Below are 71,610 nucleotides of genomic sequence, written 5' to 3' on the forward strand. Positions count from 1 at the left end.
CAAGTCTAAGAGGTGGAATTGGAGAGCTCCCAATTGTGTAATTGCTAGATTAATTTAAATCTTTATATTAAAAATTCAATTAGTTTTAGGCCTTCCAAGCAATGGTTACCAATATTAAATTAACATGTTAAATAAAATTTACTATACAAATACAATAAAAATAATTAACAAAGTTATTACTATTAATTTACCATAAGAATAAAAACTTAAGTTAGAATTAAAAGCTAAATTAAAAGTTTAAGTTAAAAATTAAAATTAAAGGTTAAGTAAAAAGTTAAAATTAAAAGTTAAAGTTAAAAGTGAGAATATTAAAGGTTAAAATTTAAACTTAAAATTTATTAGCCAAAAAGTGAAATGTGGAGCTTACAATTCACTATGAAAATGATAGTAAAAATAAAGTGAGAGAGGTAAAAGCGAAGATACCTTGTGTCAAGGACAAGAACTCGATGAAAAATCAATTCAGAAAAGTGAGCCTTTACTCAAAGAAAGGTAACAAAATATAAATAAATAAGTATGTATATTGAAAGAGAAACTAGAATGGCTATTGCCAAAAGACAAGAAAACTAGAGACCCTTGAAACTAGACTGGAAGTAAGAAAGGAGTTGACAAGAGTGAAGAAGGCTTCACTCTTGTCTCTATATATACTATCCAACTAGGAGCTACGTGGCGACGTTCTATAAGACCTCCAATATGTGTTGACTTTGTAGGACACATGCCTTGACTTACAAGGCAAGTTTTTCTACGTGTGGGCTACATAGTTAGCTTGATCTTCAAGCTAACAACATGTGTGGTACATGGCCAATTTGTTGACCACGTTTTTAATCTAAAAAGTCAATTAAAGACACCTATGAAGTCAAAGTAGCATCTATGAAGCTTCTACGAAGCTTTCATATTAAATACTATAGAATTAATTTACTTTTACCTACTTTTACTTACTTCTACCTATTTGTATATGTAATTACTAGCTTACATGAGTATGTCCGTGACACCTTGACAACAGGTAAGGATTGAAGGCAGTGACCCCCTTCTACTCCAAAATTTGCCAAAATTTGTAATCGGCTTTAATTTGAATGATTCTTAGCTTGTTGCAAGGCTAACTTAAAGATGCTTTTGATCCAACAATGTTAGTTGCAATCTAATGATCCAGTCGTGAGAATTCCTCCTTTGAAGTTGAGTGATCCAAACTCCCGTGGTGACCAACCCTCTTCACTTAGAAATTCACTAAAAATTCAGATTGTCTTGAAATTCAACAAAATTTGTGCCTTACAGAGCTTAGCTTATAATTCTTGATTCTTCCAAAATTTCAAATAAATCCAAGCACTAGGCACTGAGAAATACCTTTCCAAACTCAATTGATTCAAACTGCAAAGGCAGCCGACTCCCTCAAACTCAGAAATTCACCTAAAATTCTTTCTTAATCCAAATCAAGCAAGTCTTATCTTGTTGGAAATTAAGAACAAAAGCTACAATTATTCAGAATCTCTTATTGAAACAACATAAATTGGATGACTGATTGAAGAAAATCCGAGGCCCTTGAAACTCTTGGGATATTTGAAAGGCCGAGGAGATATCTACCTCAATGAAACATATTTTCAAACTTCATGACCATCCTTCACAATGCAAAATCCATACATACACAATCACAAGATTCACAATGAGAATTAAAATCTAAATAAAATTAAGATTAGGATTTCGGCCAAATTTTGGCATGGCTTTGCCCTTCATCCAAATGAGGAGAGAAAGAGGGCTTGGAAAAGCAAGCCTCTCTTATAAAATTGAGTGGAGGCTCATAGAAGGGTGGCTACATCTCCACCTTCGATTTTTAAGATCCTTAATCTAGATCTACGACCTTCATTCATCCAAGAACCAATCTCGTTACCAAGGCTGATGGCTCTTGTAATTGGTCAAGAAAGCATTTTTTTTGTAAATCTAACTTCACTATTGTGTTCAAAATACCTTTTTAAGCTATGATCGACTACTTACATACCTCAATCCATGTTCAATTATAATTTTTATGGAAGTTTTTACTTACAAGGATCTTGGCAAATTTTGTGAAATTCTTCAAAATGAGAATTTCATTGCTTTTCTTGTATTTTGAAGGAGAGGTTGCTGATCTTGTTTTCTTCACTCCACGAGGTAAATCCGGTGCCACCATTGCATTAAAAAGCCTCCCATTAAGTAGAAGAACCACCATACCGCTTAAATTTATTGAATTTGGAAGAAAATCCAAAATTACCATTGCTAACTTTCCTAAATCTTTTAGAGAATTAGAATTCCAACTCCTAAATCATGTGAATGATTATAGATGCACTCATAGGCTTTTAGTCAACTCTTATAGTGATGACTAACAACCTCTAAATTATTAAACTAACTAAGTTGCTATTCTAATTTTATAACTCTTATCACTTTAATCCAATTAACCTAATTCAAGGAATTAAGCTATGATTTATACTATCAAGGATTGTAATCCTAAAAATTCTATAAAACTGAATTCCACTTATATAAATCCTAATCTAACATGATTAATTATCATAAAATAGGAAAATAACAAAAATTTAAATTTTAGAGCATAATTGAAAGTTACACTTATATTATAGAGAAGCTAAATACACTACTCAACATTATCCAAAGAAACAATATAACCACAAAATGAAGAAATTCATATGCCATTTTAAATCTCCAATCTGGGCTCCTATCTTATTTGTAAAGAAAAAATAAGGATCTTTGCAAATATGTGTAGACTATAGAAGACTCAATAAGATCACCATCAAGAATAGGTATCCTCTACCTTTGATTTCAAGACTTCTTGATGAATTCAATCAAGCAAAGATCTATATAAAAATAGATCTATGAGGAGCATATAATCTAGTATGCATTAAAAAATGAAATGAATAAAAAACTAGGTATAGATATTTTGAATATAATGTCATGCCTTTTGGACTCACAAATGCACCAATTGCTTTTCAACATCTAATAAATGATATCTTTTGTGAAATTTTTAATGATTTTATCATATTTTATTTAAGAAACAACTTAATCTACTCTAAAAATCTACATCTTAAAAGAATATGAAATTCATATTTGTCATGTATTACAAAAAAATTAAAATGTGAGATTATATGCCAAAATAAAAAAGTATATATTCTACATTATTCAAGTTAACTTCCTAAGATACATCATTTCCAGCAAAGGCCTAATGATGGATCCTAATAAGGTTTAGACTATTAAACTATTCCATGATAGTTTAATATATCATTAGACTATCATTATACATTTCTTATTATTTTTGGAGTCTTCCAATGATAGTCAAAAAATAATAAGAAATATGTAATATTTTTTGGAATTTTTTATTTCTATTAAATTTTCATCAAATATTTTTTTTCAAGTTATAACTTTACTTATACATTTGACTTGTAAAGTCAAACTTGAATAAAGTAAAGAAGTTAAAGCATCATTTGATGTTGAAAAAAGAAATTTATTTTTACACCAATTTTATATTGTATTGACTCTTATAAAGCATTTTTTATGGAAATAGATGCATCAAACTTTACTTTCGATAGAGTATTGTTACAAATGGGAGTAGATAACAAACTCTATTTAGTAGCTTTTTATTCTAAATTTTTTTGATCATTTGAGATTAATTATGAAATCCACGATAAAGAATTCTTTGCAATAGTGGATTTATTTCAAGAATAGCATCATTATTTAGAAGGCACTTCAAATTCAATCACCATATATATAGATTATAAGAATCTCGAGTACTTTATATTGGCGTGTATTTTGAATCATTGTCAAGCTCATTGTAGCATGTTTTTATTGAAATTTGATTTCAAAATCACTTATCATTTCAAAAAATAACAAAGTTTGTTGAATATCCTTTTCAGATGTTCTTATCTTATACCAAAAGAAAGAAATGAATCTTTTGATTAATAAAGAATAATTCTCTTGAAATTGGAGTATTTTCACTTTTGAGCAATAAAATCAATATTCACTATTGATTCAACTTTTGTTAAGCAAATTCAATAAAGTATGTCCTTCAATCCTCTTATCAATGTTATTAAGAATAATTCTTCTAAATCTCATGATACTTCTAAGTTCAAGTTCAAGTTTAAGAACAATCTACTCTATTTTGAGGGTTGGTTATACATTCCAAAAGATTGGGCATGATTACATAATCTTTAAGCTCATCATGACTTCCCAACAACTGAACATTTTTTATACAATAAGTCTTTAGAGCTAACATCAAGAGATTTTTGATAGCATCAAATGTGAAAAGCAGTCAAAGACTTTGTATAATTATAAGATATTTGTTCAAGATCCAAAACTTATCACCATTGATTTTATGGACTTCTTCAGCTATTACATATTCCAAAACAACCATGGTCTTTAGTTTTTATGGATTTTATCATAAATCTTTTAATCTTAAATTTACATGATTTTATATTTGTGATACTAGATTATTTTACCAAGATGACAAATTTTTTATTATATACAAAAACTATTAGAAGTAAAAAAATAGCTAAGCTTTTTATTTTACAACATCTATAGCTATTATGAATTACGTAAAGATATTATATTGAATACGGAGACTCAACTTATATCAAGATATTAGAAAATCATTTTGAAGATTCTAAAGTAGGATATAAATTCTCTTAATTCTTTCATCTTCAAGCTAATAGACAAACAAAATGAGTGAATCAAATTTTGGAGCAATACAATGATTCAAAAAACTATTTCAATGTTGATATATTTTAGAAAAAAGAGTGTATTATTGATAAATTATAGTAAATAATGACATGTGGTTTATATAGCAAATAAATTACTCATTTACAGCTACCAAATGAGCCTAAGTTGAAAAGAATCCATTAGATAATTGTGAAGCTATGACCAATCTAATTTGGAATAGTATTGAAACAATTTTTTGAGTGTAGTGTCTAATTTTTGCATTCTATCAATTACTTAATATTACAGAATTTTATCATTATATAATTTATTATGATAATATTATTGTTAATCTACTAACATCATTGATACTTATTAGTAGCTATAAAAGCACCATTCTTAATCACAATTCTTGGCATGGATATATTCCAAATTACCACATTTTAGGACCTTCTAGAATCTTTTGTAAATTTTTAGAATCTTTTAGATACTTGTAGAATTTTCTATAATCTTTTAGAAAGTTCTATAGGCTTCTAAAAGCCTCTTTAGACTTCTAGAAGCTTCTTTAGTCTTCTAAAAACTTCCATGAAAAGTACCATAGACTTCTATAACCTTCATTATAATATAAATAAGAGTCTTTGGAACCACTTTTATTATTAAGTTCATTCTTTGTCTTTAATCTTGACATATTTTTTTATTAGATTTTTGTATCTTTGACAATTCCTTGAACCGCTACGAAATCCATTTTTTCCTCTCTCTAACACAACATCACATCTGTTCTTTTTTATTCTCAAAAATCTTATGGCCAAATTGCTTCTAAATTTGGCTATAGTAAAGCTACTATATCTAGACTAGCAAAAAAGATTACTTTTATTAGAAAGAATCTTAAATTAGATAGACCAAAGAAGCTCACTATAGTAGATAAAAAGACAATCATTTGCCAAATCAACACTGGAAAGGCTAAAAATATTGTTGAGATTATTAAAAACCTTAACAATATTATCAATAAACTTGTGTCAATCCAAACTATTTGAAATGTTCTCAAAAAATAAAATATGAAAGCCAAGGTGAAAAAAAAAAAAAAAAAAAAAAAAAACCCACTATTATCTATCTACCATCAAAAATAACACTTGGATTTTGCTTTGAAGTACAAGGAATAGACTATAGAGGATTGAAAGAAGGTTATTTGGTGAAATAAGACAAAAATCAATAGATTTTGATCATATGGTAGAAAATGGATATGGAAATAAAAGAGTTAGTCCTTACTTCACAAGAAGATCCAAAAAACAATTAAATATGGAAGTGGAAATATAATGGTATGGAATTATATGAAATGGAATGAAGTTAGAAAGATGGCAAAGATTAATAGGAAGATAGATGCTAAGCAATTTATAAAAATTCTTATAAAAAACCTATTCCATAGCATTGAAGAATCTATTATTATTACAAAAGAGGTGATTTTTTAGCAAGATAACGACTCCAAGTATAACTCAAAAGTAGCATAGAAGTGATTTGATCATCATGAAATTAAAGTAATGGATTGGCCTGCTCAATCTTCTGATCTTAATTTCATTGGATATCTTTGGGGGTACCTCAAATGCCTGCTCTATACCTAGAAGATAAAACCAAAGAGAGTTTGGAAATTATAGAAAAGAATAGCTATAGAATGGAATAATATTCAAGCAATTTTGTACCAAAAGTTAATAGAAAGTATGCCTAGGAGGTTGGAAGCAATTATTAAGGCCAAAAGAGGTCCTACAAAGTATTGATATGTAATTAGATACTACACTCAAAAATATATTTTAATATTATTTTAAATTGGATTGGCCATAGTTCCACAATTACCTCATGGATTCTTTCTAACTTGGATTCATTTGATAGTTATAAAAGAGTGCTTTATTTGCTATACAAACCATGTAATATTACTCACTAAAATTCATGTATAATATACCATTCTTTCTAAAAATATGTCAACATTGAAATAGTTTTTTGAGTCACTGTAAGAAAGAAGATTGAAATAGAAGTGATTGACATGAAGTATTATGCAACAGAAGACATACTTGGTTATTTACTAATAAAAGTATTTTTAAAGAATAGGCATGAAAAGTTGACAAAGGCATTAGATTTAAAAGTCTTTAACTAGTAGCAAATTGAAAGTGTTAAAATAAGAATAAGATACTATTACTTTAAATAAGTTATTAATGGTCAAAAAATAATAAAAGACTGAAGGTAAGTTAATAATGTGATAGCTAAGATTTTAAGTGGCAACTAGATTAAGAAGAATTTAGGATTAATATGGATGAAGTAAAGATGTATGAAGATGATTATAGATGAAGTTTAATTACAATAGATGTAAAATCCTCCTATGAATAAAAGATGTTGGAAGTGAGAGGCATTTCATTCTATACTCCACTTGTGTAGAACATTTTTGATTTCTACTTACTTGTATCTTGTTTGTTGTATTTCTTTATTAAACCATTGTAAAAATAGGTACAAATATTTAAATATAATAATATCTAATTTAGAAGGTATCTCAAAATTATTATACACTCTTCAAGACTATACCACAATGCCATTCCATAGACTCACAATTGTTTTTAGATCCTAAAAAATATTTTATGTTGCTTTGGTAGAGGCGTGGATATTTTGTCATGATTTTTCAACATCTTTCAAAAGATTGTTGTTTGCATTGTTTGTGAGGTAAATGTAGGTATTTTAGGACAAGATTGGCTCCCAGACAACTTATTTTGACATGGAGGGGCCACATGACCCAATTATGTTACAACATCTTGATCACAAGAAGGCTGGGTATGACCTTCTTCTACAATTGAACTATATTGCAGCTTAGAGCTTTAATAACTCAAATAGTAAAGAAAAACTTGCATAACTTTGAACCTCCAACCAGCCCACATCCAGCTTTGAAATTTGTGATTTTGCTTGATAGAGGATTACCTCTAAAATAACAATATTGAAATTTTTGCTATTAAAAAATGAAAATGAAAATAAACATCACAGTTGTGGGCTGATGAAAGAATGTTTTGATGGGTTGTACACATGGAACTTCTTTTGATATTCCAACTCTTTTGTTTGGAAGATTTCACCGTTGCCACTACTATAAGATCCCAACTAGAACAAAAAGAGGCTTGTGAAATTGGGAGCTAGTTTCTTATCAAATGCAAAAGGCAATGAAAATAAGTAGTTTTTTTTTTTTTTTTCTCATTAATTAGGAATTTTGGTTAGCAAATCTTGGAGAATTAGAATGTAGGACAAATTTTGAGAGATTGCAAACTTATTATGCATACCAAAAATTAATTTGCATATCAAAATACATTCTTTGCAAGAACTTCACAATTTTTTTTATTTTTAATCAAACCAATATAAGATTAAAATTTAGAATTTAGACAATATACTCTTTAATTTGTGAATACTTTTATTTATTTTTTTTATAAAAAAGATATACTAAATTGGCATATATTCTTATTGTAGTATAATATTGGATAAACATATAGTGACCCAAATGCATTTTTGTTATAAAAGTAAGATGAATGAAGCCAAAATATTTTTAAAACAATAGAATGTTTTATAAAATGAATAAAACTGGTGGCGAACCAAATAAAATTAGTAAAGAAGTAGATGTTCAAATTGTGGTCAAAATCAATGATTGTAATGATTAGATAATTAAAAACAATAATTACAATAAAAATAAAAAATCTGTTTCAGTAAATGAACCCTAAAGCATTTAGCAACCTTGCCATGACTATATATCAAAATATTATATAATGTATCACTTTTCATATACCATGTTATCAACTGTAAATTTGGAGGCTTATTCCACATGACTATGCTCTTGTTTAACAAAATGTATTATTAGGATTGATTGTAATAATAGGATTAATCACATTTAGAATTGAAAAAATAATATTAATAGAATGAAGATACAAAAAAAATAATAAGGATAATAATAAAAGATGGATGCACATAGAAAGATTTAATAAATAATGTTCTTATAACATATCATGAATCAAATATTAATGGTCACATTCATTGCAATTTGAGTTCAATACCAACCAAATTAGATTACATGTTGAGGATCAAATTTAGAAAGTTGCTAAGATATTTTGTATAATTTATATTTGATGGAATAACTCATACAATGTCATTTAAGACACACCACCATAAAAATAGACATGTTGCAAGAGGTGAGTAAAATTTGTTTAAACAACCATCAAATTAAATCCATAAAAAAGAATCTCAATATATACATACATAATGGTGGGCAAGTATGCATTTTCCACCATTGTTTGTACAAACATTGACTTTACAAAAGGCTAAAGTGTCAACCATGTAGGATTTTCACCTTGGTCAAAATGTTGAAGTAGTTGTGTACTTAGGTGTACAAATATTAATAAACGCATTTATCACTGTTATGACATGTACCAACATGTACTTTTTACAATATAAAGTCAAGCATGGCTACATGACATCCATATCAGCCTTGCCCTGTGGACATTATAAAATAAGAACTTGCACCTCCATTCCAATTCTTAAACAACCCACAAAATATCACACACACAAAAATCCCAAATATAATTGGCAATGACATATTTACAACTACAACATAAAAATAAAATAAAATAAAATATAGAAGGAATAAAAGTGCATCAATAATGGAATAGTGATGGATTTCCTAATGACAGGATCTTAGCCTCAATGATTCCAAAGAAAGAAAGGGATGGACGAGATAAAAAAAACGACAAAAGGAAAAGGAAAGGGGAAGGGAACGGGGAGCAGACAATGTGAGAGCGGGAGGCTGAGTCATCTGTCCAGCTGGGACAAAAGCTTAGACCACGTCATCCCCATACCACGGACGAACGGGCTGAGCTGGCGCGGCCACGTCGCGTGGTCCCCTACATTCCCGCCACCCTAGACCGCACTCCAATGTGCTGCAAGCGTCTACGAGTCTTCGCAATGCCCCGCCATGCTTATGGCGTTACTTCGTGCAGTCGCAACGAAGGATTTTCGAAGCCGAAGCTAACGTAAAGTGGACAGGAAGGCCAAAGGAGTAATACGAAATAACATTACCTCTGAAAAACTAATTGGGTTCGGAGTCACCATCTCTTTTTGTGGGCTGTGGTTGTTGTATATACTTGCCACCCCCCACTCTTCTTTTTGAATCTTACCTCGGTTATGCTATCGGTGCAGTCTCTTGGTTGTTAGTCAACATGGGTTTCACGTTTCGAAGCTTGTTGCGGTGTTTACGTCGCGACGGTCAAATTTGCGTGGTTTGTGGGTTCTATTGTTGGAACTAGAGAGGATCTTGCAGAACTCGGTGTTGGGAATGTTGGGTGGGTTTTGGGGGAGTTGGAGAAGTTGGAGTGAGAGGTTTTCACCGCGGGTTCACGTTAGTTAGAGTTGAGAGTGTGTTATAATTAGAAAATTTGGGATGGGTTCATTGCTTCGGAGGAGGATTGCGGGGCAGTTTGTGGAGGAGAAGTCGCTCTTGTCCGCCAATAGTGAGGCGCCAGTGATGGGTTGATTGTCTCCGTGCTTTGCTCGCAAGCTTCCAACTCACACGAATCCCAGTGTGGCACTCTGCAGCTTTTAGTTCATGCGTATCTGCTCGGAAACGCGACCTTGTCGATTGCGCACCTGCAACTTACACTTGGTGTCTGCTACCATATCCATTGGCACTTTTCCCTATTTCTTTTAGAAGCTTCATGTCCACCTTTGTTTTATTTTATTTTTTTATTTTATTTTTTTTTGTTTTTTTTAATATCTTCTCTACTGTTGTGCACGTCGATGACATTGCCCCCCTCCACCCCGCTCTTTGTTCCTTGTTCCTGCTTCTGTAACACCTATCATCACGCTAATTTACGCCGGATCTCTACCTATCTTTCGGAACAGTCTTGTTGCCGCTTGCCTTGCCTCCAATTCTCTCCAGATTCTTAGTTTCATGGAAACGGTCGTGGTCGTAGTCGCTTGACTTGCAGTGCGAGCCGAGTTTGATGGTCAAGTGGCGATACAGATTCTGTTTCTGGATTGGTCTGTGGAGCTGTTGATTTCTTTTTTTTTAGTTTAGCTGGGTGGATTCTGACGGTGTCTTATTGTTTCGGAAATTGGAAGGGAGTTGAATAAACGTTTGTAGAGAGCAATTCAGGTTTCTTTAATTTGGCAATTGCGCACCGACATTACCTCTTAAAAAGGTTCAGAGATTCTGTATCTTCTGCAACACTCTTGGATTTATTAACCCTTTGAATGGGGTGATGGGGTGATCGATTGAAGCAGAATCGGGGCAGAAATCATTGAGGGAAGGTGAAGTATGGTCGTGACAGGTTTTGTTTTGGGTTTTCCCGGTAATGAGGTTTGGATTTTAGGCAGCAGAGGATTCACATTGGAAAGCTTTTATGGAATCAGCGAATTGAAAGTCGTATTCGCTTCTCTTTGGTCGGCTACTTGAATTTATTTCTTTTGGGGAGGTTACTTGCACCCGGCAAACATACATTCGAGGTGTCGCAGTTGATTAGGAACCTCTAGATTTTGGACATGGGTCGTCTTCACAGCTCCATTCAAACCTATGGTTGGAGTATGGCCAAATCATGAATACGTTGCGTCTCACAGTGTGACGGCATCGTAGATGACTTTCTGGTTGTGTAGCTGCTTACTTCATTAGTTTTGTGACCTATACTACCTCATAATTCAAGTTCATAGTTCTGCCATACCCCACGCATTGATTATTTTATTCTCGCCGTTCTCCTTTCTGATTGGAGGTCTGAGGGACTAGCCACATGCAAATTCGGGCAGGAGTATTGAAACTGTTGCAATAAAAAGCCTGGGGGTGGCAAAAATGATGCAGAGATTGGTTGACAATGTCCTTGGAGTGGCAAAAGAGTAAGTATACAGCTTCAATGCCTTGGCAACAGGGCCTTCGGATAAATTAATTAACAATCGGACTAATTCAACTCAGCTTTTGTAAAATTCATCGACTTGTGAAGTCGATTCGGAACTTATCACGTATCAACGAGCTCGCAGCGATTTCTTTTAGTGTATCTTAGATATCACACGTTGCAGATTTCCTCATAAGTTGACTCAACTTTCTCGGTGCAGGTCTATCAAAACCTTTAGCCAAGAGTCCTTCAACCAAACGGTGAGGGTGATCAATGGTTTTTCGGCAATACTCCTTGCAGTGCTTCCTGGCCAGTCCAGTTTAGAGGGAATTCAAGAATGGGAGCTTCGTCCAGCATTCCGGGCCCCTCGCCTACCGGGTTGGATGGAGGAGTGAGTTTTCTCTTTTGTGATTACAATTTGGATTGATCTTTCTGAAGATGACATGAGAGATGTTATTGTGAAAAAATCCCGGATGTTAGATGAGGTGTTACAATAACAGATAAGGGTAGGCGTAAGGAAGCTTTTTCCTGCTACTTCTTAAATTTGGCAATTCTTTATAGGTGATGTGGAGAGGTCTCAAAGCAGAAAATTAATTCATTTCTGGTTGTTTTGCAGTGGAGTTTCTTCCTTCAATTCATTTATACATGATTACGAATCAGACATTGACTTAGACTATGAATCGGAATATGAGTCAGGTTGGGACGATGATAGTTTGCCACCTGCGTCTCCTGGTTCAACAACCTCTCATATGTCCAGAATCAGCAGCTTCAGTAGACACCGTCCACATAGTTCGGTTTGGAAAAGACTTTTTCGAACTTTCTTTTGGCCTGTCCGCATCTGGTAATATCTTCTCCACTCTCTTGAGTTTACAAATTTGAAGATACCTGGCATGGCACTCATGCCTGTTAATGAATAAGCCCGGCCATGAATATCACGTTTTACTTCTTTGGATTCTTGTACCGAGCGCTTTGAACAAAAAGCTACACTTGCACAGCAATTTTTCATTTATTATTTTCTAAATTTTCTCTTTGTATGTGTACTGTTTGATAGGAATTCAGAAGCAAGCCCTCATCTTACACCCAGAGGTTCCAGAGAGTCGCATGGTTACGGACTTTCGTATGGACGCACCATTAGTTCTGGAAGCTTGAGTCGCATGTATCGTGGGATGAAAGATTATATGATGCCGAAGCAGACTGGCGATCGACGGAAGGGTGTGATCGAGGTCTGACAAATCTTTGCACAATTACTGGGTTACAGTGAAGGAGCGTTTGTTTCTACAGCAGTTCGGATTCTTAGCTCCTTTAACCGTTTCTTTGTTGCAGAAAACATTTGAGGTCGTCCTTCGTATTATGAAATTTGAGATTATCTAAAGTTATGCTATGAAGTTGAACCACTGCCTCATGAATCAATATGTTTGTTTACAGGACATGCAATTTTGGGTGGAAATTTTTATTGAACGGATTTTTGAGATCGTGAGAAGCTTTATATACTACTCATTATCACCCTTTAAAACTGCTAAGTTATTTCTCAAATTTCTCCTCTTCAGCGATTCCAACCCTGAACCTGATGATCTTGTGGAGACATCTACACTTGGTGATTCAAATCCAGCCCTTCAGAAGCAAACTTTGAATACAGATGGACGGACCTGCGAGGATGTTATCACTAGTCTGGGGTGTGTAGATCCTTCTACTTGTGCGCTTTAGTACGTTTAATTAACGTAAATTCTGCGTGAAAGCTTTCGATGCCTAACCCCAGTTGCGCGTTATAACCAATGAGATAGCTGAATGCCACAGGTATCCTTATGAAGCATTGCGGGTCACGACAGACGATGGTTATATCCTCCTCCTTGAAAGAATTCCAAGGTATACCACGATGATCTACATCGTTCATTACAACATAAGCTCAGTAATTTATAGTCGTTCTTTCATCACAGTAATCTATGTCTTAAAATGCGATTTATCCCGGAGTCATGCGTGTAGGACCACGAAAGAGGATGGTTTCATATGTCATACTACCCGATGCAACTTGAGATTTTGGTAGTAATCTGACTGCACCGGGTTTTGATCGTTTGAATGCAGACCTAATTCTCAGAAAGTGCTATACCTGCAACACGGCATATTGGATTCGTCCTTAGGGTGAGTAATCGCGCAATGTAGATGAAATTTGGAAAATTCGTTGAGATTAAAGCTGGCTATAAACATGACAGTTAGTTTCCATGGTTTTGTACCGACGGCCTCATCGTGGCAACGTTGCATCAGGTGGGTGTCGAACGGAGTCGTCGGTTCTCAGGCTTTTGCAGCATATGATCAAGGTACGCCTTTTAAATCATCTTTACACATATTATTCATGCGATTTAGTCCTGGAAGCTGAGGTATTGTCTTGCTAAAGTAAATGTACTGCGCCGTTGCAAGTTCTATTTCAAATTGCTAGATTACAGCTGAAGTATGCTAGACATGAAGAGAACATTGTCTCATTCATATTTAATCATATGCCGTTACAAAGCGATGTCTAGCCACAGGGCGATCTGCAGGTTGCTTCATTAGCATTCGATTAAAAATTCTTTGATTTTCTTTGTTTGTGCAGGCTATGATGTCTTTTTAGGTAATTTTCGGGGCTTAGCATCCAGAGAGCATGTGGATCCTAACATATCCGCTCGAAGGTAACTCTCGCCTGAACCTCTACTTTAGTAATGAATTTTTATGAATCTAATGTCCTTTCTCATGCCTTTTAGCTGTGGCTTAAATTGCTAGCTAGATTCTTACTCAACGATGCAGTCCCGCTTCTTCAATGTTTTGATGAGTTTCTGCAACAGGTACTGGCAGTACTCGGTAAACGAGCATGGCACTCTAGATATCACAGCGATGTTGGCTAAAATTCATGAAATAAAGATGGTCGATTTGAGGGATATCATAAACGATGTGAGCCTCTCAAACCCCGCGAATTGCAAGGGCGAGCAACTGCCGTATTCATTGTGCGGCGTAGCACACAGCTTGGGAGGTGCTGCGGTTATGATGTATGTTATTACGCGGAGGCTGGAGAATAAACCCCACTACCTTTCTAGACTTATTCTTCTCTCTCCAGCGGGTTTTCACGAAGACGCACCTCTATTTTGTTGGATTATGAAGTACGCGATGCCTGTGATTGCTCCAATAGTGGGGCCTATTGTACCAGGTTTATACATTCCCACGAGGTTCTTTCGTGGGCTGTTCAACAAGCTCGTCCGCGACTTCCAGAACTATCCCGCAGTAGGCGGCCTTGTGCAGACCCTCCTTAGCTCCGTGGTTGGTGGTGACAGCTCCAACTGGGTTGGTGCTATTGGGATGACGCATTACAACATGAACGATATGCCTGGGTTATCGTTTATAGTGGGGCAGCACTTGGCTCAGATGATGCGGAAGAAGAAGTTTACCATGTTTGATTTTGGTAGTGCGGAAGCCAATCTTGAAGCCTACGGAACACGCGAGCCTCTCGATATAGGTGCTCATTACGGCGTTATTGACATCCCAGTGGATGTCGTGGCTGGAACGAAAGATAAGTTGATCCCGCCATCCATGGTCAATCGTCATTACCAAACGCTGAAGAAAGCGGGTTGTAAGGCCTCCTATGATGAGTTCGATTATGCGCACTTAGACTTCACATTTTCCCACAAGGAGGAGCTGCAGGCTTACGTGATGTCACGGCTGTTACTGGTTACGCCCCCTCTGCTGAAGTCTGGAGAGTTGAAGAAACATCTCAGCAGCAAGATGCGAAGCTCAGTTTCGAGGAAGTCCTTGAGAAAGCCCAGAATCGTGGTTGAGGCGGATAAAGTTTCTAAGGAAGAGGAGATAGGGAGTACTTCTAATGCTTCAGACACTGACGCAATTGTAGATGCTCCACCATATGCATTGACTTCAACAGCGCAAACAGATCTTGAGAGAGTGCCCAACCACGACAAGGAGACCCTGAGCAGCGTAACTGCAGGTTCTATTGCGACAGAATCTCATGAAGAGAGCGTTTGCGAACCACAGTCCTTTGTGCCTCAATCTTTTGATGATTCCAGTCTTTTTGCCTTCCCCTCAACAGAAGTGGTGTCCATCATGTTACGGCGAATCCCAAGTGGCGCTTCACGCAACATCGACGTTACCCGAACCAATAAATTTAACGTTCACCAAGACTTCGATACATCCGATGGTTGTACAGCGACATCATCGAATCTGCACATCTCAAAAAAAGCCTAGCAGTACCGCATTTAGCAGTCTGGCATATCAGCTGTTTAGAAGAAACTCAAATTCCAGGAGGTAGGAAGCTCCTCAGACACAACTGTATAGTAGACGATCGTTTGTTGGCCGACTTGGCAATGACCACGGGTGCATACTTCACAACACCAATTTTAAGGAATTTTAAAATTACCTGTACGCTAATGCACAATGTCGACGCTGATATGATGTTTCTGTTGAAGTCATCGATCGGCGTCGAACTTGCAAATTAATCAAGCTTCTTGAGATTGAACTCGATTCTTTGTCTACCAATCTAAGAATTTTAAGACGACTAATGATTTATAAACGGCGAGCTTTGCCGGATGCTAATTCAGGGTTTTGACAGCCGGGGAGGTCTATTCTTCCCAAGTTACAAGTAGAACTGAACTTCGATTCGGTGGATGTTTTGTTGATTCGCTTCGTTTATACGTAGAACTTCATCTGTCGCAGACAAACTCCAGAGTCCTTCGATCCCTTCGAACTGTTATTGTTGAAGTGATTCCAAGTAATGAAGTGATAGACAGCCTATGTTCGAAGGAATTTGCCATTTGCTGCAGTCATTGTTAGTGATTGAGGATGGCGCGCCGTATACGTCGTGTGATGTAGGCGCTGCGCTCAAAGCTCTGCTTGTTGTCGGGTTCACTGCCTTTGAGCTCGGTATTGAGATTATTATTACCCTATGATTCCAAGTATTCGAAATTTGAAATTTTTGCAGTGCAATAGTGTATCCGGAATCGACTTTGTCATGTGTCGATGATGGGTCGCGGTTGAGAGAAGTGCTGTAAGGTCTTCGGCTGAAATTGATTGCTGAAGTGTGACCAATTGAAATCTTGGTCCATTAGAAGCATGAGATGTATGTCTAATGAAGCAGAGATGTACAACAGAGTAAATTTGTGATTTCATTGATGCTCCTTCACCTTGCGCCGTTGTTGTAGTAATTACCATCATGAAGAACCCTCGACTTCCAGCTTGGTAGACTGTGGAGCTCGCGCAACTAAACCTGTTATGTGAATCATTACATTGGGAAAGTCTGCTAATGTTTATTTCCTGAGGAGAATTGGCATGCAGAGATGATTCTACAACGCCACACACACAAAGATGTATGTTTGTAATAGGCTGTATACCAGGGATGAATTTTGCACTTTTGCTAGTATTTCTTGTCCAGAAGAGTGAACGGAGATAGCAGGTTTGCTCTTACATCTAAAGCCTCCCAAACATTTATTAACTTGTCAGGCGGAGGATTCCAAATTGTACACTAAATATGCGTGCTGATTTCAATACCAGGAAAATGAATAATGAGTTTATCACTTCAGCTGCTGGTAAGGAACAGCTCGAGGAAGTGTTAGAGCTTGATACAGAAAACCACGTCTGCTAGTTCACCTGGATCCTAAATCCTGGTGAGCGCTAAAATTATAGTGATTACGAGGTTTTCTGAAACTAACCAGAATTGTTAACAGAGCTTAAACTGGGTACCATCGTAGCATCCACCACAATGTTGCTCAAACAACTTTCGACCATGCATTGAGGAGACAATATCCGGAATCATTGTCACGAATTCTCAATCGACGATGAGAAACCTGGTCTTTGTTATCGCTATTCTTCGTCGGATTATTGATGCAATTATACTGGAACATGTCATGGTAATTGAGTTTATTGCAGATCTTCTGCTTCCACTCGAGCTTTCCGCGTGCTACTCAATGTTGACTCTCGAGACCAAATGTTTGCTTTGAATCGATCGACCACGTCATCGGAAGCAGTTTCAAGAGCTCATGGGGCATACTCTGCTTATGTTCTCATTGACTACTACTATTATTCCAACAAGCACTTCATTCTCGTATCTTGTGATGTTATCCTTTTCAAAAATAATGTCAAGAAATTTGGAGTTTCTTTCTTTGCATTTGTATTGATATCATTTCAAAATTCAAAAGAATTTACAAAAATAAAATATTTTAAATACTTCAAATTGCATAATTGGTTTTAGTCATGGAATTATACATTGTAGAGCCAAATGTTATAATCTTTATAGATAATATGTCATAAATTGTATTGATAAACTTCATACTCAATGTTTAAATTAATATTTTTTGGAAGTTTTTTTCTTAAAGAATAGAGATTTTTAGCCATTAAATTATTTTTATTTTTATTATTTCCATTTAGAAGTTATTAATTACAAAGACTTTGCATAGTTGATTTTTTTTATCCAATTTCATATATTATTCAAGTCAAAATTTTAAGTTATAGTAAGTAGAACATTCATTATTGCAATAGAAACAAATGAAGCAAATTTTTATCTTTTAAGATTTGTCCCATGTCTAAAGCCATAGAATTAGATAAGAATTCATTGCAAAAAATGAACCTTCTAATGTCTACTTAGGATTAATTTTGTACCATCTCCAAACTTTGAGACTTGAAGTGGATAGGCATCTACTAATATAAATATGTATAAAGAATTTTAGATCAAAAATGTCAACAAACAAAATTATTAAAGGATATTATCTTAGAAACATGAACCATGGGGTGAATAAGCAGTTTGGTCTAAGCACATTGTATACATTACAAGTACATCATCGCAATTGCAATTGCCTCAAAATTATGAATAGAAAATAATATTATTTTTAATAATTTTATTGAGGATTTAATTACATTAGATGATTATGCATAATCAAAATATGGTCACAAATTGATGTTATTTCAAAATAATACTATCTAGAAGTGATACAACCTAAAAGTGATACTACCAAAAAGTGGTTGTGCTTAGCTTTATCTCAAGTAGACAAGATGTATGAAAAAGAAATATGAATGTATTAAAAAAATACAAGGTAAATATTTGTGCATTTCAATATTTTCTCATGAAGTACAATTATATTGCTGAGAAAACATTAATAAGTCTCTTGATGCCAATAGTTTCTTAAAGTATTTAAAAAAAATTGCACCTAAGTCTTTAGTAATTACATTAACCAATTGTTATTCTATTTGAATATACTTAAGTTTTAGTTATTCTTTTAATATGCACTTTTGAATAAAATGGTTTTTTTTTTTTTTTTTTTTTTTTTTTCATTTCTTTCTTTTCTATGTATTTGGTTCTTGCATAGAAATATAACTTCTTAGCCAACTTGATTCTTTCTTGGTTATTACAATTAAGATGCATATCATGCAAAGTGGTCAATGACCATGTCTTATAGTATTGCTTCTATTGTAATACTGTGGTGAATAACAAGTTTAGGATGTGTATCCAAATACCAAGGTTGAGCTAGAATTATATAATGTTATTTATTTGTATATATTCGCATGCCAACTTCTACAAATATTGCCATATTTTGAGCAGTACCTTGTAATCAACATAACTTCTTCTTTTACTTCATCATTATATCCCTACTTCCACAATTCTTTAGCCTACATTTATAAGACTATGTTGGTATACGTAGAAAGAAGAGTCTTTACAAGATCAAAGCCAAAGATTTAGACAAGAGTAGACCAAATCCAAAGCAATTGATTTAGAACAATGTGCATCAACTTCATCTCATCAACCTCTAAGTTGTTGTTAGTTGTTGTTATACAACAACAATTAAATAAAAGAATAAATGAAGATCTTTATTTGGGACATGCCTAATTGGAGATCAATTAATGAATTTCTTTACAAGTCTTAGATAAAAGAGAATAAGAAGTAATAAAGTTAATATCTATTTTATCACTTTTAAAAAATGAGCTTCCACTTACTTTGTAGGACCATAAACAAAATAAGGCAAGGTAGATTAGACAAAAAACTACTAAAGAGATTTTCAAGTAAAAATCAAAGATAATTTCTAAAAACAAATTTTTAAAGAAATATTTTGATGAATATTTAAAGATGATTCTTTGTAACTAGGATTCAAACCAAAGCTTGAGGCATAGAACCACATGCCTATGACAAAAGCAATGTTCTTTTGTTGATCAAAGGGTGGAGTTAAAGATCAAATTTAAAAAAGATTCTACTTATATTACTTGGAAGAAATTGAATTTGTATAGAATTTGTGTAAGCTTTACAAAGTCAAGATTTGATTTAGATAACTTTGCATTATGAAATAAGGTAGAGTTTATGTTTTAGGAAATTTTACAATTCTTTTGTAGATCCATAAGTAAAATTCTTTGGATTTTTTCACATACTTTTTATGAATTTTTATGTGAATTTAAGCTTTGTTGGTTGATGAGAATTAAAATTATTAGATTCTAAGTATAATAGAATATTAGTAGTTGGTAGTTTGAAGGTGAGCAAAGATAACAAAGATTTGCAACAATTTTGTAGTTGGATCAAAGTAGAATTTTGGAGCATAGTAACTAACATGAATTCTAATATCTATCCAAAGTTTGGAAAAATATTAAGAGTACAAGAAGTAGAACTCTACAATAGGATTCAATATTAAGGTTGGAGAAAAAAACTATTCAACACTCCATCAATTTATTTGTATTTTCTCTCAATTTATAAGTACAATTCTTTTCAATTTTTCAAACTTGTTGTCAATTATGACATTCAAGGTACACAAGTTTAAAGCAAATTCAATAGTTGATTAAAAAGTTACTAAGGTTTTAATATGTTGATAGGTCTATTTAAGTTTAATTAAGATTAATATGAATTTAATTAAGATTAATATGAATTTAATTAAGATTTAGTTATGAATTTGTTAGGATTAGGACTTTTATATTGTTCAATTAGAATCCTTAGGATTTATCCAAGGATTGTTCAAAGGTTAATTAGGATTTGATAGGATATATATAGAATTTCTCTAGGATTAATAGGGTGTATTTAGGATATCTTGGAACTTCTTGAAGACTTTGTTTAGGTTGTCTATGATTGCATGGGATTACAATTAGAGTTGATTGAAGTTGCTATGAAAGCATGGTAGATCCATACACAACACTGGATATATTTGACGAACTTACAAAACTCTTGAAAATAACCAAAAACTAAAAGAAATGTAATTACAACCTTTATGATGTCCTTGCTTCAATGAACAGCATTTCTAATACATGTCATACATTTCATACTTTTTCTTTACATTTCCATATTGTTTTACAAACTATCCATTCAGCAAAGTAACAACTCCTTTAATTTCTTTCATCCTTCCAACTAAGACAAAACTCAAGCTTCTACCATTCATTTAAAAAGAATAAAAGTAACCAAAAATCAAATAACGCTTTGATGTTCTTTACAAAATATATACATAATTCTTTTTTGTAAGAAAGAACTCACTTTGCCAGCAGATAAACAGATGCAACTTGAAGCCGAACTTTGCGTCCACCGCTGCCGCTGGCGCTGCGGCGGTAGTAACGATGGTCACCGAATACTACCGACAGATGCGAAGTGCAGAAAGGAGATCGATGCAACGCGCTTGTTGACGCCGCATCGAAGCGCGACACATCAGTCGGTGGCAACTGTGAGGCGGCCTTTTCCTACATCCTTACACTTCGACAATGCACGATGCGTGAGTGAGGCCCAGAAACTGGATATCTACAGGCAATGCTTCCCAGATGCCTCTGCGTCGCGGACCCTCGCACGACTCTGCCGCAGGCAAGTGGTACCAATACATCCTGTGGCTGTCCTCATCGGCGTTGCAAGTTCCTGTTACCACAAGTCTGGAGCCATTTGAGGTGATACACAACGGCGGCGAGATACCTTCATCGCCCTTGGGTAGCTTGTCCAGGAATTGCCACTCGTTGCTCTTGGGGCAGTGGACGAGAAGCCTTCGCTCCTGGAAAGCGTAGAGGCACCCCGAGGCGCCCACAATCACAGCCGGGCTGGAGTCGATCATGTTGTCTATCTGTAGCTAGGTCCGATTGATGGAGTCGTAGATCTCGACGCTCTTGACATACTTGCACTGCGTCGCTGTCTGGTACCCACTGATGGCAGAGAATTTCCCTGCCAACACGGCTCCAACACGGCTCCTACGCACTCGTCTCGGACTATGTGCATCCTCGGGAGCGTCTCCCAGGTATTGCTCGCTAGGTCGTATCGCTCAGCAGATGCAAGCGCCAGTCTTGTGTTATCGTGGCCTCCGGCCACGAAGACAGAATCTCCCACTGCCGCGCACGCAAAGAAGGATCTCGTGCTGGACATGTCTGCCCCTCGCTACCATGTCCAGGAGCTGAAGCTGAAAATGTAGACGGATCGAAGTGTCTCCCACAAGACTGAATTACTCAACGAAACGACGAAGTTGTTCTAAACACGGACGAAAACATCCCGAGATAAGACTACGGTTCCAACATGCGGACAAGAATACATGCACGGCATGCATGAAGAACCAACTGCGAGACCACGAAACTATAAATTGCACGCGCTTTTGGGATAAGTAGACGACCAGGTCTGGCGTGTGGTTACGTCGCAACTAGAAGAGAATCTCGGCGTGGGTCATCAGCTCTTCACCTCCCAAAGCTGCGAGGAGCTTCATGTCCGCAAGAGCAAGATCGCAAAGCATGGAATTTGATGCAATTTCGAAGCCATGCATGCGAACTGGGATTGAGCAACGACAAACCCTAATTCCCGTGAGGGCTGGCTATGGCGCTTCTGGCCATGGCCGGAACTTTCACTGTGGAGTCTACGTTTTTTGTATATTTCTTTTGCTTTCTCTTTTTGTTCAACAATGGAAAACATGAAGTGGTATTCTTTTGTTAATGGAGAAAGGACCACAGAATTAACGCAAGAATGAGAAACATTAGAACAATGCATTGAAGAAAAATGAATATTTAGAACTATTACATGTATGTGGGTTTGTGTGTGTGTGTTTGTGTTGAAGTTAGTGTATTATTTTGATTAAAGAAAAAAATTAATATTTAAAAAACAAACAAATACAAAAAAAATATTAAATATTAAATATTGTTAAAAATAAATAGTAAGATTAAAGATGAGCTTCGTGTTGCTTCTGTGTCCATTAAGAACCAAAAACTCTGTATTCAAACTTTTTAAACACTCAAAATATGTAAAAGTAATCTTTTTTTGGCCATGTGACAATTTGAAAACAACTTTAGATTTAAGAAAGATTATGCAAGTGCACGTTTGTGTGTATAAAGCCATCAAAATTGGATAATAAATTATTTTTTATTTCTTAATAATAATAATATAATAAGGTCATGCAATTACATTCCCTGTACAAAATGATTTGGTGTGTTCATGAATTAGTTATTTTGGTAGACAATATCTGTTTTTCTGAGCAATAATACTATTTATTAATGAGGTGTGATTTTGATATTAGTTTTGATTATGCCATTAAAATAGCATCATTCTTCATATGTATCCTACATCAAAGGCATCGAGTACTAATGAAATATATATATATATATATATATATATATATAATGCAACTTAGAATAGAGATCAAACTTTTGATAACTCTTTTGAACTATTATCAGTATTTTTAATGTATTTTTAATTTTCTGTTTTATGAACAATGTTATGTTGAAATTTGTAATACTGATATACATGATTAGTACAATTTTTCAACAATATATTTTGTAGGGTAAATCTATCATGAATATTGGAAAGACAAAAAGTAGGGTTCTATATTTAAAAATTATTTGAATTAATACAATATAAGGAATTGGGCTGTACTTTATAAAAAAATTAAATCAAATCAAATCAAAATTCTGTATGTTTATTTCTGAATTATTATATATATATATATATATATATATTGCCAAAGTAAAAACTAATATTGTTTCAAGGTTCATTATATCCTTATCAGTCAAGTTTGAAAGTTGTATATACAACATATATTTTAGACAGGATTTAGTAATATTACTAGGTTTATTGATACAATAATATGAATGGAACAAAAAATTGATCTTTTCTCTCAATCATCTTTTGTTGCCATTTAAATTAGTCTTTTCTTGTTAAATTATACGTATTTAACAAAATTGTTGGATACTAAAAAACTTTATTCTCCTACAGTTATTTTCTATAGATATATATATAGATATACACTCACGATGGTCTTTCTCTTATTTATGCATTATAAAATTGATTCCCCATGACAATTGGCCCTAAATTATGCGGCCACAAGGCTAAAAACAAAACGACATCCGGCACGATGAGGATTTTTGCACGATATCACACAACCTCACTGGACAAGGTGTTAAGCAACATCTCCTTGCACGATTGACCTGCAAAAAACAATGTCTCTAACGGACATATCATTGTATCATTAGAAGTTTGGCGCATGTCTCAAAGGAGCTCCGAAGGGATGAAACCTACCAGTAAGTTATTGATCTCGGCTGCTACTAGTGGCGAAAAAAATCAACTTGGGAGGACACAAATCAGACATATTCATTTGGGTATGAGAACAAGCCGAGAAGCCTTCATTCCATGGCAGGTGCATGAGCATCAGCTCTGAACTATTTCGCTGCATCTTCAGAAAGCAGCTCAAGTGGTGTTGACACAACGTTAGGCTAGAACTTCATGCATGCAGATTGTACTATTTAATGTGTGTTTTAGAAATTGGATTGTACGGTTGGTTACGGAATCGGAAGACTAGAGATTCTTGAGGCATTCGAAGTGCTGTCACGACAGTTAGTGCTTATTGCCCTTTCACCGCTCTGCACTTGCACGGTTTTTAGTCCAGTCAATTCGAAGGCTAGGATGCTAAAAATGAAGAACTTGATGTGGGTGAGAGAATTAAGAACAGTAATGAAGACAGATTATCAAACGGAACAAGATATAGAATTTCAGTTAGGATTCTGGTTAGAAAAGATTCGATGAAATTGGGGCATATACAAATACATTTTCGAAACAAGCATTTACTCATCAGACGGCCCCCCATACTCGAAAAGCTATGAATACTTCACATCACGTATTTTACAAGTCATTTACATGTTGTAAACTACAAGAACAGTGGTAATACTTTCAGATTGTGCTTATGGGAATTTCAAAGGTTTTTACAGAGCGAGTGTCGGAGAACGAATATGGTATTAGTATAAATACAAAAAGCTTTACTACATATACGTAAAACAAAAGCGTGGACATGGTAAACGTTTTCTCCTTTGCTTGCAATTTCAATGATAACACGTTGAACTTGGAATATAAATCATAAGATCAAATGTTGAAAAATAATTTCAGATTCTGATTCATGTGTTCCAAACAAAAATCTGTGAAAGCTATTAGATTGGTTTAGGGAGAAGATACGCCGCAGCAGTTTGAATCGAATTGGAGAAATCCTTGAACACACATACCGACCAGTCTAGAGAATATCGATGAAGCGACCTCATGCTTCCAGTATATCTCAAAAAAAAATCAAAATTCAAAAATAAAAAAGAAACAAAATTTTCGAGCGTGATGCTAAAGAACTAGAACCCACACACTTTTAAACAAAATCGCCAAAAACCTGAAGAATAGTCTCTTACTCCATGGGTGCTGCAATTGGGCCAACCGACAGAACCAGTGGCGTGGTTCTATCTGGGTCTCGCTGTTCTAGAGGCTCCTGTACGCCAGCAAATCCAGCCAAAACAACAATTTCACATCAGCAACGATCTCTTCGTGGTGAACCCATTCAATTCAAAGACATTGTAGAAGGATGGGCCATCTCGAAGTACCGGAGTGGACTGCGGTGGGAGCACACATGCAGATTTTGAATTCCCCATTGCTTGAGGGGAGATGCTTACTATAGACTCAGCCAACGCTGAGTGGGGCAGCGGAGGAAGACACACGGCCTCCCCAGCTAGTCCTGCGACAGGGGTCAGAGAGGGCGTGGCCTTTGGAGGTGGAGACACTGCGGCTGGAAGTGGAGTTGCCAAAGCGGGAAGAGCTTCAGAAGCAGTTCGCGCATCTTCAGGTTTTTCCACTGTTGCTGCCTCAGTGATCTCCTCAGCTGACAAAGCCTGGACTCACGCATGGGATTCAAAGGTTAACGGAAAAGGAAGACCGCTGTAGGATGGCTCAACATATCCCTTGGAATTAGACACAATATTCAAGCACAAAAGATTGGTGCAGATTCTTCAGCTACTAGGATAGTTCCTCCTTCTATCACTTGATTCGCATTCTTGGTAGCAGTACTTAATGGAATTAGTATAGTGAGGATTCATTGAGCATCACTTACTGGGGCTTGTGGTGCAGTATCTGCTGCTTGTTCTACACTTAACATATTGTCACCTGCAGATTTTGCAGCAGAGGCTGTCTCAGATGCCTCCGCGATCACCGGCTTGATGGTGTTTTTGTGTACTGGAGCTCCATCAACAGGAGTTGGCAGCGCTTCTTCACATTTCAATTGCTTCTACGCAGCAATTTCCGCAACCTCAATAAAAACATAATAATAAAGACAAGTCGAATTAAGGTTACTGAGGTTTTAGTTTCTACTCTACTCTTCTCAGTATTTAACTGGTTATGTAAACAATGCATCTCTTAAGTACTTAAACAAAAGTCACATCTTTAAATCTTTAGCTCAAGCATACAACATTGTCTGATTATTGATGAACAAACAGCTGTATTTATTTCCCCAGATTCAACCTCCGTATGCAATGGCACATCACTCCATCACAGAACTAGACTTGTGGAAGGATTGCATCATAATCAGTTGCAAATAAACTATATTACCCTATTATTCAAAATGCAAGCAATAGTCAGAATAGCCATTATAACTTGAAAGGTATGGCACATTCCCAGCTCACGATCTGTTAGTTGGTCATATTCGTCGGGACAAGTGAGAGTTTCAGAACACAATTGTGGAATATAGTATAAGATAATGACAATGCCTCTTACCTCCTGAGCTGCAGCAGCCTTTGTAGCCGATTGCGAGGTCACTGCGGCAGAACTTGGCCCATTTCCTGCCGCATCCTCTTCTCCATTCTGCGCTTCCAGGTGAGCACCGGCCTGCAGGTCCTCAGCATTACTTCCATTGCCCACCTCACCACTTCCGTGTTGATGCTCTGCAGATGGTTTCCCATTTTCTGAGAGGGCTGCAGGAGATGCCTCTATCTTGTTTTCCTCTTCTCTCTGGGTCGCCTGTAAGATTAGGCGAATACTTAAAAGAGAAGCACTGAAACTGAAGACCTCGACAACAAAATGCCTTAAGCTCGTCATTGCTACATTTCGAGGGGTGGGAATGGACCAGGATTTGGACCGTCAACTTACAACACTTGCTCTAATTAGATATAACCCACGTAGAGAAAGTGGAAGCGTAACCTAAATAATCCGAAGAGCGAAAGCAACTGTTTGCTGCTACTTACAGGCAACTTGTTCCAAGGTATGAGCAAGTATGTAATCGTCAAAGTGATCATGGCTACAACTAGGACATTAGAACCACAAAACTCATGGAAGCTTCTCCCTCTCTTTAAAACAGAAACCTCCAATAACATTAGGCAATGATGAGAATATTCACATTAGGAGTCACGTCCGTGAGTTTTGCGTGTTGATTCCGTTCCGGATCTTCGGCAGGACGTTTCGCTACTGGGGCGGGCTCTAGTTCTGCCTCTGCACCACGTTTAACAGCCAATGGCTGAGGTACTGCTTCTTGTACATGTCCTGCCATATCTCTTCGCGCACTGGGATTTGCAGTTGTCAAACCTCTTCACGCGTATGTGAGTCTGCACAGCACAGTCGTAAAAGAAACATTTGTAAACCGGCCTTGGGTCCCAAGGTGACACGTTGATCAACAACTGCCGAGAGCATCGGACGTTGTGCTGCTGACCCAGGCAAGAAGGGCATAAACCCCTACATAACTGACAAGAAGCTAAGATTAAGACCGCACAATGCAAGCCAATTCCTACAAACGTAAACTTCACGCTTACGTCACACAAGCAACCACAATTTAACGGCAAATTCCAGCATAGAGGGCTTAATGACATATTTGTGGAAAACCCCAGGACAAACTCAGTCTCTCGCACCCACTCTTGTACATTCGACCACGTACTACGTTACAGCCCAACACAACATCAGTGGTGTCGATATGAACAGAAGAAAGTGAAGCTTTATGCCCAAGAATTAAGGAAACGCCTAAGTTGATGTGCTCACATGCATACATCAGCTTAGACATCAACGTATCTATTTCGCGTTGTAGTTGCCAAATCTGCGTATTCTGACGCACATAAAACGCATTTGACCAACTCGAACAGTGGCGTAGATAACTGCCCAGAAGCCTTGGCAGAGAGGACCTGAACTATTTGAACACCATGTTTCGCATATGCGTTCACTGTACTGAGCGCACCGATGAGGAATTAAACTTGTACAACTTGCATATCTACTGGTCAGGGACTGGTAAACTCTTCACAGAATATCCCCACTCACTTGGTGGATCAGTGGTTTATGTGATCGATCAGTATCGTAAAGGGAACACCGAACGTTCCATCAACATTGTAGTTGCTTCCAAGGCTATCAGTGCCAATCGCAAATACGATGCCGTACACTGGCACGATTTTCTGCTTGCAAGTGAACGTCGGTCCCGGAACCATCAATTGCACGTACAAACACCACACTGTCTCAAGGCACGAACGCCAAGTATTTCTCAAGGACCCGCCTTAAACAAGTTTTCCCAGTCAGTTTTCCTACTCAGGTATGTAAACCATAACACCTTACCTTCAAGCCAAAGGACCTACTTCGATCTTAACACGACGAGCCGAGAAAACATCAAGCGTGACACCTCGCCCTGACTAATGCACACCAAACGTTGAACGGAAACCAACACAAGAGAGAGAGAAAAAGAAAGAAAAAAAAAAAAAAAAAAAAAAAAACGTATGATGAGCACAATTACGCTCCGAGATGGGTAAATCGCACCCCCGACACAACAAAGCCCAACTTCACTAGCATCCCCAACGGTCTCACAAACACCATCCACCTCCCTGGTTCGACCGATTCTCTGCTAAAACTACGCCCACCTACACGACAGAAGAGAAGTGTAACGCAAAACCCATTCAATACCAAACCTGAAGCGCCACCAGGTTTCTCGGATTCTCACACCGGCAATGAGCAACGGCATAACTAGAAACCTAGTGTGACTGCAGGCAAGGCTGAGATTCCTATGCACTACTACTGCAACGGGGGGAACTCTCATGACTCGAATCCGCCTCGTTCGTCGCATCGACTGACAACCACCACCGTTACGCAACACCAACAAGACTTGGCATGGAAAAAGGCTTCACACCCTCACGGTCTCGTACACGGAGTTATTGCGCTCATTAATGCCAAGCGCCTGCGATCGCAAGCAGCCGCAACAACACACTTCAGCTGATCAAACTCCTTCCCCTTAATGCCGAGTCTCACCTCCGCTGCTTCCTCCTCCACTCTCTCGTTTTCTGCTTTTCTTCCACGAGCCCCCAGCGATGGGAACTTGTGAGGGAACGTTGGATGCGAACTCCCGGGAGCTTAAGAGGGCGTGGGGAACATAGGACGGTAGGCTTGGAATTAAGAAAGGGAGGGGTGGGTCCTCGACTGTTCTGTGCGTGGGTGAGGAGTCCACGACAGTTCTGAGTGGAATTTCGTCTTTGATGCACCTTAATAACGCTTGTGGATGAATGTAGAATGACTCCAGTTCCGTATTATTTGTTTCATTCTTTGTATTGTTTTCTTTCGTTTTGCCCATTTGTGTTGCCGTGCTTGCTACCATTTGTCAATGGAATAAAAAATCTCGTGGAAATTCTTTCTTTGGTAAAGTATTCTTTTCACCTTTTTGAAAAACAAGTATTAATTTATTTTTTAAAAAGTTTGTGTTATGTAGAATATTGTCACTTGGATTGTGATTGAATGCTGATTTTGACCGGCATGGTACATTGCACCATCCCCATTCATTGCCATGATGGTCCTTATTGGAAAACACTTACTCAATTTTTCACATACATTTATACATGTCCTTGAGGGAAGGTCAACATTTTCCCACATTTTCATTCCCAATCTCCAATCTTGTCACACAATTTCATTTCATTTTCCAAAAAAGCATAAGTTTAGTTTCGTTTCTTCGTATAAACTCCATCATTGTTCTACTTATCGATACTCAAACACACTAGATTTTTCTTAAACGATGGGAGTGAAAAAGAGAAACTCTTTGTAAGAAATAATAACACGTGTATCCAGTACCGTTGAATTTTATGTTGAAACTGTAGGTTTTACTCATTCGTTCAGTAATTCCATATCAAATTTTAGCAGTAAAAAGTTTCCAGAAGCAGAAACCACAGCCTAGGATCCGATTTATGAAACGAAATAGGTAAAACGATGTAAATATTTTTCATTAATGACGATGTCTAGGAGCTGTCAAATTTGAAGCGAAGGGTACTTGGCAACATGTAATTGCTACATAATTATTTTTATATTTTATATCACATAAAACTTCTTTCAATTCTCAAGCTTTCTTTCTGGGCTTTCACGCTGTACCTGTACAAATTCTGTCAGGAGGTGTAAAGAAACTGGGGTCCACGCCATTCAACAAATCGAATGGGATTTCATCGCCATCAATTTCCAGCGTTGGAAACATCACCAAAGAAACGCATTAAAAACCTTGTTTCGAATTACGGTCTTGGAACTCATCAACGCTTTACTAGTACAGCAGTCGAAGCCAACTAATAGAAACCACATTGAAACACTATAGCCTTCCCATCGGAGAACCTCCAATCGCCTCAGTTATAACTCGGCATTAATCCATGCCTTGCCAGTCACGGCCAAGTTGGGCGAGGCATCAGAATCAGTGAATCAGGAGGTTCCACACTCGCAACAAAGAGATCGCAACCTTTGCTCGCTTCAAACCGTCCATCGATCAGTCCAGACGATGTCATTGTATCAATGAAGCTCTCTCACTGGTCGAGTATTTTCGTGTAGTCTTGTTTGCAAACGCTTGGTCTAGTTTTAGTGTCCAAGTCAGTTTGTTAGAATCCAGTACGAGCTCGTCTTGTTGCAAGTTGGAACGTGAATCACCACGACTTTGAGGAACATCACAGTCCTAATGTCGATAACGAGACTCGGGTCCTTCATGAAGGGCTCGCTTAGCTTCGATCATACAGAGCGTAGTTCCTGTGAATGTAGTGTGACAGTCGATCCGTTCTAATGATAAAAGCAAGTCTACTCTGAGACTCGGAGCGCAAAAGAAAAGCTAATACAATCAGCAGTTGGGCACATTGGAGGCGAGCGAGGTGGCGAACTGTGAGTGAGGATGGGGCCTGCGATGTTGGTGATTGATTCACGATGCTTCTTTACCTTGACATCCTGTTTTCTTTTTCTTTTTCCCTGAACTTTCTTTTTCTTTATGCTCCACCTCGAATCTTTTCTTTCTCTCTTCTTTTCGTTTCGATTCTTTATCTGGAAAATAATATATTTACCGATTCCCGACTATACCCACGTTGTGGCTCTCGCTTGATGTAATGGAGAATGAAGTCAATTGTAAAAGAAGGCGAGGAAGAGAACAATAAAAGGAAATACATACGTGCATACATATATAATTACGTATATATGCCCTAAACCCTGAACCCTAAACAGATATAGGATCGGAGTTGTGCTCTTTAAGTTGGATGATTTAGGGTTTTGGTGGTGGAAGTTCATTAATAAAATAAAATTCGTGGATAGACACGAACCTTGATATTTCTTTTCCAAACAAGGTGATTATGATTCAAGGATAAAGTGAGAGACTTAAATTACTGAGAATGTCCCTATTTTTCTTCGTTATCTATCTTCTTCTTCTTAATTAATTAATTATTTTATTTATTTTTATTTTAATACTTAGAGAGATTTAAACTCAGACTCTTTTGTTAATTTTTTTTGAAAATCTATTGCTTCAAGTGGATTTGTTTGATGCATATGTTGTGGGCTTTTATAAGTTTAGATCATAATTTTTTTCATGTTGAAATGGACAATGTGAAGTTTGGTATGTGGATAGAGTAGTTTTATGAAATCTTAAGGTTTATCAAGTAGGATGCAGATATTTCCTAATGATATTTTAGCACTAAGCTAAAAAAGAAATTTCTATGTTTAGAGTATATAATCAACATAAAATACTCATTTTATTCTGACTGATTAAATTTTTTGTTAATGATAAAATTATTTACATCATGTAATGAGACTGTGCTAAAAAAAAGCCGATAATAGATGATGGGCAAGAAGTTCATAAATTATCTTCACAATCATTTCATGTTTTAAAGAAATGATGGGATAATTAAAGTTGCAAGAATTCTCATTGGGTACATCTTTTGGTGCAAAATTATAAAATTGTAGCCTTTTTTTACTGCATGTCACCTTACTTCTTATTATGTAATTTATCCCATTTTAATTTTTTCCCTCACATTAGTTATTTATAGAGATAAATAAATATAATGTAATTTGGTATTGCACAAACCAACTTTTTGTATCATATTACATGCAAAAAAATATTTTAAAATAGAATTGTGAGTGTTTTTAAAATTTTAAAAGGAATGATAATAACCAAGCAAAGTATTTCCCATCAGGTTATAAAATTTTTATTTGAGATAAAAGTAGAAATAATGTGTGCATGGTAAGAGTTAAGGTCACTTAAACTTGAGCTCTAATTTAATTTAATTTATTCTTAACTCTATTAAAACCACACACACAGTTCTAAGAATGGTTCTAGGTTTGGACAAAAAGCTGATTCCAATAAAGTTGATGATATACTTTTGAAGTCGTCGAAAGTGTGTCGAATTCGACATCTGGATTGAGACCCCAGAAAGTTTCGAGACGTGGGTGGGCCTTATCCACGGTGGCACTGAAGCCATCCACGGTAATGAGGCGAGAAGAAATCAGGGGGGCCGGTAACCGGACAAGCCTGTGGAGGCTCACACGCCAGGGGCAGTGGAAGCGTGACGACGCTCAAGGCGCCCCCACCCTCACCCCTTTAGACAGTGTTTAGTTAGGTACCAGATTTCGAATTTGCTGTTTTGTTGAGCTTCAGAGAATTGGCCATGACTGCTCTCGCGTCCTCCTCCATGGCGGTGTCGTCGACAGCGCTCTTGCAGAAACCTGGCTCAGCGGCAGGCCATGTGCTGCAGAATTCGTTTCTGAGTGGGAGTGTGTCGTTGCCGAGGGCCGCAGCGAGCTGTGGCAGAGTGGCATTTGCTAGGAAGGGGCTTGTAATCGTAGCAAATGGGAGGAAGAAAGCAGTCGTGGAGAAGGACGAGAGCGAGGTTGACCAGCGATTCAGGCTGAATAATTTGTCGCCGCAGCCGGGGTCCAGGCACAGACAGAAGAGGAAGGGGCGTGGTATTGCGGCAGGGCAGGGAGCTAGCTGCGGGTTTGGTATGCGAGGGCAGAAGTCGAGGTCGGGGTCGGGCGTGCGCCCGGGATTCGAAGGAGGTCAAATGCCATTGTACCGGAGGTTGCCGAAGCTGAGGGGGATTGCGGGAGGCATGGGAGCTGGTTTGCCTAAGTACGTGGCGGTCAATTTGACCGACATCGCTGAGAGCTTTCAAGAAGGTGAGGAGGTTTCGCTCGAAGCATTGAAGGAGAGGCGCGTGCTGAATCCCTCGGGTCGGGACCGGAAGTTGCCGTTGAAGATTCTTGGTGATGGTGAGCTTGATTTTAAGGTGAAGATCAAGGCTGGTGCCATTTCTGCTGCCGCTAAGGAGAAATTGGAGACCCTCGGATGTGAATTTGAAATTCTTCCTAAGAAGAAAAAGTGGCTCTCTGCTCAGTATTTGAAGAACCAAGCACGTGCGGACGCGTACTTTGTCAAGAAGAGAGAGGGGAGCGCATAGATTCAAGACATGGTTGAGGTTTTTCGTAATACTTTTTGTCTCTTACTTATCAATAGCTTTATTCTTGTTAACTAATGTAGGAAAGAGAATTTTTACCCGTTTCATTAATGAGCAGTTTTCGTTACGTACAATGTGGTCTAGGTCGTTTCCATTTGATTACATTATTTAGTTGCTTTGAAATTTGGTGGACAATTGTATGCAATTCTTCGTGAGCTTTTGGATAGAAACAGCGTTGCCGTCTCTGCGACAGTGACATAATTGGATTTTGATTCTCCACCACAATTCGGTTTTATTTGTCGAAAAGTTCCCTGTTTAGATGGATAGTGTGCAATCGTGACTGCATACATGACTAGGGTGCAGCAGGTTGAAATCCTTCGTTATGAGGTTGAAATGGATACCTGTTCTTAGGTTATAGTAGCCACACATACATGTGTTACATCCAAGTTGAGAAAAAATGATCTTCTGAATTATTGTGCCTTTAGGGTTTGCCTTCTTTTGTGACTTGCGGCTTTTTGAGCAGTTCATGGTCGCAAGAATGAGTCGTTGACATCAATGTGGATTTTGTTTTCTCAGAGAGAATATTCACATGAATTTTTTTCATTAGATCAGATTAGTTGCATCAGTTTACTAAAGAATTTTTTTTCTTCTACAATTTTCTCCAATCAAATTTACATGATACATTTATAAACAATGTATGACGATGCTGTACACTAAAAAAGCAAAGGACCTTTCACGAGTTCTTACAGAATCCGCGTATTAAGGTCGCTGTACGGTATTGGTCGTGCAATATTATGTACTTATGAACAATTTCTTTTAGGTTTACAGTCCATATGAACGAAGTGGATACTCGCAGTACAGTTCTTCCTAAGCTCTGCGGGTTCCGGCATCAGAAACGCTCTCTAGATCAAGTTTCAAAAAAGATTAAATCGATATCTCCGGCGCTATGTCGAGTAGCCTTTTATCATCATGCCCCTCACTTATACGGATAGAATTAATACGTCCAAAGTAGCCAGCCTAAGGTTTTCTCCTCAGAGAAGGCTACTCAAGAAATATGTGTAACAATATAGTCTTTCTCATTGGGTAATATTTTCTGCAGCTACTGATTTCTAGCAGTTCTTATCTCTGGTAAGGTTGATCAATGACGAGATGAGAACGGCAGCTACGATGCATCAATAGTGTCGCGAATCTAGATCGGCTTAGAGTTTCTCCATGAGAGTTCACATCTTTCATCAACTTAACCCTAGTGGACTTTACAGAAACACCTGCTCGTCTTTCGCAGCATTATACCTCTTGCTGGCTTATAAGTTTACCAGAATATGAGATGGATTGGCGTCCTGGTAGCACAAGTTGCGTCCGAGTTTCGGTCTCCGTGCGTTTGTCCAACTTCGCTGACTGCTTGAGAAACTGATTACACTTGCGATTGCGTCATTTGCACAGTGAGTAGCTCATCAATTTGCAGGAGGCAACCATCCAGGGAAACCTTGTCCTGGACGAGGAACACCAAAGTTGCCTGGATGTCCAGGCCCCCAACCGTAGTCTGTAATTGACTCCCCCAAATTTGGCCGGGTACCGATTAAAGCAGCCCGCTGAGGAAGGTGCCTTGGTGGTGGTGGTGGTGGAGGAGGAAGATGCCCTTCATGAAACCTGGGTATGCTGATGGGAGGTTTAATGGTCCTAGGGTGGCCAAATTCAGGTAAAAAATGTGGCCTAGGGGAACCGATTTGTGGCCCATATCTATCTTGTAGCATTCCACCCATTGGCCGTATATGTCCGAAGCTATCAGGGGGCCTCCGGGGACATCCATTCGTGCCATATCCGTCTTGCGGGATGAGATTCACAGGCCATCCTCCTGGCGGTGGTCCTGGAGGAGGCATTGCTAGGCTCGAGCAAAATTCTCTGTGAGATTCAAGCCGGAGAGAACAACCTCCAGATTCACGGAAAGTGGGAATTTTTTGAAGATGATTGGGTGGAGGGTAGAGCGGGGGAAGTGGCAGAGTTGAAGGCTGTTGGCAATGTTGAGCTTGCAGTACACGTTCTCTTTGCTTTGGCAGGTCTTTCGAAGATGACAGAGACGACGGTTGATGTCCACCTCGTGGCCCTCGACCACGTTCTCTTTTCCTTAAACAGTGATAAGGGCCTGTGTCACTTCTCCTGTCCCTCTGGCTCTGCCCTTCATGTGCCTCCACTTTATATATGTCTCTCAATTTCTGTCCTTGTTGAGTTGAATCCCAGCTTATATGTTCTTGTTGCTGTCTCGAATCTACATTCCCTGTAATAGAATATGAAAGGCCAATATGTTCGTCCCTGCTTTGAATGGACCGTATAGGAGGAACTTGCGGATTCTGATGAGAAATTTTAGATAGCCGTTGTGAATCTTCTTTTTTGAGGATGATCACTTGCAAACTGGTGGAGGAGTTCCGTCTTCGAATTACGAGATCTGATTGAGATTGACTAGCGTCTTCAGGTGGGATCTGTACACTGAGCAGAATGTCTCATTGAGGTAGGAACCGATTGTGCATTTGCGTGTTCCAGCTTGTGCGGAAGGATTGAAATCAAATTTACAAGGTGCTTGAGGGCTAGCTGACTTAGCATTCGATGTAGCATTTACACCTTCGTAATGATTTGACTGTTGAGCGAGATTACTGATATTGTACACGGTCCACAGTCAAGGTTCTAAAAAATATGACTTAAATGGAGTTTGATGACCTTCAGATCTTCGTACCTGGAGCTGATTAGGAGTGATTTTTGTTGATTCGGGTTGAGAAGGTTGTGAGTGGTCATTGGCGATGTGCCACTCAAAATCGGGCCGCAATACAAAAGACCGCAGACAGCCAGGGACACCGCAGATGTATATGCCGACACTTACATCTACTTTCTGAATTCGTGCCACTTTTCCTTTGCACCTGCATCCCATAATCCATATCATCACCTAGCAGCAGGAGGCCATTCAAATCGTCGGAAAGAGGACATTCACTTTGAGGTGCCCTTCTATAAGAGTTCAAAGCTGCATCCTGACTCGTCCAAAATTTTCTATAGCAAGTTGCGTTCAGAAAAAGTACTGGGTTAACTTTGATGTTACAAGCAGTTGTTGGCGTTGTTCGCTACGTTAGCACCAGTCTTGATAGAGCTCAAACATCAAGCATCTCATCACGTAGAAGAAGAGTTATATATAATCAAGGAGAGGTTATTCTAGAGAATTTTATGGCTCTTTACTTTCCCAACTTGATAAGATTTAGTACCAGGGGTGAAGAGCGTACAAGAAACATGTAGAATCATTTTCGGCACAAGCAAGGCACAACACGTGATGGCATTGTTCCTGCAGAAAATCACCAAGTAGCATCATGTAATTCTCAGAGTGTAAAATTGACACATGAAGCAACCTCGTCACAATGCAAGTCGTTTTATGGCGAAAGTTGATTATGCTTAGGGGAGGGGGAACGAAAGCTGAGGGTTATACCATGCGGCCATAGACAGCAATCGGAAAATTGCACCTCAAGCAGATGTGGACCTTCTCCCCAGATTTGCGTTGCGCTTTGAATCCTACTATATTCACTGTGCAAATGTCGGACCACGAAAATCCTAATCCATTTGCATGAGGCAAATCCGCACCAATTAGCTTCGAGGGAAGAGACGCCTCATTGGCCTCCAATAAATTTTGCTCTGCTTTCAACCCTGAATTGCCCCCTGCCTTGCTGAGTCGTATCGTTAAATTCACCATTTCTTTAGACTCGACTACATGTCCTTATTTCAAGACGAATTCCGTGGCAGCACTTCAATCAACTTAAACACCAAGAGTCCACTAATACTCCGGCTTGCTAAACCCTCATAATGCTGCAAAAGCCAGAAGATACCAGGTACAAGCGAGCTCTACAATATCCCACAAATGAAGAATGTTGTATCTGTATGATAAGCAAAGTCTTGACAGAACGTGCTAAGCATACTGGTAATGCGATGGCAAGCCAGAACACAATGTTCAACGTTAATCTATGAGTCCTAATTGTGATAACTAGCGAGATATAAAGTGACGCAGACTATAGAAATGGTCCCAAAAAATTACCTAAAGAAAGAATCCTTCACTCATGACCATCAACTGAAGACCCAACAACTGGACTTATTTACAAGATCACATTTTAAAAATATCCGGTACAGGTATAGTACAACAGGAGCGCGCAAAGCACCCAAAAATAACAGGACAGACAATGTAATGCGGGTCACGAGGACTCCCAAAGGAACGTCGAACAGACACTCAACTCTCAGTTGCGCTAACAATCACATTCGACCCTCTTCAATCCCGCCTCTCTTGTATTATTTCATATAAAATTCACAAAAATGTGAAAAAAAATTCAGTAGAATGAATCAAAATACCAGCCTCACGTCCCAATTCGGCCCAATTCCACCCCGAATGAAATCAAGAACCCCTCCAACCCTCGCTTCAACACATTGCCGACAGCGAGTGATTGAAGCTCAAGAGACTTCCAAGACCAAAAAGAAGGCCGTAACCGAATTTTCGAAGGTTCTGAGAGATCCGCGACGCGCCTGAGACATGCATGGCGATGCACAATAGGGGGTGCGTGTGTGCGAAAGAGCATGAGAGAGTGGCGATGGCGAAGCTGCAGGAACAACAGCAACGGGGCGAGGAACTTAAGCAAGCAAGCAAGCGCGTAACGGCGCGGGAGCGGACGAAGGGAGACGAGTCGCCACGGTGGCAGGTGGGCGGGTCCAGCTGGCGACTCGCCCATGGGTCTGATTGGCTGTTGCTGTTCCGTTCATAACTGATGTGGCGTGGCGTGGTGCTGATGCGTCCGAACGAACGGATGAAGCTTGGATGAGGAACATCTGCGCGACGTGTTTTCATTCATCTTAAATTAGTGGGTCCCTTTAATTCTATTCATGGGTCTACAAAATCCACCATTAGGATGATTATTTATATATTTATTTATAATTCAATTAGATTTACGAATTTACATTGTTTTAAATTTCATTTCAATTATTTTTTTGCTAATTGAAATCAATTTTTTGTTTTATTGCTTTACATTGTTTTTATGTGGACCACTTTCATACATTTATGTGACATGATTTGATTGAATGCTCCATAGGGAATATTATAAGATCACAAAAGTGTTCAATAATGTGATGTAATTTTTTTGGAAAAATGAAACATATTATTTTATAAAAATTATTGTATGTTGCATTAAACTTATTTTTTTAATCTTCACAACAACTAAGATTTAAATTACAAGTTCAATTATTAACTTCGTGAGAATATTTGGTTAAAAGAATTTATTTATTTTTATTTTTTTAAATACCAAAATTTCATTTATTCTGTTCTTATTTTAATGTGTATATATAGTGAAAATACAAATACCTTCAATCTATAGAAATCACAGAATTTTTTGAATATTTTTGAAGCTTTATCTTTAATTAGTATTATGATTTTAGTTTGTAAATGGTTGTAATTTGAAACAAATTAATTTTAATTCTAAATATAGAGCACTTATGACTTGTAAGATTTGAAAATACTTGAAGATGTAACTTTCATCTCATGTGCATGTAATGAAAATATGAATAATGTAACAGATATTTTAATGCAATCAGATCTTTAAATAATGACTCATTTTGATCATCACAACAAATTATTGATTTAGTTTGGTGATTTCAGTTGCATATACGTTTTGTAAAGTACTAAAAAATAAAAGTGTATCTAAGATATACTTGTAATCCTTGAAACTTTATTAAAGATAATTCATAAAAAATATATATATATATATATATATATATGACATGAAAATAAAATAAGAAATTGTAGTTTTAAAAGCTAACTTACCATTTAACATCGCAACTACAAATAAAAAATATTTTTGCTTGTATACAAAGTTTTTTTTCTTTATCTTTTATATCCTTTATTTATATCAATCAATTAGATAAGTTATATGATAATACAATATTAAAATCTAAATAAATAAATTGTTATTAAGCTACTATTTTTTTATTTGATAATGATATTACTAGTATGTTTTTAATTACAATATCTCAAGATCATTCATATACATACAAAACATATTGAAGAGTTCTAAGTCAAATTATTACTATTTATATATTATCACTATTTAGTTATAAAAAAATACACCTAACTTCTTCATATATATATATATATATATATATAGTATTTTTATTTTTTTTCTTTCTAGATTCACTTGCTTATCAATACATCCAATCAACATCAAAATATTAAATTGGGAAATTATCAAGATCATTTTGTATAGAAATTAGTGTATTTAACTGAATTAATAAAATTTATCTACATGGCTTGATGAAAAAAAGACAACAATTTATAATTTTGTACCCGTTTGTCAACATGACTGGTGGGTAAGTCAGGAATTGTTGAGTGTAAGAATCGTTGATGAAGAAGTATTGATGAGCTAATAAAGCAAAAAGAATGTTGACTTGAAACCAGTGGATTCATTGGAAGTTCAATACTTTTAGTGTCTGATAAACTCGTGAGGATCACATGCAATGTCTAAAAAAAAAACACATTAGACATGGGAAGCTGCAATTGAAGTTTTCTAAAATTTAATACATGAGGGGCCAGAAGCAAAGACTTTAACATCTTTTTTGTAAGACGAATTGAAATGCTCTTGAAGTAGTAATAATCAGTAAAGCCTTATGTAAGATTTATTATGGCTTCATTGCAGCTTTAGAATTGAGCAATAAGTTGTGAGAATATCCATTGCAACTCAGGAAACGTTGATATATTAAACTCAAAGGATTCAACGTTGAATTGTTTTTAAGATACAAAGGGTGAGAGCTTCTTTTAGAAACTGGGCCCATAAATCATATACAAGTGTATTATCATGTAACCCTCTTCTACTCTACACACCCCAACAGTCCAACTAATAATAAAAACTTAACACATTATATCAACTCAACTTCACCTTAGATACTGTATTCGCTATACAAATTTTAATCCTACTTCACCTCTTCACACTAGTGATTAACTTCTTTCAGAAAACAAAACAAGCCAATGAACCTATTAAAAAAAAAACAATAGAAAAAACTTCCCCCAATATATTCAAATATTAGAAAACCCTGAACCGTTAGCCAGGGGTCCCTAAAACCCTAACCCTAAAGCATGGGTTATGCGGTGGGTTTGACCTGTGATCTGTTTGTGTGAGAGTCATGCTTGTCCAGGAGGAAGTCCCTCACCTTGCGGTTGAACTCCGTCGGCCTCTGGATCTGTGGAGAATGGCCGCACTTGTTCATCACTATAACCTTGGCACGCTTCCCCAAGTGCCTGCTCATGGACAGGATAGATCATTATTGGTAGCTTGTTCAATAAAAAATTGACTAAAACTAAAAACACAGTTTGTAAACTGATGTTTGTGTCAGCGAACTGCTCTCTTTTCCAGCACGAGTAGCCCATGTAGCTGACCAACATCTAATGTAACTAATTGAACCCTGATCTGATTATAATGCACTGTTTGTCCTGGTTCAGACTTAACACACTTTACATGTTATTCAACACCCACACCTCAGCCAGTTTTTGGTCGGGGTTCTTTCCCCGATTTGTTAGTTACCACAGTTGTTTTATCCAACATGAGTTATTCGCATATTAGAAAACTGGTTTCTGTTTGTGTTTTTAAGTATTGTTTTCTATGGGAGGTGTCACACCCACCCCAAACCTCATGTTTTAATCCTTGATAGGTATCAGCTTTGTTCGGTTCTGACCTCCATAAGTGTAGGGTTTGAATACGCTGCTGTACAATGGAAATTAGTTTTCCCGTATTCCCTACGACTAGTCTTTAATACTAAAAGACGCCCATGGTTCTGCTACAGTAGAATCAAGTTACCATTGTGCTTTCTAACTCTACGTAGTGAAACACGACTCTCAGATCCGATGATTGGTGCAAGAGTGGACCAGCAGCTATGAGGTACTCCTTGGTGTGTTCCACAATCACACCCATACTCTACTAGGCATACGATGAGGAAACCAGGAGAAATTTACTGTAGTTAACTCTTCCCTGATTCAAGGAAACGAATCTAGACTCGAATTTCTAAGACTTAATCTACTGATTAGCTGGAAGAAGTCCAGGCTACTCGAATCTTTATGTTTCAGACTTTTTCTTATCAAATGATTTCTATAGATGAATAACAATCACACTGAGGTTCATCGACGTTGGAAACAAGTCCGTCGTTGGAAGAAACTACGAGAAAGTCGCGCAGCTAACCAGTAGAGGAATTTGAGTCAGGACTGAAGATTTTCTGGGATAAGCTTAAGAGATTTCAAAAGTTGGTCTTGTGTCTAGTGATTTTGTTCTTAATCAAGTTATCTATATCCATTTTTGCGAGGATGATCATAAGAAGAGGTTACAAATAAAAGTGCAGGATATTCGGATCTCCAACTTCAAGGCATGGCGTGAAGGAAAGGGAGTCTTACCTTTGAAGCTTGTTTGCCAATTCGGGTTTGAAGACCTCATCATGCTCTCCCCAGAGAATCAAAAACTTCTTATCCTATCACAAACAAATTGCTTTTAGCTTTGCTTGAACGAGTCAATGCTCAGACTGTGTAAGACGCTTCTGAAGGGTCATTACAGGAGAAAATGGATACTTGACAATTTAGCGACCTAGTTTTGAGGGTGTGATGTGCTTTCATTGCAGTTCTTCACACCAAAGCAGTGGGAATCAACGAAAAAGATTCTAAATTTAGGAATTTATCATGTTACTTGTGTACGACAACATCATTCTGTAACTTTTTTGACACAACCTGTATGCACCAAGATAGACTTGAGGTAATACATGTGCCAATCTGGGAAGATCTTTTCCAGTTTCGATGGTGAGATCGTCCAATAGTTGTCGTCTTTCTTGTTGGTGGTCCTTGTATAGCACCTGGAGAAGAGCAACAAACACTGAACTTTGGTTAGATGCGACCATATGCATAAAAATTTATTCGTCGATCTTTTCAATCGCCAAAGAAATAATAGTCGCGCATGAAGCCACTAAACCACAAGTCCGTTCTGTGAGGAACTCACTGAATCTTAGAGTTCATCGAAGAAAACACGAAGAATTCATGTGTATTCAGATTGGACAAGGCGGCAGAAAACACTCAAAAGGGTCCATAGGCAAAAGTGTACATTCAATAGTTTGCCATATAGGTCTGCAAGAGCACGTCGGTTTATTCTCATGCTAGCAAGTGAATGGATATTGAAATAAGTAGAAAACATACTTCAAACATGTCCTCGTAGACAAATTTCGGCAGCCAAGGCTTCCAATGTGGTGCACTTGCCATGGCAAACTTGAACTCCTCAACAGACTCCGGGATAAACAAATGAGAGATGTGCTGCAATCTGTGCCTCACTAACAACGCGTCGTAATCATTTGGTGCCATACATATTCCAGTATTCGTGAATACTACTTTGTTCACGAACTTGGGATAAAATTGTGCAATTCGGAACGCCACTAAACCGCCATAGCCTGATCCAACAAAGTTTACATCTTCCTGTAACCCTAGAAACTGCAACATCTTCATGATGCACTCCGCTTGAAATGACTCCGTCCATCTTTCCTTGCATGATGTCACAGAGCGCCCGAGAAACACAAGATCCGGCACGAACACATTGAAATCCTTTGACAACTTTGGGACCTGATTCTCCCAGAATAGCATACCATTTGGTGCAAAACCTTGAAGGAGCACGAGATGTGGCTTTGAATTTGGAATAGACCACACTCCGGCTTCTGACATTGGCATTGGTGTCCAGCAGTGCATTTTTGTGGCACCATTGTCTAACTGAATGAACTCCGACCTCAGCCCCCAGTACTCATACTTCTTGGTAAGAATTGATAGTCTTAAATCTGTCAAAGTAAAGCCTGTACAAGCGCTACCCATCTTGCCGATAAAAAAATAAAAATAAAAAATAAAAAAAAGAAAAAAAGCTTACTTCCACAATATCTCCGGCTCTCAAATGTTCCGCTCAAACACTTCGAAAGTAAATCTACTTCAGTTCAAATAACCCGGCCACCTAACGCCATGTTCAAGCTTCCTGTAATTAAAAACCCAACCAGTCGCAATATCTGTAGCAACTAAACGACATCCGAAAGAAAGCTTAACCCTCATATAAGCGTTAGTTCACAAAACTCCAACACAAACCCTCTTGAAACTGCACAACTGGTTCAAAGCAAACTCGACCGGCATTCTCTGCACAAACAAAAAGTTGTAGGGAATTGCGCTGCTTCCAACGATCTGTACTGCAAAAGTTAACCTGGAACACGCTGTTGGAAGAGTCAAACGTTGTTCACCATGGTCCAAATCTCATCAACAACAACGTCACTTATTTGCAGACCTCAAAAGTCTTGTCAGAGAAAAAAGGGAAAAGTCTGTCGTTTCATTTTAGAATAACTTGCTTACAAAACCAAACAATCATCTCCTGCTCATCATCTGTTTCTGACCAGTGAGAAGAATCATCAACATTCTCGAAAGCAATAGCCTCCAATAACGTGATTAATCTTCCGGCTGCACCCACCAGCTGAGAGTCCAACTCCAAGGACCCGGCCCATTTCAGGAAGATGAATAATAATTCATTCAGAAAATTACAAAACAAAACTGTGATTTGGGTTTGGAGAATCGGAATAACTTGGAAGTTGGCACAACCCACAATCCAGCTGTTGGTGGCTGATCTTCAACAGGAGCTTTGATTCTTCCCTAAATCCAGGGGAAATGGAAGCAACCGAGTGGAAGACCCAAATCATTGATTACTACCACTTTCTTAGCCACCTACTACTGGGGTTTTTTTTATAAATGTAACAAGTACATTTTATTGTGATTTTATGCTACTCTATTTCTGATGTTTAGTACTTTGTGTGGTAGGTTGGGTTGTTATTACCTATTTCAATTCTAAATTTGAGAGAGGATCTATTTTTCACAAAATAGGTGATTATTTTGTAATGGCCTATAATTTTTCTTTTATAGATACACATATTAGTCAACAAGAGCTATTAATGATTATAAATAGGTTCAAACAAAATCTAGCACCAACCAAACCTATTTATTTTAATTTTTTAAAGTTTTGAACAATTTTGAATGATGAAAATTATAATGATATTGTGGAAGTTGTATAACAAGTAATTTTTATTATTGACAACCATTTTATACAATTATTATAATTTATTCTTATAGAATGTTAAAGATACATGGTAAAAATTCTACTAATCTTTTTTGTTTCATTATTATCCTTTGAATATAAATTTTTGTTATACTTTCTAAATTTCTTATTATATATATCAAATTGTTATATAGGTGTAGAATTTATCATTAATATCACTAAATATCTTTAGGCAATCTATGCAATCACATATTAGAAACATAAATGATAAACAACCAAAGAGTCAATATATTCTTAGATCACTCCAAAAGAGTAGATATTCACTCAAAGATGGTATAATAATATGACTAAAATGGCTATTGCCAAAGACAAGAAGACTAAAAATTCTAGAAATAAGACCAAAAAAAAAAAAAAAAAAAAAAAAACATTGAAAATATTGAGAATGTTTTAGAGAGAGAGAGAGACCGATTAGCTAGAAGTAATAAGCACATACATGTAAAACACACACACACACAAGAGAGTTTATTGATATGGTTATCTCACTTATACAAAGAGAAGGAGTAAAGATAAATAATTTCTCTCCACTACATTCCAAATACTGTAGCTACAGTATTTACTGTAGACTACAATAAATAACATGAAAAGTAGTGGCTACATTTAATGCTCTCAACACTCCTCCTTACTTGTCATAATATTTATATGCATAGAATTATGATTTATACTTTTTTGTAATCTCGCAGAATCAACAATTGTTTCCTCAGTAAAATCTTATTTAGAAAAACTTTATTGTATTTAAGAACAAAACCACAAATGAAGGAAAAAGTATAGAACATTATTTCAAGAGTTCATTAACTTTCTTGCTCAAGAAAAGCAAGTTGCCGCATGTCAAAATCATAAGTAAGTCACCAATTGTTGCATAAAGAGAGTGCTTTGGTGAAGAGATCAATAAGGTTATTTGCAGATTCAATTTTCTTGATCTTAAGTACTTGATTAGGAACCAAATCATGGATACAACTAAAATACTTTGGATCAATATGGTTTATTCTATTGTCTAAACCTGAAACCAACTTGCATTTGTGCAACACAAGCGCTATTGTCTTCATATAAGATAGTTGGAGAATCATCATATGAAAGTCCATAGGTTGTTTGAATAAGTTTATGAATTGATCACAATCAAATACATTCTTGAGATGCTTCATGTAAGGCAATAACTTCTGCATGGATGGATGAAGTTGTAATTATAGTTTGTTTCACTAATTTCTATGATATTGCAGCTCCATGTCTTAAGTATACATATCATATTTGAGATTTAGCTATTGCAATATCAGATTTATATCCTACATTAGAATATCCAACCAATTTTGGATTTGTAGATTGTGAGTAGTATAATCCCAAATCTTCACTGTCTTTTAAATAATATAGTAAATGTTTGATGTCATTCGAATGTTGTTTTATTAAATGTGCACTGTATCTTACAGAAATACTAACTGCAAATGTAATATCTGGTCTTGTAGATGTGGCTAAATATAAAAGTGCTCCAATTGTTGCAAGGTATGGATATTACTCTTCTAATATTTCTTCCTCCTCCTCCTTGCATGGACAATATGAATCATGACCATCACAACCACGTCCAACCATTAGTTTTGACAATGGATAAGCATCAATCATATTGAATCTCTGTAAGATTTGTCTAATATACGTTAGTTAGTAGAAAAAAATGCTACCATCCATGAGATGCATAATCTGAAGACCAATATAAAAAGTTGTTTTTTTTAGCATTTTCATCTCAAATTCACAAATAAGTAGGTTAGTAGCTGTAACATATTTAGATCTAATATCTATTAGGTTAAAAACATCAACATATACATCAATGATTATAAAATTAGTTTTATTCTATTTGATAAATAAATAAGAGATTAGTGGATCACTTACAAACTTATTTATAATTAAATAATCTCAAAGACATTGATACTACATGTATTCAAATTATTTTAGACCATACAAGGCATTGTATAATTTAATACCACAATATTGTTCTGAAGTAGGTGCATTTGGAATTTCCATTTCCAAACCAAGTGGAAATTTTATATAAATATATGTATCAAAGAGAACCATACAAATACATAGTTATAACATCCATAAGACGCATCTCAAAGGTGGCATGAACTGCCATTCTAATAATATATTGGAATATAATTGAGTCTATGATTGAAGAATATCTGGATTCATAATCAATGTCAAATCATTAGGTAAATCCTTAGGCAATAAGACAAGCTTTATAACAAATTATTTGGCTCTTAGTATCTTGCTTGTATATTAATAGTATCTTATATCTTATTGGGCAAGAAATAAGAGTATCGACAATTGGACCAAAGACTTTCTTCTTATGTAAAAAAAACATATTCTTTCTTGATGGCAATTTTCTATTTTAATCAATCAGAGCAATACATTGCTTTTTAGATGGTTTGAGGTTCAAGATTTTGTTTCTTGTAAGAAAGAGCTTTTACAATCATACATGCAAATAATTCATCTATTATAATAGATAATCCATTCCAAATATCATTTGTAGCTTAATATAGAACTGATAATTCTATACTCAACTTAATTTTATTCTTTCTAATTTTAAGATTTTCTATTGCATATAGTGAAGGTATAATGTATATGGACATATTGTCATTAATTGATGGTATTGTAGATTTAGTAAAAACTTCTACAAAAACAATACTAGAATTATGACATGTTGTAGTTTTTTTCTTTCGTGGTTGCTTATTTAATCCACGAGTCCTTTCAATTATTGATGTTTTAACTTGAGGAATATTAGTTAATGGTATTGCAATCTGAGCAAGTTGATTTTGAGCCTCATTAATTAGAATTCTTGTAATCTGAGGCGCATCATTGAAGCCATCAAGTATTTCATCTGCAATCCATTTTAGATACAAAATCTTGGCAACTTCAATTTCAGCCAAAGATGTTCTAAGATCAAGATTTATTGTAAATATTTTTGGTGCTTCAAATACAAGTATTGTATTTCTTTGTTGATTAAGTATTTCTCCTCAAAGTGATGGAAATATGTTCTCTTCAAAATGACAATTTTGAAAATGTGCACGTAATAATGTACCAATTGATAGATCAACTATACAAGTAATGCTTGATGAATTAAAGCCAATATATATGTCCTCTTGTCGATGAGCTCCAATGGCATGCCGTTGAGGTTCTAATATTGAAATCAAGCACAACAATCAAACACCCATAGGTGAGATACATTTGAAACACGACCTAAAATGAACTCTTGTAGTATAATAATTTCAAGAAAAGAAGGATGGAGGCATATTAATGTTGCAACATGTAAAATTGCATGACCCTACATAGATGCATGTAAATTCACTTCAAGAAGGAGTGGCCAAGTAATGAGTTGTATATGGTTTATAAATGACTGTACAAGTTTATTTTGAGCATGTTCATATAGAACATAATATGTCAATCCAATCCTTATTACAATACAATAGTCTTCAAAAGACTTTGATATAAATTCTTTTGCATTATCCACAAGCAATGTTTTGATAGGATAATCAAAAAAATGTACTTAAAAAAAATAAGCATAGATATAAGATTGGCAAATACCATATTTTGAGTTGATAATAATGAAACATGTGATTGTTTGTGTGATGCATCTACAAGGACAAAAAATAATAAAATGATTGAGATATTAGATTAATAGGACCACAAATATCACCTTGTAATCTTTCAAGCATTGATGGTAACTCTCGTGGAAGTTTTGAAATTGAAGGCCAAGCAATCATCTTATCTTACATACATGAATAACATAATTTTATAGAATCTACATGTGCAGGTCTTAAATTATGTCTAGTTATACATGGATTCATTTTCCAAAATAATATAAATTTTGGATGTTCTAATTATCCATGCTAGAGAGAAATGTAACTCTTTATGATAGATGATGCAAAATTAAATATAATAGGAGAGTGGATTGCAATCTAGTATAAACCATTTCTCATAGTAAAGACTTTTTCTACAACTTTATAATTTTATTCAAGAATCAAAACCTCTTGTCTATCTAGAATTGCAGTTGAGAGGTTATAACTATTGACATGTTGATCTGGGTAGCTAATTAGATTCCAAGGTGCTGAGGGTGCAAACATTGCATATTTATATTTTATGATAGAGCTTGCAGGCAATTTTATCATCACTATTCCTTCTTGAAAATAAAACACATTCGTTTTAGACATAGTCATTAAATTTCTAATTTGCTAAGTTGAAGATTTTTTAATAAAAAACCATCTATCCTATAATGTAGAATGTATTATTGTGTCAAGGACAAGAACTCGATGAAAAAATAATTCAAAGAAGTGAGCCTTCACTCAAAGAAAGGTAACAAAATATATATAAATAAGTATATATATTGAAAGAGAAACTAGAATGGCTATTGCCAAAAGACAAGAAAACTAGAGACCCTTGAAACTAGACTAGAAACAAAAAAGGAGTTGACAAGAGTGAAGAAGCCTTCACTCTTGTCTCTATATATACTATCTAACTAAGGGCTACGTGGCGACGTTCTATAGGACCTCCAATATGTGTTGACTTTGTAGGACACATGCCTTGACTTACAAGGCAAGTTCTTCTACGTGTGGGCCACATAATTAGCTTGATCTTCAAGCTAACAACATAAGTGGCACATAGCCAACTTGTTGACCACGTTTCTAATCCAAAAAGTCAATTAAAGACACCTATGAAGTCAAAGCAATGTCTATGAAGCTTCTAGGAAGCTTTCATATTAAATACTATAGAATTTACTTACTTTTATCTACTTTTACTTACTTCTACTTATTTGTATATGTAATTACTAGCTTACATGATTATGTCCGTGACATTACCCTTCCTTCTAGGGACGAGTTCCACGAGGAGCAGTAATCATATGTTGAGGAAATCTATGATGCGACGAATTATATTCGCCACATACTCTGATCTTTGTTCTCTTCGAAGATGATTGATAGGGCCTCTCAACCATCGGTAGTGTTCTATACCAAGGTGAGAAGACCACCCAGTTATTTGATCATTGTTGAGGCCTTCGTAACTTCTTTTGAATAGAATATTTGAAACACCATCAGGAGTTGTTCCTACCTCTAGCACAATCACCAAACATCGAGAGTCCCTTTCCAAATCGTGATACCAAACGCGCTGTATCTCGCCATTTATTTGAGGAAGAATATGTCCTTCTTGAAGATCTTCATCTCGATTGTGTCGTCTTGAAGGTTGTGATAATTGTAATGTCTCATTCGGCAGGTCAGCAAATGAAGGTTCTTGAGTCGAATCCGCTGGTTGTTGGTTTTCCATCTCCTAAGCATCACTACTACAAAAAAGCTATGAATAAGAATTGAAAGTAGAATGTTATCTTACCTAGATGTTGTTTCTTTTATAAAGAATGTTTTCATCTAGATTTTGATGGACGTCGTCGATAAAAAGCCTCCACCGCCTTTGCTACATTTGCAAGATTGTTTATTGGCTCCCATGTGCGTTCACTAATACCATATCCGTGCCAATGGACAAGATATTCTAATTTATTTCGGCGCCGCCTTGAATCTAAGACTTCTTCTACTTCAAACTCTTCATTATTGTCCACTTCTATAAGAGGAGATGGAGCTTATCATCTTCTTAGTATGTCCACTGTCTAATATGATTCAAGAAGAGACACGTGGAATACTGGATGGATTTTCATTGATTCCGGTAGATGTATACGATATGCAATTGGATTGATTTGTGCAGAAATAGAAAATGGTCCCAACCTTTGATAGTCTAACTTGTCACAAGGACGAGTGGTCTTGATATTGTGACGAAGTAGCCATACCTTATCACCCAAGACAAATGATGGTTGTTCCTTTCAATAGACATCCGCATTGACCTTTTGTTGTTCTTGAGCCTCTTTTAACTGCGCCTTCATCGTTGCATGTAGCTTTCATAAATGAATTGCCAAATCTTTCATAGCAGGATTATCAACTTTTGAAAAGTCAAAAATATCAAGTTATGGATGATAACCATAATTAGCAAAGAAAGGTGTTTATTTTGTAGAAGAATGTACCGTGTTATTATAAGCAAACTCTGCCAATGGCAAAAGAGTTGTCCAATCATCTTGTTGGTAATTAATGCTACATCTTAAATATTGCTCCAAAACTTGATTAACACGCTCCATTTGTCCATCAGTTTGAGGATGGAATGCCGAAGATAGTTTTATATCCACTTTAAGAATCTTGAAAAGAGTCCGCCAAAATCTTGATACAAATTGAGTTCTCCTATCTGATATAATATCCTTAGGTAATCCATGATAGCGATAGATATTGTCAAGAAAGAGCTTAGCTGTTTCTTCGCCTATGATAGATTTTGTACATGGTGCAAAATGTGCCATCTTGGTAAAATAATCTACTATCACGAATATAGAGTCATAAGAACCTGAGATTAGAAGATCCGTGATGAAGTCCATAGAAACAGAAGACCATGGTTGTTCTGGAATGGGTAATGGCTGAAGAAGTCCAAAAGATCGATGGCGAGGAGTTTTCGATCTTGAGCAAACATCACATGATTGTACAAAATCTTTTACTGTCTTCCACATTTGAGGCCACCAAAAATCCCTAGATATCAGCTCTAAAGTCTTATTATATCCAAAATGTCCTACTGTTGGGAAGTCGTGATGAGCTTGAAGAACACGTAAATGTGCTTCTCCTTCTGGAACATATAGGCATCCTTCAAAATAGAGTAAGTTGTTCTTGAATTCAAATTTAGAAGGATTATGAGATTTAGAAAAATTATTCTTGATATCATGAACAAGAGGGTCTGAAGACATACTTAAGTGGACTTGCTTAAGAAAAGTTAAATCAACACTCAATGTTGATTTTATTGCTCGAAGATGAAATTGCTCCGGCTTCAAGAGAACCATTCTTTGTTGCTCAAAAGCTACCTCTCCTTCTTTTGGTACAAGATAAGAACGTCTAGATAAGGCATCAGACAAACCTTGTTGTTTTTCTGGCCGATAAGTGATGATGAACTCGAATCTTGATAAAGACATGCTCCAATGAGCTTGGCGACGATTTAATATGCGTGTTGACATAAAATATTCGAGGTTCTTGTGATCTGTAAATATGGTGACTGGACTGGAAGCACCTTCTAGATAATGATGCCATTCTTGAAAAGAATCTACAATTGCAAGAAGTTCTTTGTCGTGGATCTTATAATTAATTTCTGCTGCTGAGAATTTTCTTCAATGAAAGGCTACTGGATGAAGTTTGTCATCTGTTCCCATTTGTGATAAAACCGCACCCTGAGCAAAGTCCGATGCATCTGTTTCCATAAAGAATGCTTTGGAAAAATCAACACGATATAAGATTGATGCAGAAACAAATGATGTCTTCAAAGATTCAAAAACAACTTTCGCTTCTTGATTCCATTGGAGTTTTTCTTTACAAGTCAAACGTATAAGTGGAGTTGCAACTCGAGAAAAGTCTTTGATGAAGATCCGATAGTAGTTGGCAAATTCCAAAAAATATTGGACATCTCTTACCGTTTTTGGGATCTTCTAGTCTATAATAGTTTGAACTTTCTTAGGATCCATCGTAAGTCCATCATTTGAAATGCTGTAACTTAAGAAATCGACTTGAGTAGTGTGGAACACACTTTTCTATATTGGTATAGAGTCCTGCATCTCTTAATTTTTGTAACACACGACGAACATAAAGTTCATGTTCTTTTGGATTCTTAGAATAGATCAAGATGTCGTCTAGATAACAGACCATAAAATCATCCAAAAACTCTCGAAAAACATCATTCATTAGATGTTGAAAAGTTGCTGGTTCATTTGTAAGCCCAAAAGGCATGACGTTGTATTCAAAATGTCCATACCTAGTTCGAAATGCAGTCTTCCATTCATCTCCTTCTTTGATGCGTACTAGATTGTATGCTCCCAGAAGATCTATTTTTGTATAGATCTTAGCTTGATTCAACTGATCAAGAAGTCCAGATATTAAAGGTAGTGGATACCTATTCTTGATGGTAATCTTGTTGAGTCCTCGATAATCAATACACAACCGCAATGATCCATCTTTTTTCTTCACAAATAGAATTGGAGCTCCTGATGGAGATTTAGAATGGCGTATGAAATTCTTGGCTAGATTTTTTTCAATATACTCCTTGATTTCAGCCAACTCATTTTGTGATAAACTGTAGATTGGTCCGAATGGCGGTTGTGCTCTTTCTTGAAGGTCAATTGAGCAATCATAGGGACGATATTCCGGAAGTGTATCCGCATTCTTTTTTTCAAATACATCTTGAAATTCTTGATATTAGCTTGGAATGCCACTTGAATTCTTTTCACTAGTAGAAATGGATGTGGCATAAATAATATATGGTAATTCTTTCATAGCAGCATGCAAGAAAGCTTTTGCACCTATAAGTACGGGTTTAATTGAACTAGACTTATGACTCTCTACTTGATTAACTACACTGTTAGTTATACTTTTAGAGAAAGTAAGAGTTCAAGAAATCCAATCTATTTGAGGGTTGTATTTTTCTAACCACGATAAACCTAAAATGACTGGATTAGAGAGAGATCTAATGATATTAAATACTACAAAACTATTATGACCATTGATTATTACTTCTATAGGAAGGGTTTCATGAGTAATATCTCCAGAAGAAAATGGACGACCATCTATGACTTCTACATGAACAGGTTTAGTTTTCTTTACTAAAGATATGCTATGTCTTTTAGTAAATTCTTCATCTAAAAAACATGCTGAGGCTCCTGAATCTAACAAGGCAGAGACTTTGTAATGTTTAGAACCTAAAATAACATTTAATGTAAAACAAGGAGAGGGCTCTGAGAAGAGAATAGAACCTTTCCTAGATGTTGTGCAAGGTTTCAACCGCACGGTCCCTATTGTAGTTGGACAAACTCGTTTTCCGACATATTGTCTTCTTTCACAGCCATACTCCTCATTTTGTGATTGTGTCGTTTCTTTGGACAATGTTGAGTAGTGTGCTTTAGTTCTCCTTAATATAAATATAATCCTTCTTGACGACGACGAGTCTTTTCTTGCTCAGTAAGAGGTTTGAAACACACTACATCAATTTGCATATCCTCTACTACGGAATGTATGTGTTGAAGAGGTGTTGGTGTTGCCATTGAATTATAGTAATGTTGTGGTCGATTCTCAAATCAGAATTCAAAAAGGCGATTGTCGCACTTCACAGCAAAGTCAATTGCTTGACTCAATGTTTGAGGATCAGATAAGTTCAGCATTAATTTTTTTACCTCATACTGTAATCCATAAAGAAATTGGCTAATAAATGCAGCATCATCCCACTTGATATCAGTTGCAAGTTGTCAAAATTGTGAAGCATATAACATTACTGATCGATTACCTTGTCATAAAATATGGATCTTATTGGTTGCAACACGAATTGCATCATGTTCTCCATACATGGATCGAAACTCTGCCAAAAAAGCCTCTAGATTATCCAACATTAGATCTCATCATTCAAAAAAAGATGAAAACCACGATAGTGCTGAATCTGAAAGAAGCATACTATTGAATCTAACTTGCGATCCTGGAGTTGGATAGCTTTGAGATTGAAGTTCAATCACAAGTTGCACTTGATTGATAAATCCTCGAAACTTGAATTTGGTGCCATCAAACTTCTCGGGTAGAACAATTTTTGGTTCTTTAACACTGGAAGGGCGTTCCACCATAGGAAAATGGACATGGTTTGGTGTAGATGTTGAAGCAGCTCCAACCATTTCTATATCTTCACTTCCTACCTATCTTGTTGCTCCTTGTGGTGGTAAATTAAGTTGATGCATCGCAAGCATTAACTCCCTCAATTGCTCTTGCATTTGTGCCATTGTATTCTTCATTTCAATAAGTTTTGCCATGATAATACTTGAAAAAGAGAAGATGTCTAATATCGCTCAAGACAAATAGAAGAGAAGACTTGAGAATAAAGAAAATACTAAGGACAATATCAGTTTAAAAGAGGGTAATCCACAACTTCTAATATGCTTATATCTTATCAAGAAAAATGGGTAATCCACTTTTAATCAAGATTAGACAAAGCTCTGATATTGTAGGTATACTCTTGTCAATCTGTCAAGGACAAGAACTCGATGAAAAAACAATTCAAAGAAGTGAGCCTTCACTCAAAGACAAGTAACAAAATATATATAAACAAGTATATATATTGAAAGAGAAACTGGAATGGCTATTGCCAAAAGACAAGAAAACTAGAGACCCTTGAAACTAGACTAGAAACAAGAAAGGAGTTGACAAGAGTGAAGAAGCCTTTACTCTTGTCTCTATATATACTATCTAACTAGGGGCTATGTGGCGACGTTCTATAGGACCTCCAATATGTGTTGACTTTGTAGGACACATACCTTGACTTACAAGGCAAGTTCTTTTACGTGTGGGCCACATAGTTAGCTTGATCTTCAAGCTAACAACATGTGTGGCACATGGCCAACTTGTTGACCACGTTTCTAATCCAAAAAGTCAATTAAAGACACCTATGAAGTCAAAGTAGCATCTATGAAGCTTCTAGGAAGCTTCCATATTAAATACTATAGAATTTACTTACTTTTATTTACTTTTACTTATTTCTATCTATTTGTATATGTAATTACTAGCTTACATGATTATGTCCGTGACATATTGTAGAATCAATGAATGCATCATTTGACTCATCATTAGAGGTTTTTTCATTCATATAAGCCTCTAAATCATCAACACCAATTGAATCCATAGACACATCTACGGTATGAACTTTACAAGCCTCAGTTCAAAGTTTCTTATTTTCTTAGAATATTTTTATTAAGTATTTTGAAATATGGCACACATATGCCATATGTCCAATCATTCTACATTCATGGTAAGTATACATCTCTAATTTTTATTTTCCATTGTAATTAGTTGTAGAATATTTATTCGACTAATTATAGTGATTTTTTTTTAGACTTTGAAATATTAAGTCCATAAGATTTAGGAATTGGGGTTCCAATAGGACAAGCTTTTGCATTATGTAAGAATAGTTCATTTTTTTTTGCAAGAAGTAGATAGGACATGAGATTATGATAAGTCTGAAATTTCATGTTCTTATATTGTTGTGCAAGTACAACAGATGCAAGAAGAAATATAGAGAGAATTTTTTCAATCATTTTTTCTTCAAAGTTACTTTATTCATATAGTTATAAGATAATATAATATATTTTACTATTAAAAGTATTTAAATTTAAAAAATCCAAGACATGTAAATGTATCCAATCATGACGTGAATATAGAAGGAAAATGGTCTTTTGATGATTAAACTTAGATTTAAAATTCTCCCAGAGCATAGTTGAATCTTCTCTTTCAAAATATTGATGTTACAATGCAAATACAAGATGATGACATAGTAAAAGAAGTCCTTTCCAATGGATAGTAAGAGAAATTGAAGTACTTATAATAAGAGATTCTTTAATTAGAATTACATCCAAGAATTATTTTACAAATAAATTTTCTTTTATCATTTATATCCATAATAAGTAATTATTTTCATCAGTAGCCAATTGTAAAAATAGAAGAGCTTGAAATTATTGCAATGTAATGATAATAATTCGAAACATAGCAGAGGCAATTGAAGATGTTGAAGTACTCATTATAAATAAATCTAAGAATAAAAATATAAGATTAAGTAGAAAAGGTTGAATAAAATTCACCTTAAAATGTAAAGCCAAATAAAATGATAAAATTAAAACTTGAAATCAAAAATATTAAAAATTAAAGGATTTTTTTTTTTTTTTTTTTTTTTTTTTTTACAAGAATAAGAATCTATAATGGACTATGGTAGGACGTGGCAACTTTGCAGTAGGGTGTGGCAATCGGTGGCAAGGTATGGCAGTCAATAGCAAGATGTAGCAGACGGTGGCAAGATGTGGCAGTTGGTGGCAAGATGCAGCAGACAGTTGTATGGTGTGGCAGTTGGTAGTAAGGTGCAACAATTTGGCGACAATGTGTGGTAATACAATAGCAAGATAATTTCATAGTAGCAACAACATAATAGTAGCAATAATAGAATAACAGAATCAACTTAGCATAATAGCAACACAACGATAACTCAATACAACAATACCAATAGTAGCAACACAACAATAGTAGCAGCAGCAACTCAATACATCAATAGCAATAACTCAATACATCAATAGCAGTAACTCAATACATCAATAATAGCAGCAACAATACAATAGTAGCAGCAACAAGTTAGAGAAAAAATTGATGAAAAAATGCTTCATTTTTAAGAATCAAGACTAGTGCATAAGAGCAATCATGCTAATAACGTGTTGAGAATGTTTTAGAGAGAAAGATAAGAGTAGTTAAAAGTAATGTGCACACACATGTAAAACACACACACAAGAAAGAGTTTATTCATATAGTTATCACTTATATAAAGAAAATGGGAGAAGATAAACAATTTCTCTCCACAATATTCTAAACATTATAGCTACAATATTTATTGTAAGCTATAATAAATAGTATAAAAAGTGCTAACTATATTTAATACTCTCAATTAAAAAGAGTGAAAAAAGCTTCACTCTTGTTTCTATACATACCATCCAGTTTAAAACTATATGACAATGCTCTATAAGACCATCAATATTTTTTCAACTTCTAAAACATGTGTCTAATTTATAAGAAAAGTTTTCTACATGTACACTACTTGGCCAAATTATACTATAAATCACTAACATGTGCAACATATGGCTAACTTATTGGCCAAATTTTCAACCTATCAATTATCTACAAATAAGTATAAAATAAAATCTTCATATATAAAGCTTCTAAAAAGCTTTTCAATAAGATATTATCAAAATTATTTCTACTTATTTCTATTTAATTTCTTTAATTTAGGTAAATATGTATATTTAAAATATTATCCTTTATTTTAGAAATAAGGTCTATAATGACCAATGATTACATGTTGAAGAAGTCTGAGATGCAACAAATTATATTTGCCACATACTTTGATTTTTATTTATTTTTGATATAGTTGATAGGTTCTCTCAACCATCTATATTGTTGTATATCAAAGTAGGAAGTCTATCCTATTATTTGATTATTATTGAAGCTTTTATAATGTCTTTTAAATAAAACATTTGAAACACCATCTATTCAAAGAAAACATGTTAAGGATCTTCATCTCTATTACATTATTTTAAAGATTGTGACAATCTCAATGCGTCATTTGATAACTCACTAAACAATAGCTCTTGAATTGAATTTATTGGTTCTTAATTCTACATCTCTTTTGTACTACAAATACATAAAAATCACAAATAAGAATAGAAGATAGAATGAAATCTTTACTAAACCATCATTTATATTACTAAATATGTTTTTGGTAATTCAAGCAACTACATATTAGGAACATGAAACACAAATAATCAAAGAATTAATATATTCTTGTGTCACTCCAATAGAATAGATATTTATTCAAAGATGGTATAAAATAAGATTAAAGTTGCTATTAATAAAGATTCTTGAAATAAGAGTATATATAATTAAGGCATTCACAAGAATAAAGAATGATTTATTCTTGCATCTATATCTATTATCAAGCTTGAAGCTAGAAGGCATTATTCTATAAGACCTTTAATATTTGTTCAACTAACAAAATATATAATTCATTAGTAAGATAAGTTTTTATATGTATATCAATCGGCAAATTTGTATAAGTCAACATATGCAAGATATGGCAGCTTATTGGCTAAGATTTTAACATATCAATCACCTACAAATATATTTAATATTAAATCTATTTATTGCTCTTGTGGATTGTCAACAAATAATATATTACTTAGAAGGATTTAATTTATGCATATATTATAGAGAATTCTTTTTAAGATATTAAAAGTGAATATAAAACTATCTTTAGCTTTTTATTTTCAAATTGATATACAAATCAAATAATTTTTGTACATATATATATATATATATATATATATATATATATATATATATATTTATTTCAATAATTATTTATATAAATATATAGAAGTAGATAAAAGTAGATTAATTTTATAATATCTTATACTAAAAACTTTTTAGAAGCTTCATAGACTCAATTTTGACTTTATATATATTTATAATTGATTGATAGGTTAAAAAATTGGTGAATAAGTTAATCACATGCTATATATATTGATAGCTTATTGAAAAAGCTAATTATGTGGCACACATATAAAAAACTAGTCTTATAAGTTAAAATACATGTTTTGCAAAGTCAATACGTGTTGGAGGTCCTATAGAATATTACCACATGTTCTTAGTTAGATAATATATATGAAAGTAAGAATGAAGCCTTTTTCACTCTTGTCAATGCCTTTCTAGTCCTTAGTCTTATTTCAAGACTTTAGAGTCTCCTTATCTTTAGCAATAGCCATTCTAATTTAATACAATACCATCTTTGAGTGATTTTCTAGTCTTTTTGAATGATATAAGAGTGTGTTGATCTTTTAGTTCTTTGAGATTTATATTCTTAATAGTTTGGTAAGAATGCCAACTTATTGTTTTTGTCATGTTTTAGAAGTGAGTGAATTACTCCAGTTCTATAATTTTGTTTTGAAGCTTGTGGATTATCCACTTGTAAACAAACAATTCAGTTTTTTAACGTTGATTTTTTTCTTTAAAAAAATAAATTATCTTTCTTTGTAAATATTTTTATTTAATATTAAAGGTTGTGAATTACTCTCCTCTAATTTAACTTTTTGAATTTTTTTGAGTTGTCTATGGAAGGAAAGATTATAAATACTACCATTAGAAAATGTGAAAATAAATTTATAACTATTATAGATCTCTATGAGTTTGTTAACACTCTAAGAATAAATATCTCATATATTTTTGACATGAATCATAAAAATATTGTGAAGAATAAGAACTTGATGAAAACAAATAAACAACTGAAACTTTATCAAAGAAGTATGAAAAAATAGAAATAAGAAAGTATGTATATTAAAAAGAAGTTGAAATAGTTATTGCTAAAAGATAAGAAAATTAGAAACTTCTTAAAATTAGACTAGAATCAAGAAAAGAATTGATAATAATGAAGAAGACTTCACTCTTATTTATATTTATACTATCTACCTAGGAACTACATGACAATATTTTATACAATCTCTAAAATGTATTGACTTTGCACGATACATATTTTAACTTATAAGGTAAGTTTTCTATATAGGTACCACATAGATAGCTTATTCAACATGCTACCAACATATGTGACATGTGATTAATTTGTTGACTAAGTTTCTAACTTATCAATTAACTACAAACACATATAAAGTCAAAGCAACATCTATAAAGATTTTCTAAAAAACATTATAAAATTAATCTATTTTTATATATTTTTATCTATTCATATTATCTAAGTAATAATTATAGCAAATATATGTTTGTGATACTACTCCTATTTCTAGGAACAAGTTTCATGAGTAATGGTGATCACATGTTGAAAAAGTCTAAGATGCAACAAATTATATTTGTCTCATACTTTGATCTTTGTTCCCTTTGAAGGTAATTGATGGTTTTTGAGTTGAATTTGCTAGTTTTTGCTTATCCATCTTTTTAATGCTACAATTATACAAAAATTACAAACAAAGATAGAAGATAGAATGCAATATTTTTTAAATTTTGTTTTTTTATAGCAAAGGTTTGTTATTCTTTATCTTGATTTTCATGGATATTGTTGATGAAAAGCTTTCATCTTCTTTGCTGTATTTATAAGCTTTTTTGCTTGTTCCTATGTACATTTGCTAATATTTTATTTACACCAATAAATAAGATATTCCAACCTAAGTCAATGCCACCTCAAATCTAAGACTTTTTCAACCTTGAATTCTTGATTATTATCCACTTCTATAAGAAGCAATGGTATTTTTCTTCTTCTTAAGATATTCTTTGTCTTATATAGTTCAAAAATATGGAATGTATTTTTATAGACTCCAATAGATGTAATCAATAAGCGATTGGATTGACTTATTTATAAATAAAAAATGATCCAAGTCTATGATAATTCAACTTGTCACAAGGACAAATAATTTTAATATTAAAATCAAATAACCATACTTTATCACCAACATGGAAATAAGGCTGTTTCTTGTGATAGGCATCTATCTATCTATATATATATATATATATATATATATATATTTTTTCTCAAGCCTCTTTTAGTGCTACTTTTATTATTATATGTAGCTCAAATAAATAATTAGTTAAATCTTTAGTTCTTATATTATTAATTTTTAAAAAATTAAAAGCATTAAGTCATAGATGATAATTATAATTAATAAATAAAGGTATTTATTGCATAGAAGAATGTATCATGTTGTTATAAACAAACTTTGCCAATAGCGAAAGAATTGTTGAATCATCTTGTTGATAATTGATGGTATATCTCAAATACTACTCCAAAACTTGATTTACATACTTTATATGTCTATTAGTTTGAAGATAGAAAGCCAAAAATAATTTATATCCATCTTTAAAAGTTTGAAAAGTATTTTTCAAAATCTTTATATAAATTAAGTTTCTCTATTTGATATAATATCTTTATTCAATCCATGATAATAATATATATTTTTAAGAAAAAACTTAGTTGTTTCTTTACTTGTGATAGATTTTGTATATGATACAAAATATGCCATCTTGGTGAAATAATCTATTATCACAAATATAGAATCATAAAAATTTGAGATTAAAAGATCTGTAATAGAAATAGGAGACTATAATTGTTTTGGAATGAATAATTGCTAAAAAAATCTATAAGATTGATGATGAAGAGTTTTTTTTTTATCTTGAACAAATATTATATGATTGTAAATTTTTTTTGACTATCTTTAATATTTAGATCCACTAAAAGTCTTTGAATATTAGCTCCAAAATCTTATTGTATCCAAAATGTCCTATTGGAAAGTCGTGAAAAACTTAAAAAATACATAATTGAACTTCAACTTTTGGAATATATAAGTGTCCCTCAAAATATAGTAGATTATTTTTAAATTCAAACTACAAAGTATGATGAGACTTTGAAGGATTTTTCTTAATATCATGAATAAGAAGTTCAAAAGACATATTTGATTGAAATTTCTTAATGAAATTTGAATCAATAATTAATATTGATTTCATTATTCAAAGATGAAGATGCTCTAGCTTTAAGAAAATTATTTGATATTAATCATAAGCATCACCTTCTTACATTGATATAAGATAAGATTGTTTAGAGACTACATTTGATAAACTTATTTGTTTTTTTGATTAATAAGTGATCTTGAATTCAAATTTTGACAAGGACATGTTCTAACAAGTTTAGTAACAATTCAAAATATATGTTCATGTAAAATATTTAAGGTTCCTATAATTCATATATATGGTGACTAGACTAAGAGTGCCTTCTAAAAAATGGCACTATTTTTTAAATGAATTCACAATTTACAAAAATTTCTTTATTAAAGATCTTGTAATTAATCTTGGCTATTGAATTTTTTTTGGAATAAAAAACTATTAAGTGCAATTTATCATTTTTTTTCATTTGTGATAATGTAACACTTAAAGCAAAGTTTGATGTATCAATTTTTGTAAAAAATGGCTTAAAAAAGCCAACATAATACAAAATTGGTACATAAACAAAGGTTGTTTTTAAAATTTTAAATGCTACTTTTGCTTCTTGATTCCATTGAAGTTTGTCTTTATAAGTCAAACATATAAGTAGAATTGTGGCTTGAAAAAAGTCCTTGATGAAGATTCAATAGTAGTTGGAAAATTTCAAAAAGCATTAGATATCTCTTATCATTTTTGAAATCTTTCAATTTATAATAGTTTGAACTTTTTTAGAATCCATCATAAGTCTATCATTTGAAATGATTTTTTAATACACAAAAAACATAAAGTTTATATTTTTTGGTATTTTTAGAATAGATTAAAATATTATCTAAATAACAAACAATAAAATTGTCTGAAAATTCTCAAAATACATCATTTATTAGATGTTGAAAAGCTACTCATACATTTATAAGTCCAAAAGGCATGATATTATATTCAAAATGTCCATACCTCGTTCAAAATGTAGTCTTCTATTTATTTCTTTTTTTAATGCATACTAGATTATATGCCCCTTATAGATCTATTTTTTTTATAGATTTTAGCTTCATTCAATTGATCAAGAAGTTCAAATATCAAAAGTAGCAAGTATTTGTTTTTGATGGTGATCTTGTTGAGTCTTTAATAATCAATAAACATCTCTAATGATCCATATTTTTTCTTTAAAAATAAAATTGGAGCTTTTGTTAGAGATATGGAATGACATATGAAGTTTTAAGCCAAATTTTCTTCAATATACTCTTTGAGTTTATCCAACTCATTTTGTAATAAACTATAAATTGGTCCAAATAGTAGTTAAGCTCCTTCTTAAAGGTCAATTGAGCAATCATAGGAACAATGTTCTAAAAGAGTATCTACATTTTTTTTCTCATATAAATCTTTAAAATCTTGATATTATCTAAAAATATCATTTAAAATCTTTTTATTATTAGAAACAGATGTGACATAAATGATATAAGGTGATACTTTTTTTGCAACATGTAAGAACGTTCATGCACCTACAAATATAAGTTTGATTGTATTAGACTTATAATTTTTTACTTAGTTAATTATATTCTTAATTATACTTTAAAAAAATTAAGACTACAAGAAATCTAATCTATTCAAAGATTTTACTTTTTTAACTACAATAAATCTAAAATAAATGAATTAAAATAAGATTCAATGATATTAAATACCACAAAGCTATTTTGACCATTAATTATTACTTTTAGAAGAAATGCTTTGTAAATAACATCTCTAAAAGATAATAGACGACCATCTATGATTTTTACATGAACAAGTTTTATTTTCTTTATTAAAAGTATGTTATATCTTTTAATAAAGTCTTCATCTAATAAACAAGCTGAGGCTCCTGAATCTAGCAAGGCAGAAGCTTTGTAATATTTAGGTCATAAAGTAAAATCTATTATAAAATAAAGAGAGGTTTTAAAGAAAAATAGGACCTTCATTAGGTGATGTACAAGGTTCTAGCTGCACATTTCCTATTATAGCTAGATAAACTTATTTTCAATATATTATCTTTTTAAAAATTATATTTTTTATTTTATAATTGTATCGCTTCTTTAAACAATGTTGAACAATGCGCCTTGGTTTTCTACACTATAAATACAATCTTTCTTAACAATGACAAAATTTTTCTTATTCAATAAGAAGTTTAAACGTATCACATCAATTTGTATATTTTTTACTTTTGAAGATATGTATGAAGAAGACATTGGTATTACTATTGAATTATAAGAATATTAAAGTATACTTATGTAATTTTCAAACCAAAATTCCAAAAGTCAATTGTCACATTTTACAATAAAATCAATTGCTTGATTTAATTTTTGACGATCAAATAAATTAAGAATTAATTTCTTTACTTCATATTCTAATCCATAAATAAATTGGCTAATGAATACAGTATCATCTCACTTGATATCAATTGTAAGTTGTCTAAATTGTAAAGCATATAATATTATAAATTAATTTTTTATTATAAAATATAGATCTTGTTTATTACAACACAAATTGCATGATATTTTTCATATATAGATCAAAATTTTACTAAAAAAAGCTTCCAAATTATCCAATATTGGATCATATTATTCAAGAAAAGATAAAAGCCATGATAATACAAAACAAAAAAGTAATATTTCAATAAACTTGACTTGTAATCCTAGAATTGGATAGCTTTAGGATTAAAGTTTAATTATTAGTTGTACTTAATTGATGAATCCTTGAAACTTTCATCTTGTACCATCAAACTTTTCAAATAAGGTAATTCTTGATTTTCTAGTACTTGAATGGTATTCTACTATAAAAAAAAGTGATATAATTTGGCACAAATATTAAAATAGCTCCAATCATCTCTATATCTCTACTTTTTGTCATTCTTATTTTTTTGTGGTGGTAAATTGAGTTAATATTTGATACATTATAAATATTAATTCTCTCAATTGTTCTTATATTTATGCCATTGCACTCTTCATTTTGACAAGCTCTGTCATAATAATACTTTAAAGAAAAGAAATGTTTAATATTATTGAAGACAAGTAAGAAAAAAAACTTAAGAGCTAGAAAAATACTAAAAAAAAATTAATTTAGAAGAGGATAATTTACAACTTCTAATATGCTTATGTTTTATCAAGAGAAAGAAATAATCTATTCTCAATTAAGAAAAGGCAAAATTCTAATATTGTAAGTGTACTCTTGTCAATCTTTCAAGGACAAGAATTCAATGAAAGCAAATAAACAAGTGAGATTTTTAAAAAGAATATGAAAAAATAGGAATACGAAAGTATGCATATTAAAAAGAAATTAGAATAGCTATTGCCAAAAGACAAAAAAATGAGATACTTCTTAAAACTAGATTAGAAGTAAAAAAAAGAGATGACAAGAATAAGGAAGGATTCATTCTTACTTCTATGCATAATATCAACATGAGAGCTACATAGTGACATTCTATAAGACCACCAAAATGTGTTGACTTTGCAAAGTTATAATAAATTAAGCTCTTTTTAAAGTTGTATCCTTTCCAATATCTTGATGGATTTACTCAAATTGGAATTATAGGCACACTTCTATCAAGAAGTATTCATTCTTGGTTTGTACATTTGATAAAAAAAATTGTGATTATTTCAAAACTTAAATTTATTTTTAAAAGTATATATAATTATATTTAGAAAAAATAATTGAAAAAATTAACAAAAATAAAGCTCTAATTATTAAAAAAAGAATCATGTTCACCCACCACATATGCTACTAAAATATTACTTTTGACATAGATTGAAATGACAAAGCCATTATTAATCAATTTTGGTATGGATTAAAAGATAATATCAAAGATTTATTATTGATAATGCCAAAAATAGATTCATTATAATAATTTATTCCTTAAGCCATTGCATATAACAATTGACTATTTGAAAGATGCTAGAAACAAAGATTTGGTTGGAGAAATACAAGTCAAGCCATAGCAACATCTTCAAAGTTTTTGAAAGCTTACTTGTCTAGGCCAAAGCCTATACAAATTAACATGGTATGTTTTAAACCTCTTACTAAGCAAGAAAAGACTTATTTTTGCCAAAAATATTTATGCTTATATTGTGGAGAACCAAAGCATATTGTTCAATATTATCCAAAAAAATAATGCAATCATAAAATGAGCAGTATAATTGCCAATGAAGACAATGTGTTGAAAAACAAATTTTTTTAGCTACTATAGGAACCATGCAGCTAGAATCTTGCATAATACCAAATAAAGATCATATTTTTTCTTTAGATCTCTCACCTTCTTTTAAAGTAGAAGATTATTTAAAACAAACAATCAAAAAGTCTTACCTTGTTAGATTAAAGAGCCTTAGCGTGTTTTATAGACAAATACTTTATCAAAAAATAAAAAATATTATTAGTGAAAAAAATTAAATCTATATATATATAAATCATAGATAGTCATTTGCTATTTTTTGGAAATATCATCTATAAGATTATTCCTTTAGATGTAGTAATTAAAGATCATAATAGCATAGTGTCAGGGACAAGAACTCGATGAAAGCTAAAGAGTAAGTGAGACTTTTCTCAAAAAGAAATAGGACAAAATAGAAATATGTATATTAAGAAAGAAACTGGAATGGCTATTGCCAAAATACAAGAAAACTAGAGACCCTTGAAACTAGACTAGAAGCAAGAAAGGAGTTGACAAGAGTGAAGAGGGCTTCACTCTTGCCTCTATATATACTATCTAACTAGAAGCCACGTGGCGATGTTCTATAAGACCTCCAATATATGTTGACTTTCTAGGCCACATGCCTTTGCTTGCAAGGCAAGTTTTCTATGGATAGACCACGTAGTTAGCTTGTTCTTTAAGCTTCCAACATGCGTGGCACATGGCTAACTTGTTGACCAAGTTTCTAACCTAAAAGTCAACTATAGACTCCTATAAAGTCAAAGCAGCGTCTATGAAGCTTCTAAGAAGCTTCTCTAGAAGATATTACACAATTAACCTACTTTTACATACTTTTATCTATTCATATAGGTAATTATATGTATGTCCGTGACATTACCCCCCCTTCTAGGAACGAGTTCCACGAGGAGCGGTGATTATATATTGAGAAAATCTAATATGCGGCGAATTGTATTTGCTACATACTCTGATCTTTGTTCTCTTCGAAGATAGTTGATGGGTCCTCTTAGCCGTCGATAGTGTCCCATTCCAGGGCGAGAAGACCACCCTGTTATTTGATCACTGTTGAGGCCTTCATAACTTCCTTCAAATAATACATTTGAAACACCATCAGGAGTCGTTCCTATCTCCAATAATATCACCAAACATCGAGAATCTCTTCCAAGGTCGTGATACCAAACGCGTTGTATCTCACCATCTATTTGAAGAAGAACATGTCGTTCTTGAGGGTCTTCATTTCGGTTGCGTCGTCTTGAAGGTTGTGACAATCGCAATGTCTCATCCGGTAAGTCAGCAAACGAAGGTTCTTGAGTTGAATCCGCTGGTTGTTGGCTCTCCATCTAATTAGCGTCACAAAATGCAAAGAAGTTGCAAACAAGGATAGGAAATTGAATGTTATCTTGCCTCAATCTTGTCTCTTTTATAAGAGAGGTTTTCATCTTAGTTTTGATGGATGTCGTTGATGAAAAACTTTGACTTTAGCTGATGCATTTGCTAGATTCGTGGATGGCTCTCATGTGCGCTCACTAATATCATATCCGCACCAATGAACAAGATATTCCAGCTTATTTCGGCGCCGCCTTGAGTCTAATATCTCTTCCACCTCAAATTCTTCATTATTATCTACTTCTATAGGAGGCGGTGGCATTTGTCTTCTTCCTTGTATATCCACTGTCTTATATGGTTCAAGAAGAGACACGTGGAATACAGGATGGATCTTCATTGACTCCGGTAGATGTAACCGATATGCAACTGGGTTGATCTGTTCAGAAACAGAAAAGGGGCCAAGCCTACGATAGTCCAATTTGTGACAAGGTCGAGTGGTCTTGATATTGCGACGAAGTAGCCATACCTTATCACCCACGTTGAGTTGTGGTTGCTCTTTACGATATACATCTGCATTTATCTTTTGTCGTTCTTGAGCTTTCTTCAACTGCGCCTTCATTATTGCATGTAACTCTGACAACCGATTTGCCATATCTTCTGCTGCAGGATTATCAACTTTTGAAAAATCAAAAGTATCAAGTCGTGGATGATAGCCATAATTGGCAAAGAAAGGTGTTTGTTGCGTGGAGGAATGTACCGTATTATTATAAGCAAACTCTGCCAATGGCAGAAGGTTTGTCCAATCATCTTGTTGGTAGTTGATGGTACACCTTAAATACTGTTCCAAGACTTGGTTTACGCGCTCTGTTTGTCCATCAGTTTGAGGATGGAAAGCTGAAGATAGCTTTATGTCCACTTTTAAAATCTTGAAAAGAGTCCTCCAGAATCTCGACACAAATTGAGTTCCCCTATCCGATATGATATCTTTAGGTAATCCATGATAGCGATAGATATTATCAATGAAAAGCTTAGCTGTTTCTTCACCTGTGATAGATTTTGTACATGGCATAAAATGTGCCATCTTGGTGAAACGATCTACTATCACAAATATAGAATCATAAGATCTTGAGTTTGGAAGATCTGTGATGAAATCCATAGAAACAGAAGACCATGGTTGTTCTGGTATAGGTAATGGCTGAAGAAGTCCGTAAGGTCGATGTCGAGGAATTTTTGATCTTGAACAAATATCACATGATTGTACAAAGTCTTTGACTGACTTCCACATTTGTGGCCACCAAAAATCTCTTGATATGAGTTCCAGAGTCTTATTATATCCAAAGTGCCTTGCTGCTGGAAAGTCATGACGTGCTTAAAGAACACGCAAACGTGCTTTTCCTTCTGGAACATATAGGCGTCCTTCAAAATATAATAGATTATTCTTGAACTCGAACTTAGAAGAATCATGAGACTTGGAAGAATTATTCTCGATATCATGAACAAGAGGGTCTGAGGACATACTGGACTGGATTTGCTTGAGAAAAGTTGAATCAACAGTCAATGTTGATTTCACTGCTCGGAGATGAAATTGCTCCGGTTTCAAGAGGACCGTTCTTTGTTGCTCAAAAGCTGCATCTCCTTCTTTTGGTGCAAAATAAGAACGTCTAGACAGGGCATCGGACAAACCTTGTTGTTTTCCTGGCCGATAAGTGATAATGAAGTCGAATCTTGACAAAGACATACTCCAACGAGCTTGACGACGATTCAACACGCGCGCTGACATGAAATACTCGAGGTTCTTGTGATCTGTATACACAGTGACTGGACTAGAAGCACCTTCTAGATAATGACGCCATTCTTGAAAGGAATCCACGATTGCAAGAAGTTCTTTATCGTGGATCTCATAATTGATCTCGGCTGCTGAGAATTTTCTTGAATGAAAAGCTATCGGATGAAGTTTGTCATCTGTTCCCATTTGTGATAAAACTGCACCCAAGGCAAAATCCGATGCGTCTGTTTCGATAAAAAATGCCTTGGAAAAGTCAACACGATATAAGACTGGTGCAGAGACAAACGATGTCTTCAAGGCTTCAAATGCTACTTTCGCTTCTTGATTCCATTGGAATTTATCTTTACTACTCAAGCGTGTAAGTGGAGCTGCAACTCGTGAGAAGTCTTTGATGAAGATCCGATAGTAATTGGCAAATCCCAAGAAACATTGGACATCTCTCACAGTCTTTGGAATCTTCCAATCCATGATTGTTTGGACTTTCTTAGAATCCATCATAAGACCATCATTTGAAATGATGTATCCTAAAAAGTCAACTTGAGTAGTGTGAAATACACACTTTTCCATCTTGGCGTACAATCCTGCATCTCTGAGTTTTTGTAATACTTGACGAACATGTATTTCATGTTCTTCAACATTCTTAGAATAAATCAGGATATCGTCTAGGTAGCAGACGACAAAATTGTCTAAGAATTCACGAAATACATCATTCATGAGATGTTGAAAAGCAGCTGGTGCATTCGTGAGTCCAAAAGGCATGACATTATATTCAAAATGCCCGTACCTGGTTCGAAACGCAGTCTTCCATTCATCTCCTTCTTTGATCCGTACTAGATTATATGCTCCTCTTAGATCTATTTTTGTATAGATCTTAGCTTGATTTAACTGGTCAAGGAGTCCTGATATCAAAGGTAATGGATACCTGTTCTTGATTGTGATCTTGTTGAGTCCTCGATAGTCAACACACATTCGTAAAGATCCATCTTTTTTCTTTACGAATAAAATTGGAGCTCCTGCTGGAGATTTTGAATGGCGTATGAAATTCTTCGCTAAATTCTCGTCAATATATGTCTTGAGTTCAGCCAACTCATCTTGCGATAAACTGTAAATTGGTCCAAATGGTGGCTGAGTTCCTTCCTTGAGATCGATTGAACAATCGTATGGGCGATGCTCAGGAAGAATATCTGCATTCTTTTTCTCAAAAACGTCTTGATAATCCTGATATTGACTTGGAATGCCACTTGAAGTCTTTACGCTTTCAGAAATAGGTGCAACATAAATAGCAAAAGTTGATCCTTCTTTTGCTGCGTGTATAAATGCTTTTGCACCTATAGGTGCGAGTTTTACTATACTAGACTCATGGTTTTTTACTTGGTTAATAGAACTGTTACTAATGCTCTGAGGAAAATCAAGTTTACGAGAAATCCAATCTATTCGAGGATTATACTTTTCTAACCATGATAAGCCTAAAATTACTGGATTAGAGGGAGATCTAATTATATTAAAAATTACGCAACTACTATGACCATTTATTACTACATCTACAGGAAGTGTTTCGTGAGTTACATCTCCAGAAGACAACGGACGACCATCTATGACTTCTACGTATACAGGTTTAGTTTTTTGTATTAATGATATTCTATGACATCTAGCAAATTCTTCATCTAAAAAACAAGATGAGGCTCTTGAATCTACCAAGGCAGAGGCTTTGTAATTATTAGGTCCTAAACGCACATCTATTATAAAACAAGGAGATGGTTTTGAGGAGAGGATAGGACCTTTATTAGAAGTTGTACAAGATTCCAGCCGCACGGTCCCTATTGTAGCTGGACGTACTCGTTTTCCGACATACTGTCTTCTTTGACAGCCGTACTCCTCATTTTGTAGTTACGTCGCTTCTTTGGACAATGTTGAGCAGTGTGCTTAGGTTCTCCATAATATAAGCACAATCCTTCTTGTCGACGACGAGACTTTTCTTGCTCAGTAAGAGGTTTGAAACGTACCGCATCAATTTGCATATCCTCTACTTCCGAAGGTATGTGTTGAGGAGACGTCGGTGTTGCCATTGAATTGTAGTAACGTTGAGGCCCACTTGTGCGACTCTCGGATCGAAATTCAAAAAGTCGATTGTCGCACTTCACAGCAAAGTCAATTGCTTGACTCAATGTTTGAGGATCAGGTAAATTAAGCATCAATTTCTTTACCTCATATTGTAATCCGTAGAGAAATTGACTCACAAGTGCGGCATCATCCCACTTGATATCAGTTGCAAGTTGTCGAAATTGCGAAGCATATAATGTTACTGATCGATTGCCTTGTCGCAAAATACGGATCTTGTTGGTTGCAACACGAATTGCATCATGTTCTCCAAACATGGATCGAAACTCCGCCAAAAAAGCCTCCAGATTATCCAATATTGGATCTCGTCGTTCAAGAAAAGATGAAAACCATGACAATGCTGAACCTGAAAGAAGTGTACCAATGAATCTTACTTGTGACCCTGGAGTTGGATAGCTCTGGGGTTGAAGTTCAATCACTAGTTGGACCTGATTGATGAATCCTCGAAACTTAGATCTGGTACCATCAAACTTCTCGGGCAAGGCAACTCTCGGTTCTCTAACACTCGAAG

General features: G+C 34.8%; 6 protein-coding genes across 25 annotated transcripts; 2 read left to right on the forward strand and 4 right to left on the reverse strand.

Moving 5' to 3' along the window:
- The first annotated feature begins 9,741 nt into the window (after positions 1 to 9,741).
- LOC112285815 (uncharacterized) lies at positions 9,742 to 16,040 on the forward strand. 2 transcript variants are annotated; one of them, XM_024527020.3, is made up of 10 exons: positions 9,742 to 11,550; positions 11,767 to 11,937; positions 12,163 to 12,387; positions 12,598 to 12,769; positions 12,972 to 13,219; positions 13,341 to 13,409; positions 13,626 to 13,682; positions 13,806 to 13,858; positions 14,131 to 14,206; positions 14,360 to 16,040. In XM_024527020.3, the coding sequence occupies exons 1-10, from the start codon at positions 11,507 to 11,509 to the stop codon at positions 15,762 to 15,764; spliced, it is 2,520 nt and encodes an 839-aa protein (XP_024382788.1). In that variant the 5' UTR covers positions 9,742 to 11,506; the 3' UTR covers positions 15,765 to 16,040. The 2 variants fall into 2 exon arrangements, with proteins under 2 accessions (XP_024382788.1, XP_024382789.1); XM_024527021.3 differs by having other exon boundaries at positions 10,548 to 11,550; positions 12,243 to 12,387.
- A 4,893-nt stretch (positions 16,041 to 20,933) lies between these two features.
- On the reverse strand, positions 20,934 to 21,873 carry LOC141045676 (F-box/kelch-repeat protein SKIP20-like). Its single transcript, XM_073535642.2, has one exon. The coding sequence runs from the start codon at positions 21,871 to 21,873 to the stop codon at positions 21,574 to 21,576; it is 300 nt and encodes a 99-aa protein (XP_073391743.1). The 3' UTR covers positions 20,934 to 21,573.
- Positions 21,874 to 24,847: 2,974 nt separating this feature from the next.
- LOC112285502 (uncharacterized) lies at positions 24,848 to 29,017 on the reverse strand. Of its 16 annotated transcripts, none has more exons than XM_090252598.1 (6): positions 28,877 to 29,016; positions 27,119 to 27,323; positions 26,500 to 26,742; positions 25,841 to 26,011; positions 25,407 to 25,622; positions 24,848 to 25,225 (listed from the first exon to the last, which is right to left on the reverse strand). In XM_090252598.1, the coding sequence occupies exons 2-6, from the start codon at positions 27,266 to 27,268 to the stop codon at positions 25,145 to 25,147; spliced, it is 861 nt and encodes a 286-aa protein (XP_090108724.1). In that variant the 5' UTR covers positions 27,269 to 27,323; positions 28,877 to 29,016; the 3' UTR covers positions 24,848 to 25,144. The 16 variants fall into 16 exon arrangements, with proteins under 16 accessions (XP_090108724.1, XP_073391964.1, XP_090108725.1 ...); XM_073535863.1 differs by having other exon boundaries at positions 25,841 to 26,014; XM_090252599.1 differs by lacking the exon at positions 28,877 to 29,016 and adding an exon at positions 28,659 to 28,800.
- Positions 29,018 to 32,496: 3,479 nt separating this feature from the next.
- LOC112285823 (large ribosomal subunit protein uL15c) lies at positions 32,497 to 33,889 on the forward strand. Its single transcript, XM_024527055.3, has one exon. The coding sequence runs from the start codon at positions 32,628 to 32,630 to the stop codon at positions 33,417 to 33,419; it is 792 nt and encodes a 263-aa protein (XP_024382823.1). The 5' UTR covers positions 32,497 to 32,627; the 3' UTR covers positions 33,420 to 33,889.
- A 305-nt stretch (positions 33,890 to 34,194) lies between these two features.
- Positions 34,195 to 37,137, reverse strand: LOC112285822 (uncharacterized). Of its 3 annotated transcripts, none has more exons than XM_073535878.2 (4): positions 36,877 to 37,137; positions 36,677 to 36,735; positions 36,126 to 36,322; positions 34,195 to 35,877 (listed from the first exon to the last, which is right to left on the reverse strand). In XM_073535878.2, exons 1-4 carry the CDS (start codon positions 37,135 to 37,137, stop codon positions 34,868 to 34,870), a joined length of 1,527 nt encoding a protein of 508 aa, XP_073391979.1. In that variant the 3' UTR covers positions 34,195 to 34,867. The 3 variants fall into 3 exon arrangements, with proteins under 3 accessions (XP_073391979.1, XP_024382821.1, XP_073391978.1); XM_024527053.3 differs by having other exon boundaries at positions 34,195 to 35,890; positions 36,142 to 36,322; positions 36,659 to 36,735; XM_073535877.2 differs by having other exon boundaries at positions 36,659 to 36,735.
- A 3,030-nt stretch (positions 37,138 to 40,167) lies between these two features.
- Positions 40,168 to 43,945, reverse strand: LOC112286092 (uncharacterized). 2 transcript variants are annotated; one of them, XR_002970925.3, is made up of 4 exons: positions 42,640 to 43,663; positions 42,181 to 42,302; positions 41,854 to 41,927; positions 40,168 to 40,710 (listed from the first exon to the last, which is right to left on the reverse strand). XR_002970925.3 is itself a non-coding variant. In XM_024527657.3 (4 exons), exons 1-4 carry the CDS (start codon positions 43,297 to 43,299, stop codon positions 40,554 to 40,556), a joined length of 981 nt encoding a protein of 326 aa, XP_024383425.1. In that variant the 5' UTR covers positions 43,300 to 43,945; the 3' UTR covers positions 40,168 to 40,553. The 2 variants fall into 2 exon arrangements, 1 of the variants encoding a protein (XP_024383425.1); XM_024527657.3 differs by having other exon boundaries at positions 42,213 to 42,302; positions 42,640 to 43,945.
- Between the last annotated feature and the right edge of the window lie 27,665 nt (positions 43,946 to 71,610).

This window comes from Physcomitrium patens, chromosome 8, assembly GCF_059467195.1.
Source record: "Physcomitrium patens ecotype Gransden chromosome 8, ASM5946719v1, whole genome shotgun sequence".
Taxonomy (NCBI): domain Eukaryota; kingdom Viridiplantae; phylum Streptophyta; class Bryopsida; order Funariales; family Funariaceae; genus Physcomitrium; species Physcomitrium patens.

Excerpts from the sequence above, each read along its gene's own strand:
- LOC141045676 (XM_073535642.2), bottom strand. The coding sequence starts at position 21,873 with ATGTCCAGCACGAGATCCTTCTTTGCGTGCGCGGCAGTGGGAGATTCT.
- LOC112285502 (XM_024526388.3), bottom strand. The coding sequence starts at position 27,268 with ATGGCAGGACATGTACAAGAAGCAGTACCTCAGCCATTGGCTGTTAAA. Across the intron at positions 25,623-25,840 it reads ATACTGCACCACAAGCCCCA|GCTTTGTCAGCTGAGGAGAT; the intron begins GTAAGTGATGCT and ends GCGTGAGTCCAG. Across the intron at positions 25,226-25,337 it reads TCCCACCGCAGTCCACTCCG|GAGCCTCTAGAACAGCGAGA; the intron begins GTACTTCGAGAT and ends GCTGGCGTACAG.
- LOC112285822 (XM_073535877.2), bottom strand. The coding sequence starts at position 37,137 with ATGGTGAATTTAACGATACGACTCAGCAAGGCAGGGGGCAATTCAGGG. Across the intron at positions 36,323-36,658 it reads TTGTACGCTCTTCACCCCTG|GTGCAAAGGAAAAGTGGCAC; the intron begins GTACTAAATCTT and ends TATGGGATGCAG. Across the intron at positions 35,878-36,125 it reads CCAGGTACGAAGATCTGAAG|ACGCTAGTCAATCTCAATCA; the intron begins GTCATCAAACTC and ends TCCCACCTGAAG.
- LOC112285823 (XM_024527055.3), top strand. The coding sequence starts at position 32,628 with ATGACTGCTCTCGCGTCCTCCTCCATGGCGGTGTCGTCGACAGCGCTC.
- LOC112285815 (XM_024527020.3), top strand. The coding sequence starts at position 11,507 with ATGATGCAGAGATTGGTTGACAATGTCCTTGGAGTGGCAAAAGA. Across the intron at positions 11,551-11,766 it reads GTCCTTGGAGTGGCAAAAGA|GTCTATCAAAACCTTTAGCC; the intron begins GTAAGTATACAG and ends TTCTCGGTGCAG. Across the intron at positions 13,859-14,130 it reads TTTTGCAGCATATGATCAAG|GCTATGATGTCTTTTTAGGT; the intron begins GTACGCCTTTTA and ends TTGTTTGTGCAG.
- LOC112286092 (XM_024527657.3), bottom strand. The coding sequence starts at position 43,299 with ATGGGTAGCGCTTGTACAGGCTTTACTTTGACAGATTTAAGACTATCA. Across the intron at positions 41,928-42,212 it reads ATCTTCCCAGATTGGCACAT|GATAAGAAGTTTTTGATTCT; the intron begins GTATTACCTCAA and ends TGTTTGTGATAG. Across the intron at positions 40,711-41,853 it reads TTGGCAAACAAGCTTCAAAG|GCACTTGGGGAAGCGTGCCA; the intron begins GTAAGACTCCCT and ends GTCCATGAGCAG.